At 44.3% G+C, this 72,089-nt stretch overlaps 1 protein-coding gene across 1 annotated transcript; it reads right to left on the bottom strand.

Annotated features, from left to right (window-relative positions):
- Window positions 1-12,989: 12,989 nt before the first annotated feature.
- On the bottom strand, window positions 12,990-51,792 carry LOC135544341 (lysine-specific demethylase 6B-like). The gene is made up of 21 exons (XM_064971880.1): window positions 51,646-51,792; window positions 46,635-46,788; window positions 35,516-35,639; window positions 35,358-35,411; window positions 35,050-35,260; window positions 26,802-27,068; window positions 24,099-24,254; window positions 23,887-24,015; window positions 20,853-23,818; window positions 18,983-19,109; window positions 18,613-18,718; window positions 18,295-18,500; window positions 17,977-18,143; window positions 17,794-17,862; window positions 17,553-17,701; window positions 17,348-17,462; window positions 17,006-17,193; window positions 16,695-16,836; window positions 16,372-16,498; window positions 14,810-14,986; window positions 12,990-14,691 (listed from the first exon to the last, which is right to left on the bottom strand). Exons 3-21 carry the CDS (start codon window positions 35,632-35,634, stop codon window positions 14,668-14,670), a joined length of 5,499 nt encoding a protein of 1,832 aa, XP_064827952.1. The 5' UTR covers window positions 35,635-35,639; window positions 46,635-46,788; window positions 51,646-51,792; the 3' UTR covers window positions 12,990-14,667.
- Between the last annotated feature and the right edge of the window lie 20,297 nt (window positions 51,793-72,089).

Consider the following 72,089-nt stretch of genomic DNA (forward strand, 5'->3'; position numbering starts at 1 on the left):
CAAGGTGAGGACTACCATCAGTCCTGTGTCATGCCAACAGTAAAGCATCCTGAGACCATTCATGTGTGGGGTTGCTTCTCAGCCAAGGGAGTGGGCTCACTCACAATTTTGCCTAAGAACACAGCCATGAATAAAAAATGGTACCAACACATCCTCCGAGAGCAACTTCTCCCAACCATCCATGAACAGTTTGGTGATGAACAATTCCTTTTCCAGCATGATGGAACACCTTGCCATAAGCCAAAGTGATAACTAAGTGGCTCGGGGAACAAAACATTGATATTTTGGGTTCATGGCCAGGAAACTCCCCAGACCTTAATCCCATTGAGAACTTGTGGTCAATCCTCAAGAGGCGGGCGGACAAACAAAACCCCACAAATTCTGACAAACTCCAAGGAATGATTATGAAAGAATGGGCTGTCATCAGTCAGGATGTGGCCCAGAAGTTAATTGACAGCATGTCAGGGCGGATTGCAGAGGTCTTGAATATGAAGGTTCAAAACTGCAAATATTGACTCTTTGCATCAACTTCATGTAATTGTGAATAAAAGCCTTTGACACTTATGAAATGCTTGTAATTATACTTATACTATAATATACTATAATTATACTATATTCCATTGTAATATCTGGCAAAAATATCTAAAGACACTGAAGCAGCAAACTGTGTGTCATTCTCAAAACCTTTGACCACGACAGTAGATAGATGGGGAGCCTGATAATGGATTCCCTTTACACACAGGAATCTGTTTGGCATGCCCCTATTTCAATAATAGATTGAAAAAAGCCTCTGAATGTCATTGCATTAAAGTGAGGGTAGCTAAGTTTCCTAAAGTACAGTGGTGAGAGGTGCAGAAAGTAAACACAGATAACTACACAACTCTGGGAGGGAGGAAATGGACTTCCCTTGGCCCCACCCCCAGTCTCCTGGATGACTACAGACCCAGAACAATGAGACCCCCCCCCACTCCACCCTCTTCAAAACCCCCATCTAAGAAACCTTCTTCCGCTAATTTTAAACGTCAACATCCTTTTGTTGATTGGATTTTAACTGAAAACTGATCATTGTAATGGGTTATTTAATTTATTTCACCATTTCACCATTCATACATGTTCAGTTGACTTTAGCAGTGGGGTGGGACCTCAGGCACAATGTGTCATGGTCACATGTCCTCAGATCTCATCTGTTGTTATTAAGATGAAGGTAGTATGTGCAGGTTTGACCTGCATGTATAACCTCTCATAGAACATCATGGGAAAAAGGGTTCATGGATTGAAATTGTCACATCCTGACCTTAGTTCCTTTTTTATGTCTCTATTTTAGTTTGGTCAGGGCGTGAGTTGGGGTGGCATTCTATGTTTTGTTCTGTGCGTTATATTTCTGTGTTTGGCCTGGTATGGTTCCAAATCAGAGGCAGCTGTCTATCGTTGTCTCTGATTGAGAACCATACTTAGGTAGCCTGTTCCCACCTGTGTTTGTGGATAGTTGTTTTCCGTTTCAGTGTTTGCACCATACGGGACTGTTTCGGTTTCATTTATTCTCTTGTTCTTTTGTATTTAGTGTTCAGTTAATAAAAGGAAATATGAACACGTACCATGCTGCACCTTGGTCCTCACCTTCTTCCACCAACGGCCGTTACAGAAATAGTTACTTTTCCATCCAGTCTTCATATGAACCAAGCAAAGAAGGGGGTGTATTAAAAACCTTCCAATAAAGTATTTTTTAATTTTTTAATACAGCAAATGAAAGATAAACATCTTGTTTATCTACCCATGGTGTCCGATTTCAAAAATGATTTACAGCGAAAGCACAACATATGATTATGTTAGCTCATAGCCAAGTCAAAAAAACACAGCCATTTTCATAGGACATCATGTTACACAATACGTGTATGTATAATCTCAGTTTACATTGACGCGTTACGTGCAGTAATGTTTTGATTTCAAAACATCCAGTGTTTCGCAGAAATACTCATAATAAACATTGATAAAAGATGCAAGTGTTATTCACAGAATTAAAGATAGACTTATCCTTTATGCAACCCCTATGTCAGGGCGCTCAGTACCCAATTCAGCCAAAGAAAACTCTGTCATTTTGGAGTCAACATTAGTTCGAAAAAACACTATAAACACTATAAACACTATAAAAACACTATAAATATTCACTTACCTTTGATGATCTTCATCAGAAGGCACTCCCAGGAATCCCAGTTTGACAATAAATTTGTTCCATAAAGTTCCATATAAAGCCCATCATTTAGCCACTTGTTGTTAGCGTGTTCAGCCCAGTAATCCATCTTCATGAGGCACGATCACTTCCTCCAGACAAAAAGTCCAAAAAGTTCTGTTACAGATCGTAGAAACAAGTCAAATGATGTATGCAATCAATCTTTAGGATGTTTTTAACTTAAATCATCAATAAGGTTCCAACCGGAGAATTGCATTTTCTGAAGAAAAGCATTGAAACGAGAGCAAACTCTGTCGGGGGCGCGTGTCATGAGACCGAGGCTCTCTGCCAGACCACTCACTAAAATAGTTCTTATGAGCCCCTCCTTTATAGTAGAATCCTAAAACCAGTATCTAAAGACTGTGACATCTAGAGAAGACAGGCTATGTGCACACTGCCCACAAAATGAGGTGGAAACTGAGCTGCACTTCATTACCTCCTGAGAATGCGCGTCAATGTATGACCATATTAGAGACACATATTTCCCTCAGATTACACAGATCCACAAAGAATTCGAAAACAAACCCAATTTTGATAAACTCCCATATTTACTATGGGTGAAATTCCACAGTGTGCAATCACAGCAGCAAGATTTGTGACCTGTTGCCACAAGAAAAGGGCAACCAGTGAAGAACAAAAACGATTATAAATACAACCCATACTTATGCTTACTTATTTTCCCTTGTGTATCCTTAACCATTTGTACATCGTTGCAACACGGTATATATACGTACGTACGTTGCAACACGGTATATATACGTAATATTACATCTGTAATGTCTTTAGTGTTTTGAAACTTCTGTATGTGTAATGTTTACTGTAAATTTGTATTACTTATTTCACTTTTGTATATTATCTACCTCACTTGCTTTGGCAATGTTAAAACATGTTTCCCATGCCGATAAAGCCCCTTGAATTGAATTGACATCTAGTGGAGGCCAATTGTGCACTGCCCTATGGGACTCCCGATCACAACCGGTTGTGATCCAGCCTGGAATTGAACCAGGGTCTGTAGTGACGCCTCCAGCACTGAGGTGCAGTGCCTTAGACTGCTGCGCCACTCATGAGCCCAAAAGGTTAGTCAACGGTCTTGGTAATAAAATACAAAATGCTAAACTTCTCATCACACCCAAACTTCAATTGAACATGCTCTAGAAGCAATAACCCTATGAGCTGGAAAAAAGACTATTATCTTTGTTAGGATGTTTAGTTTGAGTTTCCATGTCCCTCCATCCCTGGACACCCATAACGATTACAATGAGATGTGTTTACTCACTGTGTGATTGGTGGAGCAGTTCTGAGGATTTGTCTCTCTGTCTCTCGACTCTCACAAGTTGCAGTAAGAGAAGATGTGAATACACTCTATTCTTTAGCCTGTCTTCCTTCTCTGAGAATGCGCGTCAAGAGAAGAAGAGGTAGGTCTCCACCACATGAACATCCAGATCCTGAGGTCAGACTGATGACATTGACCAGGTGGAGGTTTATACCCTGATGATGAGAGTTTAGACCTTCGTCATTCTCAGATATATCCTGGTGTTTCTGAAACTCCAGGTATTCAGCAGATGCTTTGTGTCTGCAAAGGTCTCAGTCGGTGTCACTCTCTTGTCCCTTTGCCTTGTGTTAAATTCTACGCTCTGCACAGTTAAGGCAAATATTGCTTTTCTGCAAGGCTCTGGCTCATCCTTTCCTGCCGTGCTGTTTCCTCACTTTCATTCCAGTTTGGTTCGTCACTGAGTCTCCCCCTGTCACCTGTGCCTGTCTGCCTCCTGTCTGTCTCTCCTCTGTTTCCTATCTGTCTCCTCTCTTCTGGGTGTGTGTCTGTGGGCTGCTGTGGTGCTGGTGGGTACAGAGAGGCAGCTTGGAAGTGTTTGACGTTGGTGATGGTATTTGGAAAGGGCGGGGAAACAGGAGGGTTTACACTGATAACCCTTGGACCCAGTGGGGAGCGAGGGGGAGGGAGGGGGAGGGAAGGGGCAGCAAGAGGGTAGCGAGGGGAGGGAAGGGGGAGCGAGGGGGTAGGGAGGGAAGGGAAGAGGCAGCGAGAGGGTAGGGAGGGGAGGGAAGGGGGAGCGAGGGGTTAGGGAGGGAAGGGAAAGGGCAGCGAGAGGGTAGGGAGGGGAGGGAAGGGGGAGTGAGGGGGTAGGGATGGGAGGGAAGGGGCAGCGAGAGGGTAGGGAGGGGAGGGAAGGGGGAGCGAGGGGGTAGTGAGGGAAGAGAGGGAAGGGAGGAGAGAGGGGGAGAAAGTGTTTATCTGAATAGATAAGAAGACGGGTGAGAGTTGTCAAAACTCTTGCAGTCACTACAACCACTAACTACTACCTTCTGCTGCAGTCACTACAACCACTCACCACTACCTCCTGCTGCAGTTACTACAACTGTTAACCAAAGCCTTCTGCTGCAGTCACTACAACCACTCACCACTACCTTCTGCTGCAGTTACTATAACCTCTAACCACTACCTTCTGCTGTAGTCACAACAACAACTAACCACTACCTTTTGATGTAGTCACTACAACCACTAACCACTACCTTCTGCTGTAGTCACAACAACAACTAACCACTACCTTTTGCTGTAGTCACTACAACCACTAACCACTACCTTCTGCCTCAGTCACTACAACCACTAGCCACTACCTTCAGCTGCCGTTACTACATCCTCTAGCTACTACCACATTCATAAAAGAAGAAGAATTGGATTATAAAATATGTCCTAAACACAAGAGAACAAACAGAGTGGAACATTCTGAACCTAAATGTTGGTAAATGTAAGCATTACAAAGAATGTATTTGCAATATTGTGAGATGGTAATAAGATGGAAAGAGAAAGGGGGATACCTAGTCAATTGTACAACTGAATGCATTCAACTGAAATATGTCTTCCACATTTAACCCAACCCCTCTGAATCAGAGAGGTACAGGGGGCTGCCATTATCAACATCCATATCTAATAAACTGTCAAAAGGTTTTGTACTGTCTCTCCATTGCAAGATAAACCAATACAGAATGTGTATTTCATACTTGCTATACATTTTTTTTATTTAACTAGGCAAGTCAGTTAAGAACAAATTCTTATTTTCAATGACAGCCTAGGAACAGTGGGTTAACTGCCAGTTCAGGGGCAGAAGGACAGATTTGTACCTTGTCAGCAAGGTGGTTTGAACTTGCAACCTTCCGGTTACAAGTCCAACGCTCTAACCACTAGGCTACCCTGGCGCCCACATGTTCAGAACATGCATACATTTTTCCTGGGCTAGCTTCTTACATAAGACAGATCTGTACATTCCTATCTGATAATGAGTGAGATCTAGATGATGGGGAGTCAACACACTGACTGCACAAAGATAAGACACACACATTCCCATAGTGCTACAGCATGCAGACCCCAAGGCACAACAGAACTGAACAAATGAACAGAGAGCTGTGTAGAAGGTAGGGGCAATGCCTGTGTCATATAAGACATGGTTGTTTTAAAGGTTGAGAAGGAAAGGGGACTGGCCCTCCTGATGAAAAATAGAACACCAGGTTCAGAAAACAAAGTGGAAATGTGGATGGGGAGGAACAAAGTGATGTTGCGGGAGAAGGAGAGGTTCGCCAGACTGATGAGACCAGTGGGGGTTTAGTTCAAAGGGGTAAAATGTGTATTTTTTATTTTTTCCCCCCTTTTCTTTTATGACAGTCAGAACAAGTGTGTTTATTTACTTATTTCTTAAAAGGGCAGATAGGCGTTCTCTCTGGAGATAGAGGGGGTGATTGGATGAAGGAGGGACTAGAGAAGAAGTAGAAAGAGGGGTGATTAAAAAAAGCCTTTAGGAGTGTGGAAGACCAGCCAGACCAGGAATGTAGGGGGAAATCCTGAGAGGATTCAGAGAATAATGGAGATATATGTTTTCCCTCTGTTCGATGTGTAGCTGCTATTACCTCAGTGCTGCAGCCCTCCTAGAGGAGTGTGTGTGTGTGTGTGTGTGTGTGTGTGTGTGTGTGTGTGTGTGTGTGTGTGTGTGTGTGTGTGTGTGTGTGTGTGTGTGTGTGTGTGTGTGTGTGTGACTGTGTCTGTGTCAGAGAGAGAGAGACGTACAGTGAGACCGAAATCATTGACACCCTTAATAAAGATGAGCAATAATGACTGTATAAAATAAATAATTTGAATCCACCACCAAAGATCCACCACCATATTTTACAGTAGGTCTGTGGTTATTGTCTGCTCCTGTATTCTGATTTTGTGGCCAAAGAGCATAATAATCATGTCATCCAACAAATCTAAATGCCTGGAGTTTGCTAAAATGCATTGGCACAGATTGAAAACGGTGTGTCGGTTAGATGACGTGAAAATACAGCTCTTCAGCGACACACACCAGTGGTGGGTTTGACATTGAAATGAGAATGAATAAACAGTGAAGAACCCAATATACCTACTGTAAATGGTGGTGGATCTTTAATGTTATGGGGCGATTTTGGTTCCACTGGTTCTTGCTAAGGTAAATGTAATATTTGTGTTGTGGAGAAATGACCAGGCGGGAGACGGGAGTACAGTTAGTTTTCGTTTAGTCAAAACCCCTCGTGCTCTACAGTTCCCGGCACCCCAGTGAGCATGTGCATTTCCTATCAGGTGTAGTAACGTAACACTGCCGTAATGCATTACTGCTTAGTAACAGCACAGTAACTAATATAAACAGATGTAGATCCCAGATACTACACTCCTCCCCCATAGTGTTTAACTCCCAGAGAACAAGGTAAATATGTTAGGTAACTACTAATGCAATATCTGAACAATGCATTCTTAAACATTTTTCAACTACTGGGTTGAAGCAGACTTTTCAGAGCCCAGCACAAATCCAGGGGATTATTCTGCCCCGAAGATGGAGTTTGTGTCCTAATAACTAACCCAGGTAATGTCCTTATCTTTTCCTTTTATCTAGGACATATTAAAGTGTTTGTTTGTTTTACTGTCTGTTACCTCCTTAACCAGCTCAACTCACAGGTCAAGCTTTTGAGGTGCCCTTCGCTGTCGAATAGGATATCTCCGCTCCTCCTGGGCTTCCAGTGGTGGGCCAGGTTCGGGTGGAAGGTCAGGCTCTGTCTCTCCCGTACGTCCACAGTCAGGAGAATAGTCCTGGGGGTCGTTATTGTTCTTGTTCTCTCGGCATGTCTCTGCTGGGGCGTTGGACCGTAGCAGATGATCCACATAAACGTTGACCTGGCGATGACCAATTTGGACTTGGTAAGTCAAAGGTCCTCTGCGTTACAAGATCACACCTGAGTTCCACAGGCGCTTGGGGTGTCTGAAATCACGGACCATCACCCTCTCTTCCTCTTTGAATTCTCTGACAGTCTTTGAGTGTCTGCCATGTGCTTTCTTCTGCTGTAGCTGGTGCTTTGCCACAGTGCTTGACAAGTCTGGTTTCACAATGTTTCAACAATGTTAGGAGGGTACATGGTTAGCGTTTCAGAAACAGTTCAGCTGGTGTACGTTCCGTGACTGACTGGGGAAGCCTTTGGTGGGTGGGAACAGATTGAACCTCGAGTCTAGTCCAGGCCTTCTTAAAGGTTTGCACGGCTCTCTCCGCTGCTCCGTTTAATTCCGGATGGTAAGGTGGTGTCAAGATGTGCCTTACTCCGTTGTTCTTGAGAAACATTTCAAAATCGTTGGACGTGAAAGGAGGGCCATTGTCCGATACGAGCTCCTTGACTAGTCCAAAGGATGCAAACAGGTGTCTGAGAAGATTGATGGTCTTCTCAGCTGTGGTCAGTTGAGTAGGGAACACTTCCATCCATTTGGAATGGACATCGACGACAACAAGGAAATGCTGCTTGTCAATTTCGGCGTAATCCACATGGATGCGTTCCCAAGGTGTAGCAGCCCAGGACCATGGATGAATATGTACAGCAGCAGGCTTGTTGCGAACAGCTTCACAAGGTGAGCAGTGGCCTACATGCTGTTGAATGTCCTGATCCAGTCCAGGCCACCACAGATAACTGCGAGCGAGTGCTTTCATTCGAGTGATCCCTGGATGTCCCTCATGCAGGTCAGATAGCAGTCTCCTCTGGAATTTGTGAGGTACCACGACCCTTGATCCCCACAGAACACACCCTTGATCAGTGGACAACTGGTCTTTCTTGTCGATGAATGGATGAAGGTTATCGTCATTTATGAAGGTTGGCCAACCGCCTAATGTTAAGTCCAAGACTGGAAAGTGCACTGGGTCTTTCCTTGTTTCCTCTGCTATGTCTGAAGCAGATATGGGCAGTTCATCAATGAGAGAGATCTGGAAGACTGCTCTATCATTTTCACTGTCGGAGTCACTATTGCACGGTAGTCTCGATAGTGTATCGGCATTTGCGTGATCACTGGATCGTCTGTACTCAATCTCGTAGTCCTAGGCAAACAATATCAGAGCCAAACGTTGCATTCGAAGTGCTGCAAGGGTTGGTATAGCTGATTTTGTTCCAAGGATGGCCAACAGAGGCTTGTGATCTGTCAGCAGTTGGAACTTCCTTCTGTAGAGGTATTTGTGAAACTTCCTTCACTCCGAATATTATGCTCAGGGCTTCCTTCTCAATTTGAGCATCATTTTTCTCACTTGGTGACAGAGTCCGTGATGCAAATGCAATAGGGTGTTCTTCACCTGACGGTAGAACATGTGAGATGACGGCTCCTACTCCGTATGGAGATGCATCACACGCGAGTCTCGGCTTCATCTCTGTGTTATAGTGGGCAAACCACTTGCTCTTTAGCAGACGCTGTTTGCAAGTCTTGAATGCTTATTCGCATTGTGGGGACCAATTCCACTTTGTATCGGCCTGCAGCAGTTGGTGAAGCGGATGCAACAATGTGGACAAGTTTGCCACACACTTTCCGTAATAGTTCAGGAGCCCCAAAAATGACCTCAGCTCTGAGATATTTGTGGGTGCTGGTGCGTTTACGATTGCTTCCACCTTGCTGTTGGTTGGGTGCAGGCCTTGTGCATCAATCTTGTATCCGAGATACTCCACTGAGTCCTGGAGGAACTCACACTTGCTGCATTTCATTCTCACTCTGTATTTCTCCAGTCTTGACATCACTTTGTCCAGCACAACAAGGTGATCTCCAATAGTTGGTGCTGACACAAGGATGTCGTCCATGAAGCACACAACATGGTCTGTACCGTCCAAGATCTGATCCATTGTGTGTTGGAATATCGCTGGAGCTGTCGAGATTCCATAGGCCAAGCGATTGAATCTGAATAGCCCCTTGTGTGTATTGATGGTCAGGTACTGTTCTGACTCCGGATCCAGCTTCAGTTGCTGATAAGCGAATGCCAGGTCCAGCTTACTGAAAACCTTCCCACCAGCTAGAGTGGCAAACAGATCTTCAGCGTTTGGTAGTGGATATTCCTCTGGTAGTATGTAGCGATTTACTGTGACCTTGTAGTCACCGCACATTCTGACGGTCTTGTCTTTCTTTGGAACTACAACAATCGGAGCGGCCCAGTCGCTCCTCGCTACTTTCGTGATTATGTTATTCTTCTGTAGGCGTCCAGTTCCTTCTCTACTGCTTCCTTAAGAGCATAGGGAACCAGACGTGGTTTGTGAAAGATAGGCTTGGTTCCTTCTTGCACTCTGACTTTTGCTGTGAAGTCTTGTATTTCACCGTAGCCATCTTTGAAAAATTCTTTGTGCATCTCCAGCATGTTAGTGAGTGTAGCCTGACTCACTGGTTTGTCATTTCTCAGACTGAAGATTTCTCCCCAGTTCAACTTGATCTTTTGTAGCCAGTTTCTGCCTAGTAAGGCTGATTTTTCTCCTTTAACAATGACAAGTGGTAGCGTCCACTCCTTCCCCTCATACTGGACTGGTACCTGGATCTGCCCTAACACAGGAATAGTGTCACCAGTGTATGAAGAAAGGCGGATGGACGCGGGCTGAAGAGGGCACTCTTTCAGTTTTTCTTGGTAGAGTCTCTCTGGAACCAGAGATACAGATACACGCTCTGGTGTCCAGTTGCATTTGTACTGGTTTTCCCGCTAACTCCATGCTGAGATAGATTCCATCTTTTAGTTGTTGAGCTGTGTACACTGTGAACAGTTCCACTACTGTTTCAGTTGTACCTTCCTCTTCTTGTGCTGTGCCTGACACTGTGCGCTCTTGCTGTACGTTTCGAGGCCTTACACACTCTCTGTAAATGTCCAACTTTTCCACAATTGTGTCACTTTTCATTTTGGAATTGACATTCACTGTGCTGATGATTATTTCCCCACATCTGTAGCAACTTGGCTTAGACCTTTGAGATGTGGGCTGCTTTGTTCTTGTGTAACCTTGAAGACGGGACTGAAAAAAGTGTGACTTTTGTGAGCTTTTTTAACCACGTGCATCACTGACCGTGTGAACACCTTTCTGACGTTCTGCATGTCCCGATAGCTCAATAGTATCCCCGTGGGCAAGTTCGAGTCCAAGTGCTATATCACAGGCTTTCTTAAAGGTCAGGTCCTTCTCTGACAGAAGCCTTCTGTGATATGCTTCACCTGTGAGACCACATACAAACTTGTCTCAGAGAGCATCATCAAGAAATCGTGCAAACTCACATTGAGTACTTGCCAGCCTTTTCAAAGCAAGGATGTAGTCAGCCAGAGTTTCCCTTGACTCTGGTGACGTTGGTAAAATCTGAAATGTTCTGCAATGAGAATTGGCTTAGGCTTGAAATACCTTGAAAGAGTTTCCGTCAGTTCTGCAGTTCAACTCCACTGCTTTCATTGGTTCAATGAGACCTTTCAGCAATCCATACTCAGTTGGACTCAAAACACTGAGAAATACGTCCGCTTTCTTTTCATCTTTGATTTAATTTGCAGCCAGCCAACGCTCAGAACGCTCCAAATAGGAATCAAAATCCTCTTTTGTAGCTTCAAACTCTGGTACTCGACCAATGTTTGCCATTTTCACAGTTAATTGTTCAGTTTCCTTATTCCTTGTATTCCTTAATTTTCATCTAACTCTTCACTTCAGAAGTTTATGCAATTACTTCATTCACTGCACTCATTTGTAATAATGTACACACCGTGTTACGTTCCTTCTTCCTTTTTTTTCTTGACAATATTTCTCCACTGCGATCGCCTAATTTCAATGGGTTCAATGACAGTTTTTTTTATTTAACCACCAGAGGGCAGTGTCGCTATTCTGGACTCCAAGAGTCTTGCTACTTGGCAGCTCCTGAATACTGTACTAGCAGTGCTAGCAGTGCTTAGCCTTCTCTACTGGCGAAAGAAAATAAAAAATAACTGACGAATTACATAATTATTTTGAGTTTCATTACTCACGCAACATTCTTCCCTTCAAGCAATGTCCGTTTATGTAGTTTAATCCCATCCCGTCGCCACTGTAATATTTGTGTTGTGGAGAAATGACCAGGCAGGAGACGGGAGTACAGTTAGTTTTCGTTTAGTCAAAACCCCTCGTGCTCTACAGTTCCTCTAGATTCCAGATACTACAGTAAACAGCATCATGAACTCTACCACGCTTCTCACAGGAGGCTGAAATTTGGCCTCAAGTGGATCTTCCAGCAAGACAATAACCACAATGCACACATCAAAATAATCCACAAAGAAATGTTTAAATGGTCACAAAATCTAAATGTTACAATGGGAATCTCAGTCTCTGGACTTGAAACCCATTAAAACACGTGGTTTGATTTTAAGAGGATGGTCCATAAGCACAGAGAAAGGATATCAAAGACCTGGAAAAATTCTGTATGGAGGAATAGACTAAGATACATCCCAATGTGCTCTCCAAAAGGCTCAGTACTGTTATCCTCTGAAGGTGAGGTATTTAAAGGTATTGAAAGCAGGGGTGTCAATCATTTTTACCCTTATATTATTTCAAAAAAATTAGATCACATGTTAAACAAAATCTCTTTCTCTGAGTATAAGATAATCACATTTCCAAATATTTGTGAGCATAGAATATAGCTTAGTATTTAAGTTATTTATTTTATACTGTCATTTTTGCTCATCTTCATCAAGGGAGTTAATCATTTTGGACCCTACTGTATGTGTATGATGAAGAACTAGAGCAGGGGTGTCAAACTCATTCCATGATTGGCCTAGTGTCTGCAGGTTTTTGGCTTTTCCTTTCAATTAAGACGACCAGGTGTGGGGAGTTGTGACCTTAATTCATCCGTCAAGTGCAACAGAGGAATGAAAACCTGCTGACACCCGGCCCTCCGTGGAATGAGTTTGACACCTGTGGTTTAGAGGGTTGTTAGAGGAGGAAGGCCAGTCTTCCTGTCCTTGGAACCAGGATATCCACTGCTCTATCCGTTTCTCTAGGATGAGGTGTCCCTGCATCCTCTTTAAACTAGGGGTGTTTTATTCCCATGCCCGTAACAAAGAAAATAATTGGCAAAACACAGCAGGATTAGTGGGGGAGAGATACATCTTTACCAGCATGTTAGTAACATTCTCTTCCTTAGTAACTGGGAATAAACCCTTTCAAGTTGCTCTAAATTCACCAGTAATCCAAACACTAACATTCTGTGTGTAATGGAGGACATTATGGTTGATGTACTGTAATAAAACCGGCAAAGTGCAGGAAGAGTAGAATGATATGACAGAAGAAATGATGGGTGGCTAGGCATTAACATCAGCAGGGAATGAAGTGTGGGGTAGATTCTGGGGATGTAATATATCTCCCTCCATTGAAATATTTCTCTAAGATAAGTTATCAGCTCAGACACAATACTCAAAACCTATCCAGGCCTCTCATCAAGGCAGCTACACAAATTCGATGACAAACATTTCTCAAAACATTTTATTGTATCAATAATACTCACAATAATGTCACAGAAAAATCACAGAGTGTTTAAGAAAGGTCTGGTCTATGTAAGATATTTTTTATTATGTTTTAAAACAGCACAGCTTCAAATAAAAACAGTCAGTGGATGAGGAGCAAGATTACAACCTTGAAATTATACTCATGAGGACAGAACACTGAAGGAACCCAAACCTCACTACACATCAGTCTCATTTAAATGTGGCTAAAACTACAACTACTGCCAATCACAAATGCTTCACAATTTTATGAATTTCGTACAATGCAAAAAAGTTGAAAAAGGTATTGTGTTTATCAGTTAGATACAGTACAAAGACATCATTCTATTAGTTTACCGGTAATTGTAATGACGGGGTTCTAAGCACCAACCTGTCGGTTGAAGTTATATTCATTGACTTATATTCATAGATCATTTATACACTGTTAATGAGGAGGTGACGAGGCAAGAGGGGGTTGAGCACCATGAAAATCCAACCTCCCCCTGTTTGCTCTTCCCCGTTCACCCACAATAGGAAACCTTAAAAATATCTGGTGTCCCCAGAGAAGCACCATCAATATGCAATAAATACATTTAAGAAAACAAACATATACAAGTATAAATAAAGTCACAATTTACAATTCTTCATTTTCTCTGTAATCCAGAAAAGGAGATAGCAAACAAAAAGAGGTAAAAAAACAGGGAGAATGATCCCATTCGAAAAAGATAAAGGGGATCTTCTTTAGGGCGAATTGTAGCAATCACATCTCTCTCTACCAAACATTATTTAGGATTATTATGCAAAAACTAAAAATCACATTAAAACACACCAGATTTCCAACAAAGAGTGAAACCAGATTAGTCCTCTAGTTCTAGTTAACCCGTATTTCAGAGAAATTTTGACAATTTCTTAAATGAATATTCCTAATGCTTTAGAAAGTTGTGCCTGCATGTTTGATTTTCTAATTTCCTTTCATCTAAATACAGTTCACAAGGCCAATGTGGTGTACCTTTAGGCTGGTAAAACTTTTGAAATATCTAGGTCAGAATAAATACAATGGAAATAGCACCCCAAAGAGTATACACACAGGAATGACAGATGTCAGAGTTCACCTGAATAGAAAACCAAACCAAAACAATGGGATTTCAATGAGACTATCAGCTACTTTGCTTGTGAAGCAATTCCCCTGCTGTTACCATAGCGATACGGTAAATTCATGGACATAGAATAACTAGATTGGTGTAAAAAAGTTCCATTGGATTTGCATAAAAGTACCTGAATTAATGCACCATACACCGGCTACTTGACGCTTTTGAATCACAGCAGTGTCCGTTTGAATTAAGACCTGATTTCCAGTGCTAACAATGTTCACATTTTCTGTAGTTGTCTGACATGTTTTATTAACAAATAGTAGTACCAGTCTAGTCATTCTATCTCAAGACTCAAGTCCAATCAGCAGCTGGTAGGAGGGGAAGACAACAGTGAGCTGGAATTCAATTGGCTGATGGCTGATGGCCGATATCTTATTGTGATGTAAACAATACGGAGTAAACATGGTTGGCTGTTCACCAAGTGTTAGCAGTAGTAGTATTCCTTGAAGACAACGTCTGTGCTGCCACTAAGTAGGAGCTTTGGTTATGGCTGCCAGACAACAGGGAGGATGCTTCACTTGGAGCAGGGTGATGGAGTCTGGAGAGAGAAAGAGGAAGAAAAAGACAGAAAGGGGGGTAAATATGATGGACATAACTTCATAGCACATAGAAAACTTGTGTGTGTGTGTGTGTGTGTGTGTGTGTGTATGTCTCACCACACAGATGCTGTCATAGGTTCTCATCAGCTCCTCCATGCAGTACTGCTCCAGCACCACTACCCCTGCCAGCGAGGGGCTCTTGGACACAGTCCGGGCACAGTCCTCACAGTGCACCATGTAGGTCTTCCTGCTGCCAGACTCACTAGTTACAAACAGCAGGTCAAACACCTCCACCTGCACACAGACAACACAATCACTCACTGCAGAAATAACCAAAGGCATACACCAACACTCTGTTGGTAAGATGCTCGGGTCATGGTAGTTCATAGCAGGTGGGCGGATACAAGCATACACCAACACTCTGTTGGTAAGATGCTCGGGTCATGGTAGTTCATAGCAGGTGGGCGGATACAAGCATACACCAACACTCTGTTGGTAAGATGCTCGGGTCATGGTAGTTCATAGCAGGTCTGATACAAGCATACACCAACACTCTGTTGGTAAGATGCTCGGGTCATGGTAGTTCATAGCAGGTCTGATACAGGCGTACACCAACACTCTGTTGGTAAGATGCTCGGGTCATGGTAGTTCATAGCAGGTCTGATACAGGCATACACCAACACTCTGTTGGTAAGATGCTCGGGTCATGGTAGTTCATAGCAGGTCTGATACAAGCATACACCAACACTCTGTTGGTAAGATGCTCGGGTCATGGTAGTTCATAGCAGGTCTGATACAAGCATACACCCACACTCTGTTGGTAAGATGCTCGGGTCATGGTAGTTCATAGCAGGTCTGATACAGGCATACACCAACACTCTGTTGGTAAGATGCTCGGGTCATGGTAGTTCATAGCAGGTCTGATACAGGCATACACCAACACTCTGTTGGTAAGATGCTCGGGTCATGGTAGTTCATAGCAGGTCTGATACAAGCATACACCCACACTCTGTTGGTAAGATGCTCGGGTCATGGTAGTTCATAGCAGGTCTGATACAAGCATACACCCACACTCTGTTGGTAAGATGCTCGGGTCATGGTAGTTCATAGCAGGTCTGATACAGGCAGGTACACCAACACTCTGTTGGTAAGATGCTCGGGTCATGGTAGTTCATAGCAGGTCTGATACAGGCATACACCAACACTCTGTTGGTAAGATGCTCGGGTCATGGTAGTTCATAGCAGGTCTGATACAGGCATACACCAACACTCTGTTGGTAAGATGCTCGGGTCATGGTAGTTCATAGCAGGTCTGATACAGGCATACACCAACACTCTGTTGGTAAGATGCTCGGGTCATGGTAGTTCATAGCAGGTCTGATACAGGCGTACACCAACACTCTGTTGGTAAGATGCTCGGGTCATGGTAGTTCATAGCAGGTCTGATACAGGCATACACCAACACTCTGTTGGTAAGATGCTCGGGTCATGGTAGTTCATAGCAGGTCTGATACAGGCATACACCAACACTCTGTTGGTAAGATGCTCGGGTCATGGTAGTTCATAGCAGGTCTGATACAAGCATACACCAACACTCTGTTGGTAAGATGCTCGGGTCATGGTAGTTCATAGCAGGTCTGATACAAGCATACACCCACAGGCTGTTGAGAGGGACTTACGTCACACTCGTTGCAGTAGTAGGCTGGTTCGTCCTTCACACGGCTCTGATAAGAGATCTTCTTCCCTGCAGCAACCAGCTGGTCTCTCAGAATCTGAATGTGCTTAATGGACTGTAGGAGACAATGTCTGAGAGAGATAGAGAGAGAGAGAGAGAGGTAAGGTGTAGCAAGAAACAGACATTCATACTAGATAGATGACGAGGGACATTTACACACACACACACACACACACACACACACTGACAATGGACACACACACACACATTCACACACATAGATGACGAGGGACATTTACACACACACACACACACACACACACACACTTGACCATCTTGTAGGTTTTTTGGTCGGTGATCTTGATAGTGCGGGCTACATTCCAGGTGACATGGATCATCGGAACGATGGACTTGACCTTCTTGACCTCATTCCACTCAAAACGCTCCAGAGCCAGTTGATACTGGTATGCTACAAGGGCAAAGATGACACACACATACTTTACAGTAGAAAAGCACACAAAAGGATTTTGATATGAATTTGACTGAGGTAAAGGATAGTGTAGATACAGTAGCTGCACTGTGTATGACCCAGCTCCCATTTCCTATCTATGTCCTGCTGGACACTGCTAGTAACTCACAGTTGAGAGGTCCCACATTCCAGGCAATGTTGTTGCACCAGCCCACAGCCTGCACCCAGTGGACGGACCCTGCGTTGATCCACACCAGGTCCCCTGGTCTCTGGATGAAGCGGTACACTGGGATGTTGGAGCAGTACAGGTCCTCCAGAACAGGCCACCAGGACCCAGTCAGGTAGTCTACTCCATACCTGAAGGAGGGAGTAGAGATGGTAACAAAGTGGTGGTTGCTGGTTCAAATCCCCTTTGAGTCACTGTTGTTATGCCTTTCAATGAGCAGAACAGCTCAAAATGCTTAACTAATTTGAAAACAGACCCTCACACGAAAACAGAACCATGACTCACTTCTCACAGAAATTGTTGATGTGCTCCCAGTAGTGTTCATGGACTGCAAACCACTCACAATCTCCCGGCCCAATGTTGATATTCACAGAGCAGAAGTTATTATTCTCCTGGTGGCCTGAAAACAGACATACAGAGATATTTAAGCCAATGGAAAGAGGCATGTAATATGCATATAAACACACACCAATATAACTCAGACACTGACCAGGTGTACGGCTGCCGGGGACCTTCATGTAGAGCTGGACGGTGTTCATGCCCAGGATGGTGTGTCCCACGTGGCTCAGCATGTTTCCATTGTACTCCACACGCATGAAGGCTGGTAGCTTCAGCAGCTCCTGCAGCTGGGGCTTCCACCTGGTAACACATGTCAAACACTTAACACTTCCTCTCTAAGGGTGTCCTTAGCCCTGTCTAAAACAATCAACCACATGTAAAGCTAATCTCACCGCTTAGGATCAGAGATGTCGATGTTGGTGCCGAATTTGATAATCTTCCCATTTGATTTCGCCTCCGGCCTATAGGAAAGAGGAAGTGTCTTTAAGAACGGCAGAACATTGTTTTGATTAAAAGTATTGTATTTGATTTCATAAGATAGTATCCACAGCATACTGTGGATACTATGAGGTGACCTGAGTGTGTTAGCAATAGGGGTAGGGCCAACTTTGGTAGGAGTTGCTTTGCTAGTAACCACAGTAGGGCTGGTTTTGCTGGTGCCAGATGCAGGGTTGGTTGATGGGTCAGAAGACAGAGTCTTCTTCTCTTCATCCTCATCCTCATCCTCACTGTCCTTCTCTTCCTGTAGACACATTTAGGCACATGAACTTAGCTGGGCAAAGAGAGGAAGTGTGTGTGTGGGGGGAGGGGGGGGGGTATATGTAAGCATTATGTGTTTCTGTGTGTGATACTTGTGTGTGTGTGTGTGTGGGGTGTGTGTGTGTATCCACAACCTGGAGGCTTTCCTGGAAGCTGGAGGCCTGGTACGCAGCGTACTTGGCGATGGTGGTGTGTGAGCGGCTGCTCTCGCAGGGCCAGGTCTGAGCTGAACCAGTAGCGTCCCAGTTCTCATCAGCAGGCTGCTGTACCTGGGTCCTCACCTCCACAGCATGCTCTGCATTGGCCTCCACCAGAGACTTAGTGGAGAACAGACCCAGGTCTGACAGAGAGGGAGGGAGAGGAAAGAGAGACAAAAGTATAGTGAGTAGATGATACATTATGTTGATGTTTTAACTTTTAGCCCTGAAAAAAATTGAAATGTGCAAACTCACTGAGTCGTAGTGATCCAGCCAGGCCTCTGATGACAGTGACAGGGTTCTTGGGGTCGGTACAGAATTGGAGGAGGACTGGGGAGAAGGCATCTCTCTTACTCTCCAACTGGACACAGACACACAGGACAACACAGGAAAACATCAACTGGGAATTGCACAAATACAGAACTGATACATGAGTAATGGATGAGAATGAAGAAGAAAAGAGGGGGGAAAAAGAAGAAGAAGATTACTTTATGGTCTATTGTCATAAGACAGAGCTGCATGTTTTTGTTGTTGTTGCTTTAACACCCCCCCACCCACCCACCCACACAGACAGGTTGGTGCATAGGGTCAGCCGCAGTGCAGCGCCCCCAGAGTGTGGACTCACATAGATGCTTGGTGTGGGGGGGTTGAGCTTCTCTCGTGGGATGGGTGTGTTGGTGCTAAGGACAGGCTTGACAGAGAAAGCAGGGAGCAGATAGGACTCCCGAAACTTCCCGTTCACCTTCGCCCCCCTACAGACAGACAGAGAAAGAGACAGATGAAGTGGGAGAATTCAATAAGATTGAATTAAATACACTTTTCATTGTTTTGTGCCACAACCTCTCTTCCTCCAATGAAATGTCTTGGTAGTAAATATACAGTACCAGTCAAAAGTTTGGACACACCTAATCATTCAATGGTTTTTCTTTATTTTTTTACTATTTTCTACATTTTAGAATAACACTGAAGACATCAAAACTATGAAATAACAAATATGGAATTATGTAGTAACCAAAAAAGTGTGAAACAAATATATGTCAAAATATATTTTAGATTTTAGATACTTCAAAGTAGCCACCCTTTGCCTTGATGACAGCTTTGCACATTTGGCATTCTCACAACCAGCTTCATGAGGTAGTCACCTGGAATGCATGTCAATTAACAGGTGTGCCTTGTTAAAAGTTCATTTGTGTAATTTCTTTCCTTCTTAATGTCTTTGAGCCAATCTGTTGCGTTGTGACAAGGTAGGGGTAGTATTCAGAAGACAGCCCTACTTGGTAAAAGACAAAGTTCTATTATGGCAAGGACAGCTCAAATAAGCAAAGAGAAATGACAGTCCATCATTACTTTAAGATATGAAGGTCATTCAATACGGAACATTTCAAGAGCTTTGGAAGTTACTTCAAGTGCAGTCGCAAAAACCATCAAGCGCTACGATGAAACTGGCTCTCACGAGGACCGCCACAGCAAAGGAAGACCCAGAGTTACCTCTGCGGCAGAGGGTAAGTTCATTACAGTGCGCAACTGCACCTCAGATTGCAGCCCAAATAAATGCTTCACAGAGTTTAAGTAACAGACACATCTCAACATCACCTATTCAGAGGAGACTGCGTGAATCAGGCCTTCATTGTCAAATTGCTGCAAAGAAACCACTACTAAAGGACACCAATAATAAGAAGAGACTTGCTTGGGCCAAGAAACACTAGCAATGGACATTAGACTGGTGGAAATCTGTCCTTTGGTCTGATGAGTCATATTAGAGAGATTTTTGGTTCCAACTTCCGGGTTTTGTGAGACGCAGAGTAGGGGAATGGATGATCTCCGCATGTGTGGTTCCCACCGTGTAGCATGGAGGTGGTGGTGTGATGGTGCTTTGCTGGAGACACTCTCAGTGATTTATTTAGAATTCAAGGCGTACTTAACCAGCATGGCTACCACAGCATTCTGCAGCGATACGCCATCCCATCTGGTTTGCACTTAGTGGGACTATCATTTGTTTTTCAGCAGGACAATGACCCAAAACACACTTCCAGGCTGAGTAAAGGCTATTTGACCAAGAAGGAGAGTGATGGTGCTGCATCATATGACCTGGTCTCCACAATCACCCGGCCTCAACCCTATCAAGATGGTTTGTGATGAGTTGGACCGAAGAGTGAAGGAAAAGCAGCCAACAACTGCTCAGCATCTGTGGGAACTCCTTCAAGACTGTTGGAAAATCATTCCTCGTGAAGCTCGTTGGGAGAATTCCAAGAGTGTGCAAAGCTGCCATCAAGGCAAAGGGTGGCTACTTTGAAGAATCTAAAATCTAAAATATATTTTGATTTGTTTAACACTTTTTTGGTTACTACATGATTCCATGTGTTATTTCATAGTTTTGATGTCTTGACTATTATTCTACAATGTAGAAAATAGTAAAAATTAAGAAAAACCCTTGAATGAGTAGGTATGTCCAAACTTTTGACTGGTACGGTACATCACATGTACCGTGTACTCACTTGCAGGACCTGACGACCTCGCTGGCTGTGTGTCTGATGCTGACCTCTCTTAGTGGGATCCTGCGCTCCTCGACCTCGGAGGCGATGAACGTCTCTCGGTTTCCACTCTCCACCTTGATCAGACGGATCTTCAGCTCCTTGGGAGAGCCCATGGACAGAGCCTTCAGCTTGAGGAAATCAGCAGCAGCCAGGGGACAGGGGGTCCTCCTCACTGGGACAGCAGAGTCAGCCGGGGTGGGGGAAGGGGAGGAGGTGTTGATAAAGCTGGTGGTGGATGCTGTTGCCAATATGTCTGGGTTGCTGCCTGGTGTGGACGTTTTGGTTTGAGGCTCACTGTGCCTCTCATTCTTCATCTCTGTTGATTGTGCCCCCTGCTCAGTGTTTCCTGTGTGCGTCTTGTCTTTCTGTCCCTGGATGTCTTTGCTCTGGAGGCCAAGGTTCCCCTGAATGGGACGGCTCTTCTTAGTGTCTTTGTGCTGCTTGGCTAGGCGACTGGGGTGAGGTGTAGATGAGGACAGCGTTATAGAGGCTGACTTTCTGTCACACTTTTCTTCCACGTTCTTCTTTTCATTTCCTCCACTCCTCTGATGACTGCTGATGCTGTTATCTTGTTTTCTTCTCTTCCTCTTCCCTTCCCCATCTCTGTTTCCATCCGCACCGCTTGGCTCCCTCTTTCTGTCTGTCTGCCTGCGTGCCTCCCTCTGTCCCCGCTCCTCCTTGGTGGTGGTAGGCAGCCGGTGTGTGGTGGTCAGTCTAAACTCAGCGCTCAGAGACCCGGCCGTCTCCCCACTGTCTACACCCTTAGTCTTCTCTTTCTTTCTCTCATTCAGAATCTCCTCCAATCTCGCGTGCTTCTGTTTTGTGCGCTCCCCCACGGAGAGCTGTGGTTGGTCGAGGTTTAAAGGAGGCCGGGGTTTGGAAAGTGGATCTGAGGTAGTGTGAGTGGATGATTCGCTAGTGAGTCTTGGGGGCGTGGTGGAGTTGGATGTGGGGGAGGGGTTCTGCTGGTCCTGACAATTGGTTTCGGGATCCATGGCGAGGGATGAAGAGTACTTCACTCCTCCCATGGAGCTAGGAGGAGGACGCCCAAACGGACCGCCGCGATAGGTGTACCTCTGGCCCCCCAGGAATGAGGCCAAAGACTTGAAGACATCAGCCACTCCTGTCTGGTGAAGGTGTGGCCGACGGGGAGGCAGAGAGCTGGGCGATGTGTCCCCACCACTGTCCTCCTCTTCCTCCTCCTCCTCTTCATTGGGAGTATCAGGCAAGCCATAGAGCTTGGCCAGGTCGCTATGGCGAAGGTCGTCAGCACCCCTCCCCTCACCGACACCCTCGGCCTTCTCATTGGGCCCCTCTGAGTTCCTATGGGGGGGTGAGAGGGGCGGGCCGTGGGTTGGGCTGGGCTGCAGGACAGGTCTCCTCATCACTCCTCCCTCCTCTTCATCTTCCTCACTCAGGGCTGATGCTGGGGAGCCTTGCCAACTGAGAACAGGGGGGCTGGCAGGGGGGTTGTCTCCCATCTCCTCCACACTGCCCACCCCTGCCGCAGGTTGGAGATCTGGGGCCCGCAGGACCCCGCCTTCTGGACTAACACCCCATGTCTCTGTCTGGATCTGGATGGATCCCCCTGACCCAGCCATAGGGGGAGCTGCTGGGGTTTTGGATGAGAGTGTGGAGGGGGTCAAATCAGCCTTCCTCCCTGGGCTGCATTTAGAATATGTTGAAGGGCTGGTGGGCTGAGGACTGGTATTACAGGTCTTATTGGTCATGTTGGTGCTGATGTTGTTGTTGGTGGTGGTAGTGTGAGTGGTAGTGAGTGGAGGACAGGCTGGTAGTGGTGAGTCCTTGACTGGGAATTTGGGTTGAGTTGGGTTTGACTTGTTCAGGGTCCCTCCCCTCTCTGACTTTTTGTGTTTGGATGGATGTGGGGAGGGTGTGGGTTGACTGGGACGGGCTGCAGGCGGGCCAACAAGTGGGATTGTCTCTGAGCTATTTGGAGAGCTGTGCTCATGGGACTTTCCACCTCTTTCTTGGGCCTTCTCCCTGTGTATGTGTTTGCCAGGGGTGGATGGTGTTTGGGAGAGTTGGCCTGGCTTACCTGGCGTCCCTGGAACCTTAGATCCAGACTTAGGGGAGGAAGGACATACTGACGGAGGGAGGGATGATTTACATAGGGACTTTGAGGATCCCCTCTCTGCTTTTTCCATCTTTTTATCCCTAAGGCTCTTCTCCCTTTTCTCTGTCTTCCTCTCTTCCTCTTTCTTTTTCCTTTCCACTTTGTCCCTCCCTTCTTCACCTTTATGGGTTTTATTCTTCACCCCATCCCCACTTTTCTCTTCTTTTTCCTTTCTCCTTGTCCTCTCCTCCATCTTCCTCTTCTGTTCCCTCTTTCCCTCCTCACCTATTTCTGCTCTCCTTTCCTTATGTTTCCTCTCTGTCTGTTTGTGTCTGTGAGGCTGCAGCTCTGGCCTGTTGCCAGTAGGTCTGGTGCTGTTGACAGTAGGAGAGCTGGGTGGGGTCTGAGGCTCTGAGGCCCTGCTAGGCTTCATCTCTAACCTCTGAGCGCCTGAGCCTAGCCATGTGGGGGAGGCAGAGAGAGGGGGAGGTGTGGGACTGGGCGAGGGTGTCCTTGGTCCCCGTTTGTGGGGTGTGTCAGTGCCAATGTCAGGGCTCCTCTGATTGGGAGGAGGATCTTTCTTCCCACTGGCCTTACTAGGAGTGGTGGAGCTGGAGAGGCCAGAGGGGCTGGAGAAGCTCAGGGTGGTGCAGCATCCATCTCTGTGGTTGCTGTTGCGGTGGGGAAGCTCTGTAGCAGAGGGCTGGGAGGGGGTCTGATCCCTTTGCTGTCTGTGTGAGCGTGGAGCTGGGGGGCTGTGCTGAGATACTGTGGGGGGTGATGTGGGATGCTGGTGGTGGAGGTGCTGGCTGTAAGGCACGCCGGTGCGGTCTGCTGGTGAGGAGGGGTGCTGGGACTGGCCATCCACCTCCACTCTGAATCCATGGTGGGGGGTCTTCTGTTGCCACTGGGCTGGGCTGGAGAAGGGTGGCGGGCATAGGAGGAAGGAGGGGGGTCTTGACCATTGAAGAGGGCCTGGGGAACTGGAGAATGGGTAGAATGATGTGTTCTGTATTTGAGAATCCCTAATCCTGACTTGGTGGATTCCTGAAATAACGAGAGAGAGGATGGTTCATAGTCTTTAATAAAGCATGGCTTTCTTGAAGTTGATTGGCTATTAACTGACTTACTTGTAACTCTATAGACAAGCTCCTCCTGTCAGCATGGGTGCGAGGACCAGGTCTGTCATATGATTGTTTCCAGAAGCCTTGTTCGGAAGGGGGGTAGTGGGGTGGTGATTGGTGCTGGCCTGGGCCAGGTAGATGCATTGATCCACGATGAGAGGGCTGGTGAGAGAGAACAGTAATAACAGTCGGTATCCTGGTGATGTATATTTGAACCCTGCCAGAAGGTGGTGCTATTGTATAAATATCACTCAGAGTTGCTTCAAACCACTGTTCCAGGATCAGATAGATACAGTGGCGACACATCATTCAGGGCAGGTGGGGCAGATTTCTACTCCAAAATGCAGGTGTTTCAGCCTAGCTCAGTGCTTTTTGTGGTGGTGGGGCAGGCCAGCAGAAAATAGGAGTATTGCACTGTGATTGGCTCTGTTCACTCTGTTCTGTCACTCATGGGGACACTATGTCACCAACCTTTAGTAAGGGTAGACATCGAAAATGTGAGCCCTTTGGGTCCTGCATAGACTTAGATTAGAAGTCCCCTTTAAGAAGGATTGGCCACAGATTTTGTTTATTTATTCACCCGTTATTTTACCAGGTAAGTTGACTGAGAACACATTCTCATTTGCAGCAACAACCTGGGGAATAGTTACAGGGGAGAGGAGGGTGATGAATGAGCCAATTGTAAACTGGGGATTATTAGGTGACCATGATGGTTTGAGGGCCAAATTGGGAATTTAGCCAGGACACCGGGGTTAACACCCCTACTCTTACGATAAGTGCCATGGGATCTTTAATGACCTCAGAGAGTCAGGACACCCATTTAACGTCCCATCCGAAAGACGGCACCCTACACAGGGCAGTGTCCCCAATCACTGCCCTGGAGCATTGGGATATTTTTTAGACCAGAGGAAAGAGTGCCTCCTACTGGCCCTCCAACACCACTTCCAGCAGCATCTATTCTCCCATCCAGGGATTGACAAGGACCAACCCTGCTTAACGTGAGAAGCGAGCCAGCAGTGGTATGCCGGGTGGTATGCTGCTGGCAAGATAAAATGATCAAATCACATGAAATCTACAGTAGCTTTGATTGGACTGATCATGTCAACATCTTACTTTCAAAATCTTAGTTAGCAGTCATCATCATAAATCAAGTAGACAAATCTACTAAATCCTTTTTAATCCTTGTCATGTGAAGAGAAATAATGAAGATAAATTATAGATAAAACGTGTCGGTGCTCATCGGCCATAAACATTACACAACAAGTTGGAAATCGTAAATTCAACAATGAGTTGTTTGGAAGGAATCGGTGATAATGGCTAACCGCTAGCATTGCAGCTGGGAAGTCAGACTGGAAAAATACATTTTTAATGGTCATCCAACTTGGAATTGTAAATCTTTCTCTTATGACAAAATTTGCCAATGAAGTAGGCACAACAAAGTGAGCCCAGAAATGTCTTATATTCTGCTGCATAAATGATGTAATATGCCATGGAGATATAGTCAGCCATATCAGCTAAGTTTTAAAAAAAGGCAGTAAACAAGGCTGAATTAACTGTTACGCTGCCAGACAAGGCTCTGCTGATAGCCAGGTGTAGCGGTGGTAAGCATTCACTCCATGGGGCTGAAAAGAAAGCTCTGCTGTTGGGACAGCTTTATGTAGGCCCTAACAGTTTGTGGGTACCGCTTGTCACCGTTGTAGTGCAATTAATGTATTGTTTAGTATTGTGATGTGTCGTGGCTTTGCTGGCAAGCATCAACACATTTTGGAGGGGGGTTTGCCCCACCAAGATTTACATGCTAAAATTGCCCCTGGATAGATATTACCCTAGTGGTTCAGGTTAGCAGTAGAGCCATCTGATCCTAGATCAGGTTAGAGAAAACATATTTCTCAAGCACTAATAGCAGAACTAGCTGTGATGGGGGACCTTCCACTCCTGGAATACACAGGCACAGGGAGAATGGCCAAGGAAGAGGTGTAATGTCATGATTACTAGTTCAGGTGGCGACTAATCTCCCCTGGGCAGATTCTGTGTGTAGACTGAAGAGTCTGCCGAGACTCAATGGGATGCGTGAGATAACAAGCTGCAGTAATTTCGGTCTTTGGGTTTTTACTACTGGTTATATGGACGTATCAGATTGGGCCAAGGCTTATTAAACTTATTAAATTACCCACATGGATCCTTTTGCGAGGGTGGAGACTTCAATTTAGTTTATTTTTGTATTCTACCCCCTTTTCCTCCCCAATGTCGATCTTGTCTCATCGGGCTCAGGAGGCAAAAGTTGAGTCATGCGTCCTGGAAACATGACCCGCCAAACCGCGCTTCTTAACACCCGCCCGCTTAAATCAGAAGCCAGCCACACCAATGTGTCGGAGGAAACACCGTTCAACTGACTACCGAGTTCAGCCTGCATGTGCCCAGACCGCCACAAGGAGTCGCTAGAGCACGATGAGCCAAGTAAAGCCCCCCTACCAAACCCTCCCTAACCCGGATGACTCTGGGCCAATTGTGCGCCGCCCTATGGGACTCCAGATCACTGCCGGTTGTGATACAGCCCGGGTTCGGCCATAGACCACTGCGCTACTCGGGAGGCCCAGAACTCTTGATTTCTAATACGTATAGACCAAGAAGTTAATCACACAGCTGACCAAATTAACATATTATGGAAGATTTTACTTCTGGGTTAACAGAGAATAGGTGGTGACTAACCTGCTCAGGACAAGAGCTCCTGCTCCTTTTGGCATGGCAGTCTTCCCTGGGAGGGGGGGGATGCTGTGAGGGTCGGGAGCGGTGTGGAAGTTGGTCACGGTGGTGGTTGTGATGGTGGGAGGCCGGACGCTTCCATGGTCCTAGTTCCTGGTCCATCATCCTGCCCGGGAAGGCCCTGGAGCGATCTGAAGGTGCCCACCTCTCTGCAGGGGAGCCCAGGTCTCTGGGGGGGTCTCTGGGCAGATGGTGCTGGTGGGGACCCCCATACTGGGAGAGACAATTATCATTATTAAAGTCATGCAATCATAAAAAGGATGTAATATATTTAAGCAATAAGGCACGGGGAGGTGTGGTATATGGCCAAAGTGCCATGGATAAGGGCTGTTCTTATGCATGACGCAACGAGGAGTGCCTGGATACATCCCTTAGCTGTGATTTATTGGCCCTATACCACAAACCCCTGAGGTGCCTTATTGATATTATAAACTGGTTACCAACGTACACTACCGTTCAACAGTTTGGGGTCACTTAAAATAACATCAAAATGATCAGAAATACAGTGTAGACATGGTTAATGTTGTAAATTACTATTGTAGCTGGAAACGGCTGATTTCTTTATGGAAAATCTACATAGACGTACAGAGGCCCATTATCAGCAACCATCACTCCTGTGTTCCAATGGCACGTTGTGTTAGTTAATCCAAACGTATCATTTTAAAAGGCTAATTGATCATTAGAAAACCCTTTTGCAAATATGTTAGTACAGCTGAAAATTGTGTTCTGATTAAAGAAGCAATTAAACTAGCCTTCTTTAGACTAGTTGAGTATCTGGATCATTATAATTTGTGGGTTCGATTCCATGCTCAAAATGGTCAGAAACAAATAACTTTCTTCTGAAACTCATCAGTCTATTCAAGTTCTGAGAAATGAAGGCTACTCCATGTGAGAAATTGCCAAGAAACTGAAGAGCTCGTACAACGATGTGTACTACTCCCTTCACAGAACAGCACAAACTGGCTCTAACCAGAATAGAACAAGGACTGGGAGGCCCCGGTGCACAACTGAGCAAGAGGACAAGTACATTAGAGTGTCTAGTTTGAGAAACAGATGCCTCACAAGTCCTCAACTGGCAGCTTCATTAAATAGTACCCGCAAAACACCAGTCTCAAAATCAACAGTGAAGAGGTAACTCCGGGATGCTGGCCTTCGAGGCAGAGTTGCAAAGAAAAAGCCCTATCTCAGATTGGCCAATAGAAATAAAAGATTAAGATGGGCAAAAGAACACAGACACTGGACAGAGGAAGACTGGAAAAAAGTGTTATGGAAAGACTAATCTAAGTTTGAGGTGTTCAGATCACAAAGAAGAACATTCGTGAGATGCAGAAAAAAATGAAAAGACGCCATCTGTCAAGCATGGTGGAGGCAATGTGATGGTCTGGGGGTGCTTTGGTGGTGGAATAAGTGGGAGATTTGTACAGGGTAAAAGGGATTTTGAAGAAAGAAGGCTATCACTCCATTTTGCAACGCTATGCCATACCCTGTGGACAGCGCTTAATTGGAGCCAATTTCCTACTACAACAGGACAATGACCAAAGCGACCACAGCGACAAACTATGCAAGAACTATTTAGGGAATAAGCAGTCAGCTGCTATTCTGTCTATAATGGAGTGGCCAGAACAGTCACCAGATCTCAACCCTATTGAGATGTTGTGGGAGCATCTTGACCGTATGGTAATGTCGTATCTTTGGCTATGCCGGATTAAGTGATATGACATGCTATTCTATAAAATATATATATTTTTTATATTACCTGATTGAGCTAATCCTGTAAATGTAATTAACTAGAGAGTCGGCACCACAAAATAATATTTATAGAGCTGTTATCTTCCGAATAAACTCTTAAAGACCTAGTAATATTTTACATCAATAGCAGTCAATATTAATCGTCATCTTAATTCAGTCTCATCTGAAAGTTGTAAATTCTTGGTTATCTGCACGAACCCTGGCAAACAAGTTGAATCAGAAAACATCCCTAGCGGGCGGAACAGATATAACAGCTTGATACACAAAGGAAAAGGGCTGGGTTTGAGTGAAAGAGCGGGAAGACTGAGGGACACAGGGAGAAGCTGTGCTATCGTAAATACAGCATCTGCATTCTAAATTACCGCCCATTTGGAAAAGGAAAATGCAATAAATATTTACTCTGAGCTGCGCGTCGGTAGGTTGGTGGTAGATGGAAGGCTGTGTTGACAACCAGAGACATTCTTCAAAAACTCGGTTTGGCAATTGGATACGTTGCAGTAACGTCATTGGGTGATAGATGGCATACTCTGTCTGTTCCTTCCTAACCCTTGTTGCATCTGCTGTTGCTAACTCAACGGCTATGAGGTGTCACTTCTGTAGTGAATAAGAGTTCAAAGTTCATACCATTCGCAACCAAAGCTCACGCTGATGTTGGCTTCGTTCTGTAGTTATTATCTGAACCATACTGTAGTTATTATCTGAACCATACTGGAAGTAGCAGGAAGTTATATTGGAAGTTACATTATCGTCAAGGCCTTCCTGGCTCAGGAAGGCCACCAAAAATTCTGAGATTTCCATACCCAACTGTAACATATTCCATCAAGATAGAACTGCCAAAGGGGGAGGAGTTGCAGTCTACTGCAGAGATAGCCTGCAAAGTAATGTCATACTTTCCAGGTCCATACCCAAACAGTTCGAACTACTAATCTTAAAAATTACTCTCTCCAGAAATAAGTCGCTCACTGTTGCCGCCTGCTACCAACCCCCCTCAGCTCCGAGCTGTGCCCTGGACACCATTTGTGAATTGATCGCCCCCCCATCTAGCTTCAGAGTTTGTTCTGTTAGGTGACCTAAACTGGGATATGCTTAACACCCCGGCAGTCCTACAATCTACGCTAGATGCCCTCAATCTCACAAATCATCAAGGAACCCACCAGATACAACCCTAAATCTGTAAACAAGGGCACCCTCATAGACGTCATCCTGACCAACTGGCCCTCCAAATACACCTCCGCCGTCTTCAACCAGGATCTCAGCGATCACTGCCTCATTGCCTGTATCCGCTACGGAGCCGCAGTCAAACGACCACCCCTCATCACTGTCAAACGCTCCCTAAAACACTTCTGTGAGCAGGCCTTTCTAATCAACCTGGCCCGGGTATCCTGGAAGGACATTGACCTCATCCCGTCAGTTGAGGATGCCTGGTCATTCTTTAAAAGTAACTTCCTCACCATTTTAGATAAGCATGCTCCGTTCAAAAAATGCAGAACTAAGAACAGATATAGCCCTTGGTTCACTCCAGACCTGACTGCCCTCGACCAGCACAAAAACATCCTGTGGCGGACTGCAATAGCATCGAATAGTCCCCGCGATATGCAAATGTTCAGGGAAGTCAGGAACCTATACACGCAGTCAGTCAGGAAAGCTAAGGCCAGCTTCTTCAGGCAGAAATTTGCATCCTGTAGCGCCAACTCCAAAACGTTCTGGGACACTGTGAAGTCCATGCAGAACAAGAGTACCTCCTCCCAGCTGCCCACTGCACTGAGGCTAGGTAACACGGTCACCACCGATAAATCCATGATTATCGAAAACTTCAACAAGCATTTCTCAACGGCTGGCCATGCCTTCCGCCTGGCTACTCCAACCTCGGCCAACAGCGCCGCCCCACACGCAGCTACTCGCCCAAGCCTCTCCAGGTTCTCCTTTACCCAAATCCAGATAGCAGATGTTCTGAAAGAGCTGCAAAACCTGGACCCGTACAAATCTGCTGGGCTTGACAATCTGGACCCTCTATTTCTGAAACTATCTGCCGCCATTGTCGCAACCCATATTACCAGCCTGTTCAACCTCTCTTTCATATAGTCTGAGATCCCCAAGGATTGGAAAGCTGCCACAGTCATCCCCCTCTTCAAAAGGGGAGACACCCTGGACCCAAACTGTTACAGACCTATATCCATCCTGCCCTGCCTATCTAAGGTCTTCGAAAGCCAAGTCAACAAACAGGTCACTGACCATCTCGAATCACACCGTACCTTCTCCGCTGTGCAATCTGGTTTCCGAGCCGGTCACGGGTGCACCTCAGCCACGCTCAAGGTACTAAACGATATCATAACGGCCATCGATAAAAGACAGTACTGTGCAGCCGTCTTCATCGACCTTGCCAAGGCTTTCGACTCTGTCAATCGCCATATTCTTATCGGCAGACTCAGTAGCCTTGGTCTTTCTGATGACTGCCTTGCCTGGTTCACCAATTACTTTGCAGACAGAGTGCAGTGTGTCAAATCGGAGGGCATGCTGTCCGTTCCTCTGGCAGTCTCCATGGGGGTGCCACAGGGTTCAATTCTTGGGCCGACTCTTTTCTCTGTATATATCAATGATGTTGCTCTTGCTGCAGGCGATTCCCTGATCCACCTCTACGCAGACGACACCATTCTATATACTTCCGGCCCATCCTTGGACACTGTGCTATCTAACCTCCAAACAAGATCCAATGCCATACAACACTCCTTCCGTGGCCTCCAACTGCTCTTAAACGCTAGTAAAACCAAATGCATGCTTTTCAACCGTTCGCTGCCTGCACCCGCACGCCTGACTAGTATCACAACCCTGGATGGTTCCGACCTTGAATATGTGGACATCTATAAGTACCTAGGTGTCTGGCTAGACTGTAAACTCTCCTTCCAGACTCATATCAAACATCTCCAATCGAAAATCAAATCTAGAGTCGGCTTTCTATTCCGCAACAAAGCCTCCTTTACTCACGTCGCCAAACTTACCCTAGTAAAACTGACTATCCTACCGATCCTCGAGTTCGGCGACGTCATCTACAAAATAGCTTCCAACACTCTACTCAGCAAACTGGATGCAGTTTATCACAGTGCCATCAGTTTTGTCACTAAAGCACCTTATACCACCCACCACTGCGACTTGTATGCTCTGGTCGGCTGGCCCTCGCTACAGTGCCTTGCGAAAGTATTCGGCCCCCTTGAACTTTGCGACCTTTTGCCACATTTCAGGCTTCAAACATAAAGATATAAAACTGTATTTTTTTGTGAAGAATCAACAACAAGTGGGACACAATCATGAAGTGGAACGACATTTATTGGATATTTCAAACTTTTTTAACAAACAAAAACTGAAAAATTAGGTGTGCAAAATTATTCAGCCCCTTTACTTTCAGTGCAGCAAACTCTCTCCAGAAGTTCAGTGAGGATCTCTGAATGATCCAATGTTGACCTAAATGACTAATGATGATAAATACAATCCACCTGTGTGTAATCAAGTCTCCGTATAAATGCACCTGCACTGTGATAGTCTCAGAGGTCCGTTAAAAGCGCAGAGGGCATCATGAAGAACAAGGAACACACCAGGCAGGTCCGAGATACTGTTGTGAAGAAGTTTAAAGCCGGATTTGGATACAAAAAGATTTCCCAAGCTTTAAACATCCCAAGGAGCACTGTGCAAGCGATAATATTGAAATGGAAGGAGTATCAGACCACTGCAAATCTACCAAGACCTGGCCGTCCCTCTAAACTTTCAGCTCATACAAGGAGAAGACTGATCAGAGATGCAGCCAAGAGGCCCATGATCACTCTGGATGAACTGCAGAGATCTACAGCTGAGGTGGGAGACTCTGTCCATAGGACAACAATCAGTCGTATATTGCACAAATCTGGCCTTTATGGAAGAGTGGCAAGAAGAAAGCCATTTCTTAAAGATATCCATAAAAAGTGTTGTTTAAAGTTTGCCACAAGCCACCTGGGAGACACACCAAACATGTGGAAGAAGGTGCTCTGGTCAGATGAAACCAAAATTGAACTTTTTGGCAACAATACAAAACATTATGTTTGGCGTAAAAGCAACACAGCTCATCACCCTGAACACACCATACCCACTGTCAAACATGGTGGTGGCAGCATCATGGTTTGGGCCTGCTTTTCTTCAGCAGGGACAGGGAATATGGTTAAAATTGATGGGAAGATGGATGGAGCCAAATACAGGACCATTCTGGAAGAAAACCTGATGGAGTCTGCAAAAGACCTGAGACTGGGACAGAGATTTGTCTTCCAACAAGACAATGATCCAAAACATAAAGCAAAATCTACAATGGAATGGTTAAAAAATAAACATATCCAGGTGTTAGAATGGTCAAGTCAAAGTCCAGACCTGAATCCAATTGAGAATCTGTGGAAAGAACTGAAAACTGCTGTTCACAAATGCTCTCCATCCAACCTCACTGAGCTCGAGCTGTTTTGCAAGGAGGAATGGGAAAAAAATTCAGTCTCTCGATGTGCAAAACTGATAGAGACATATCCCAAGCGACTTACAGCTGTAATCGCAGCAAAAGGTGGCGCTACAAAGTATTAACTTAAGGGGGCTGAATAATTTTGCACTGCCAATTTTTCAGTTTTTGATTTGTTAAAAAAGTTTGAAATATCCAATAAATGTCGTTCCACTTCATGATTGTGTCCCACTTGTTGTTGATTCTTCACAAAAAAATACAGTTTTATATCTTTATGTTTGAAGCCTGAAATGTGGCAAAATGTTTCAAAGTTCAAGGGGGCCGAATACTTTCGCAAGGCACTGTACATATTCGTCGCCAGACCCACTGGTTCCAGGTCATCTACAAGTCCATGCTAGGTAAAGCTCTGCCTTATCTCAGTTCACTGGTCACGATGGCAACACCCACCCGTAGCACGCGCATCTCACTGGTCATCCCTAAAGCCAACACCTCATTTGGCCGCCTTTTGTTCCAGTTCTCTGCTGCCTGTGACTGGAACGAATTGCAAATATCGCTGAAGTTGGAAACTTTCATCTCCCTCACCAACTTCAAACATCTGCTATCTGAGCAGCTAACCGATCGCTGCAGCTGTACATAGTCTTATCGGTAAATAGCCCACCCAATTTTACCTACCTCATCCCCATAGTTTTTATTTATTTACTTTTCTGCTCTTTTGCACACCAATATCTCTACCTGTACATGACCATCTGATCATTTATCACGCCAGTGTTAATCTGCAAAATTGTAATAATTTGCCTACCTCCTCATGCCCTTTGCACACAATGTATATAGACTATTTTTTTTCTACTGTGTTATTGACTTGTTTATTGTTTACTCCATGTGTAACTCTGTGTTGTCTGTTCACACTGCTATGCTTTATCTTGGCCAGGTCGCAGTTGCAAATGAGAACTTGTTCTCAACTAGCCTACCTGGTTAAATAAAGGTGAAATAAAAAAATAAATAAAAATATAGGGCTTATATAGGAAGGGAGAGGAGGGCATGTTTGAAAAGTTTTATTGCCCATGTCCCTTCACAGGGGCGGGCCTCTGATTGAGCAGCCCTATCTTATGAAAACCCAAATCTCATATTTTAGAAGCTAAAATCACATTTCATCTCATCACGAATAATTTCATATTCAAACATTTAAATTGAACAACAATTCCATGTGAATCCGATAACTCTGATGTGTAGACTTTCCACTGTAGAGTTTATGTCATCTTATCATTGATGAGAACGTCTCAGATGACAACCGAACTGACATCATATTCATTAAGTACCACCACATACGTTAAATTGATCGGATTGCCAGAATATAGTTAATTTCCCCCCACCTTCTGATGTTCTCAGAATCTCTATGTTAACCAAGGGTTTTGCAAATGTAACCTCAGTAGGGTAGAGAGAGGAAAAAGGGGGAAGAGGTATTTATGACTGTCATAAACCTACCGCCCAGGCCAACGTCATGACAGTAAGTAAGAAGTGCCCATCAAGCCAATCCAATTTGTGGGAGGTGCTTCAGGATGCTTGGGGTGAAATCTCTTCAGATTACCTCAACAAATTGACAACTAGAATGCCGAAGGTCTGCAAGGCTGTAACTGCTGTAAATGGAGGATTCTTTGACGAAAGCAAAGTTTGAAGGACACAATTATTATTTCAATTAAAAATCATTATTTATAACCTTGTCAACATCTTGACTATATTTCCTATTCATTTTGCAACTCATTTCATGTATGTTTTCATAGAAAACAAGGACATTTCAAAGTGACCCCAAACTTTTGAACGGTAGTCTAATTAGAGCAGTAAAAATAAATATTTTGTCATACCGGTGGTTTATGGTCTGATATATACAACGTCTGTCAGCCAATCAGCATTCAGGGCTCGAATCGCCCAGTTTATAAAAAGAGTTATGTACAGTATTTATAGAGTGCTGCCCTCTTTCCATCTCACCCTGGTAGGCTGGGTTTTGTAGGAGTCCCAGCTGGTGAAGGGTTCCTCAGGTCCTGCTTGGTTGCGACCATGGTTGTGAAACGACCGTGGGGAGTCCTGGTGCCAGCCATGGGTCTCATAAGCCTGGTCCTTCTGGTCCCAGGGTCGTGGTGCTAATCTCTGGTCCTGCTGAGGGCCCCTGCCCTGGGCATGGAAGGGTGGCCTGCCCCCTCTATGTTCCAGAGAGAAAGAAGGAATCACTACATTAAGGTGACTGTGGACTTTCTACACACAATGTAAGATCTGAACGATTGAGATGTTTCACTCCCCTGTCTGAATAAATCTTGTTCAGGTGGTGAGATTGGTTGATTCCTCCATTGAACCTACTGTAGAGAAAGGAGGGTTACCATTGGCTCAGCACAGACTACAGAACAAGAAGAAGGGTTGTGATTGGGTCAGTAGGCAGTGGTGCAAGAAGAGAGCTCACCTATTTGGAGGGCCCCAGAGGCGACTGTTGACGAGGGCCCATGTTCCTCTGGAAGGTCCTCCAGCAGGGTAGGAGTCCCTGGTGTTACGGCCAGAATACTGTTCTGCTGGGTGATACATCCAGCCTGGGAAAGGACAAGCACACACTTAACACACACCATGCATACATAATATACACTCGCACAACTGCTTTAGGAACTTCAGGGAACAGATTTTCAGAAGTTAATAATTGGAAATACTGTATCTATAAACACAGCAACGAATCTACATAATAATGAGTTAAGATAGAACATGAGCAAACATACATGAACACACACTTTAGTATACAAGCAAGACAAATGATTGACATGGACACAAACAGTAAAAAAAACAACTGTAAAATAAACAAAAACTTACAACAGTTTTTTCCTGCTAGCACTAACTTTATTGAGAAAAAATGTACTTACTAGCTGTGATATGTGGTATGTGGTTGTCTCACCTAGCTATCTTAAGATTATAGGATGGTGTGCTTTTTCAGTAAAGCTTTTTTGAAATTTGACACAGCGGTTGCATTTAAGAGAAGTGTATCTATAATTCCGTGCATAGTAGTTGTATCTTTAATCAATGTTTATTATGAGTATTTCTGTAAATTGATGTGGCTCTCTGAAAAATCACTGGATGTTTTGTAACTACTGAACGTAACACGCCAATGTATACCGAGATTGTTTTAAAGAAATATGAACTTTATCGAACAAAACATACATGTATTGTGTAACATGAAGTCCTATGAGTGTCATCTGATGAAGATCATCAAAGGTTAGTGATGACTTTTATCTCTATTTCTGCTTTTTGTGACCCCTCTCTTTGGCTGGAAAAATGGCTGTGTTTTTCTGTGACTTGGCTCTGACCTAACATAATTGTTTGGTTTGCTTTCGTCGTAAAGCCTTTTTGAAATCGGACACTGTGGTGGGATTAACAAGAAGTGTATCTTTAAAATGGTGTAAAATACTTGTATCTTTGAGGAATTTTAATTATGGGATTTCTGTTGTTTTGAATTTGGCGCCCTGCACTTTCACTGGCTGTTGTCATATCGATCCCATTTGCGGGATCTCAGCCCAAAGCAAATCAGACGGTATGATTTTCTTGTGTTTTTAATTTATGGATAGCCAGCGGCAAACTCCAATACGAATAATTTACAAACAAATAATTTGTGTTTATTGAGTCTGCCAGATCAGAGGCAGTAGGAATGACCAGGGTTGTTGTCTTGATAGGTGCATTAAAAATGTAACGAGCATTCAAAATATAACGAGTACTTTTGCATGTCAGGGAAAATGCATGTAGTAAAAAGTACATAATTTTATGTAGGAATGTAGGGAAGTAAAAGTAAAAGTAGTCGAAAATATAAATAGTGATTGTGGAAGGACCAAGCTAACCCGTCTTCAGCCGTCAACATGGGAGTTGTTAAAAGGGGACAAAGAGGACCGGAAGGACTCTGACAAGCCCGTTCCCTGACTAATCCCGGCACGTCTGCCACCAAAATGACCGAACCCACTCCGGAAGAGGGAGAAATCACACAACAGGGTAGGTGCTATAAATGCCAGTCTCCGGACCATTACGCCCCACAATGTCCCAGAAAGGACGAGTTCATGGCCACCGAGTCAGCGCTGGCTTTCCCCGCGCATCCTGGTCCGAGACGGCAGAATTACCCCTGTTGGTTAGCAGAAATAGCCCCAGCCCCAGAGCTTCCGACTCGAATAGAAGGACGAGACGTGGTAGCCATTCTCGCCTCGGGAAGTATGGTTACTTTAGTGGAGGAGCAGGTGACCACAGCAACACTGCTGCCAGACAAAGTAGCCGTCTCCTGTATCCATGGAGACACCCACTATTACCCCACCCTGAGTCTGTCCATTCTCACCCCGAAAGGAAGGTGTACAGTCAGGGCGAAAGTACCCCAGCTGAAGGTTCCATTATTGATCGGGAGAGACTGTCCCCTATATAAGAAGCTTTGGCAGGTGACGTTACGCACCGGACAAAGGGGATCAGGTCTTCATATCACACTCCAAGAGCCGGGCCACCGCAGGGGGGCAGGAATGCAGAGAAAGAACAAAACCAATCCAAGCCTGAGATGATAGTCCTACAAGAAACCTAGCCTCTGGAGCAGAGGAAGAAATACAGACATAACGCCATCTCTACGTTCGACACGTATCCCATGCCCCACGTTCATAAACTCCTGGAGCGCTTAGGAAAGCCAAGTTCATCACCATCCTGAATTTGATGAAGGGCTATTGGCAAGTGCTGGTGGCTCCCAAGGACAGTCCAAAGACTGCCTTCGCCACACCGGAGGAGCTTTTTCAGTATGAAGATGCCCTTCGGACTGCATGGGGCTGCAGCAACTTTCCAACGCCTCATGGATGCCATTCTACAACCCCATCAATAGTACGTGGCGGCGTACATAGACGATGTGGTCATCCACAGCGAGGACTGGGATAGCCACCTCCTGCGACTACGGGCAGTGCTCGTGAGCCTGGAGGGTACAGGGCTGACTGCCAATCCCCAAAAAACACTGCCTGGGTCTGTCTGAAGCGGAATACCTGGGATACACTGTGGGGAACGGAAAAATACGCCCACAGGCCATTCGGGACTGACCTCGGCCCCAGACAAAGCGGGACGTCTGAGTATAATTGGGGATAACTGGATATTATCGCCGTTTCATCCCAAGATATGCAACCATTGCCAACCCCCTCACAAACCTCACCAAGAAAAACCTGCCAAACCGGTTAGTGTGGAAGGACGAGACGGAAGACGTCTTCCAGTTGCTAAAAGATAGCCTGTGCTCTGATCCCGTCCCGCATGCTCCTGACTTCTCCCAAGAGTTCATTGTGCAAGTAGACGCCTCAGATATGGGGCTCGGAGCCGTCTTAGCTCAGGGTGAAGGCAAAGCAGAGAGGCCTATCTCTTTATAAGTTGGAAGCTCAGTGATCAGGAACAGAGATATGCTACCGTAGAGAAAGAGGCCTAGCCATAAAGTGAGCCCTCGATTATCTCCGGTACTACCTACTCTGGCGTAGGTTTGCCCTCGTTACTGACCAAACAATAAAAACAGACCAGCCAGATGGGAATGCAGACGCGCGACCAAGATGGTGCGTCTGGTGCCCGACCCTCCAGTCCGGTCCTGAGGTGGGAGGTATGTGGAAGGACCACCAGAGGGCAGGCTGCTCCCACTGACAGTAGCCCAGCCCGGCATGTGAGTCAAGGTGATCAGAGGCAATTAAGCACAGCTGATGGTACTAATGAGCTATTCTCTTCCCCCTACAAGAGAGAGCAGGGAACTGACAGAGGGGGGAGAAAGAAAAGAGTGTTTGCTTCTCCAAGGGAGAGGACGTACCTTTCAGAAGGGAGATGAAGGGGACAAACTACCTCGATCCGGACCACCACCCGAAGGGACCTCTCCACGGACGGATCGTTAAGGCGGTGACACACCCATGATTTGTGTTATAGTTTAAAGACACAGTCCTTATGTTCCTTATTCTTGTAAAGAAGATGTGTGTTTTCCTTGGGAGATAATCATTGATTGTGTTGTAGTGTTTAAGAAGAAAGAAATACCTCAATAGAGAACTTTGTTCAATTAAGAATTAATTAATGAACAATTACCTGTACCTGACTCGTTTCTTCCACCTTTCCGCTTTAGAGCAACCTCAAGGTACTTGGTCCGCTTACATAATGTAAAGTACAGATAGCCCAAAAATATACTTTAGTAAAAGTAATTTACCTACACCACTGTACATGTTAATGCACCTCCAACACTGCACTACAACTCCTTACAATGGTACACATTATAACTGCTATCGTCCACACGCCTACTTACCTTTAGGCACTGGTCCAAGATCAGCTTTACTTTAATAACAACAAAGAAATTAGTTGCAGCTGCACACACAGACACAACACTATCCTCTCCTCTCTCCTTTTCCGTTTCACTTTCTCTCTGTGTCTGCCTCCTAATCTGCTGGAACAGTAGTTTGTTTGTGATGAGCAGGCAGGCAGTTTATCACCAGTCAACCAGACCTGCACCCTGCATCCAGCCCCTCTCTGATCACCAACTACCAGCAGCAACTGCAGCCTGTGGCCAGCCACTGATAAAGGCCTGCCTGCCTGGTTCTCTGAAGAGAACGGATCATAGCAACCGCTTTAGTCTCCAACCATTCTAGTCTGGACATAAAGAGGGCCACAGAGATAGCAGGGAGGGAGAGAGAAAAGGGGGCAGAGCTGATTTGCAAATTATAGATGGAATATGCATGTGTGAGACAGCAACATAAATGGAGAACGTGTGTGTATGAATGTACTTTATCTGACAGTGAAAATTACTTTCCCATTTTTTTTCATCTTATTTTTATTTCACCTTAATTTAACCAGGTAGGCCAGTTGAGAACAAGTTCTCATTTACAATTGCGACCTGGCCAAGATAGAGCAAAGCAGTGCCACAAAAACAACACAGAGTTACACATGGGATAAACAAACGTACAGTCAATAACACAATAGAAAAGTCTATATACAGTGTGTGCAAATCTAGTAAGATTATGGAGGTAAGGCAATAAATAGGCCATAATTGTGAAATAATTACAATTTTGCAATTAAACACTGGAGTGATAGATGTGCAGAAGATGAGTGTGCAAAGAGATACTGGGGTACAAAGGAGCAAAATAAATGAATAACAATATGGGGATGAGGTATTTGGGTGGGCTATTTACAGATGGGCTATGTACAGGTGCAATGATCGGTAAGCTGTTCTGACAGCTGATGCTTAAAGTTAGAGAGGGAGATATAGGTATTCAGCTTCAGTGATGTTTGCAATTTGTTCCAGTCATTGGCAGCAGAGAACTGGAAGGAAATGCGGCCAAAGAGAAGTTGGCTTTGGGGGTGACCAGTGAAATATACCTGCTGGAGCACGTGCTTCCGGTGGGTGCTGCTATGGTGACCAGTGAACTGAGATAAGGCGGGGATTTACTTAGCAAAGACTTATAGATGACCTGGAGTCAGTGGGTCTGGCGACGAATATGTAGCGAGGGCCAGCCAACGAGAGCATACAGATCGCAGTTGTGGGTGGTATATGGGGCTTTGGTGACAAAACGGATGGCACTGTGATAGACTACATCCGATTTGATGAGTAGAGTGTTGGAGGATTTTTTGTAAATGACGTCGCCGAAGTCAAGGATCAGTAAGATACCCTCATAAAACTGACTATGTTTGGCAGCATGAGTGAAGGATGCTTTGTTGCGAAATAGGAAGCCAATTCTAGATTTAATTTTGGATTGGAGATGCTTGATGTGAGTCTGGAAGGAGAGTAACCAGACACCTAGGTATTTGTAGTTGTTCATATATTCGAAGTCAGAACCGTCTAGAGTAGTGATGCTAGACCGGCGGGCGGGTAGCGATCGGTTGAAGAACATGCATTTAATTTTACTTGCATTTAAGAGCAGTTGGAGGCCACGGAAGGAGTGTTGTATGGCATTGCAGCTCTATGATGTTATGATGTTTATAATAATGATAATACTACTCTGTACTAAAGCACAATGCAAACACACATGCACTTAAGGAATTTGTCTCTTACAGTGCCTTGCGAAAGTATTCGGCCCCCATTTAGGTCAACATTGGATCATTCAGAGATCCTCACTGAACTTCTGGAGAGAGTTTGCTGCACTGAAAGTAAAGGGGCTGAATAATTTTGCACACCCAATTTTTCAGTTTTTGATTTGTTAAAAAAGTTTGAAATATCCAATAAATGTCGTTCCACTTCATGATTGTGTCCCACTTGTTATTGATTCTTCACAAAAAAATACAGTTTTATATCTTTATGTTTGAAGCCTGAATTGTGGCAAAAGGTCGCAAAGTTCAAGGGGGCCGAATACTTTCGCAAGGCACTGTATATGTTCCATATGAACAGCTGTACATTGCATGTCCTAAATTCTCTCTCTGACTAAATTGTGGTTTGCAAATCAGCTCCATTCCATTCAGATGTTTGGTACAGTAGTAGCAGTGACAAGGGAAAACAAGGCCAGTCAGCTGTGTGTGGCCATGCCCATGTCTGACCTACCTTTGAATGAGCCTCTCCTTTCTCTCTCTTAATCCTCATCCTTCTCTCTTATCCCTAGATACTATGATGCTAAACTGAAACACCAGTTTTGCCTGTTATGGTTTCACTACTTTTCTTATACACTGAATAAATAACTTCAAGCGCTGCCCATCCATAGGATCTGCTCAATTAATACAATTGTGTGTGCGAGTGTGTGTATGCTTGCATGCGTGTGTGTGTTTGCGAATGCGTGTTTGGAGTCAAGTCAAATTGAGGTAAACATGCTGCATTATTATCAGTAAAACCCTAATATTCCGACGCAGGGAACTGGCCTGTGAATCAGAGTAAACATACATTGTACTCATTGTGTAAAGCAGCCAGAAACACTAATTCCTTCCTTCCTTCCTTCCTTCCTTCCTTCCTTCCTTCCTTCCTTCCTTCCTTCCTTCCTTCCTTCCTTCCTTCCTTCCTTCCTTCCTTCCTTCCTTCCTTCCTTCCTTCCTTCCTTCCTTCCTTCCTTCCTTCCTTCACTTGTCTGGCCACTCAATCAGCCACACCCTCCCCCAACTTCTGTGCACTTCATTCTGACGAATGGACAATCGCTCTTTCAAGCAGGGGTTATGGATGGATGGGGGGGGGGGGGAGTGCTGCTCAAAGTAGTCCTTGTGCATAGAGTTGTATGGTTTGTTAAACTCTGAAATCAATGGTTTTTATTTGACATGAGTCAAAGTGTAATTCCGTTTCCGTGGAATTGCCCAAAGCGATATAGACTTTAGGTAGAACAAGAACTCAGAACATTTTATGAGACAAAGTTATCAAATATATGGTCAGAGTGTTTGTGAGGGCTGCAACTATGCATTATAATATATTGATTCTATAGTGTTCTTCCAAGTTACATATCCAATAATCTAGCACTTCTAGAGATCTATGCTCCATGGATGCATTCTTCACCATAATGTATGTCAGATCTAGTGAGTCTACAGGTACATGTCTGCCTCCAGGCTTGTGCCATTAATGAATTAGGACAACAAAAGGAGGACAGGTGAGAGGGGCATCAAGAGTGGTAACATGATATTAGCCCTGTGTGTTTTTTTATGTATTTATTTATTTATTTAACCTTTATTTAACTAGGCAAGTCAGTTGAGAACAAATTCTTATTTACAATGACGGCCTACCGGGGAACAGCGGGTTAACTGCCTTGTTCAGGGGCAGAACAACAGTTTTACCTTGTCAGCTCGGGGATTCAATCCAGCAACCTTTTGGTTACTGGCCCAACGCTCTAACCACTAGGCTACCTGCTGCCCCAATGTTTGTCTATGGAGTGTGTGTGCGTGCACGTGTATGTATGTGTGTGTGAGACCGCAGAGGGATTATAGTATGTCAGCACACAGGAAATGTCTCTAATTCAGGGGGTGAGAGGGTGTAGGGGAAAAATATCTATTTTTACATCCTCCTTGTGTCCACAGGCAGAGAATAGACTTTGCTTACTCATCTACTGTAGCTGTCAATATACAGCAAACACTGTATACACACATCCACTAACCCTCTCTCACACAGGTACCAGTATGCAGCACTGTGCATTGTCTCTCACAGAAACATTATGCACACAAACAAATGCACGCACACACACACACATACACACACTAATAAAGAATGTATTGTTTATACAAAATATATGATAGATAGACCGCTCATACACTGTATATACAAAGGTATGTGGACATCCCTTCAAATTAGTGGATTAGACTATTTCAGCCACACTTGTTGCTAACAGGTGAATCAAATCGAGCACACAGCCATGCAATCTCCATAGACAAACATTGACAGTAGAATGGCCTTACAAAAGAGCTCAGTGACTTTCAACATGGCACTGTCATAGGATGCCACCTATGTCAGTCCGTCAAATGTCTGCCCTGCTAAAGCTACCCCAGTCAACTGTAAGTGCTGTTATTGTGAAGTGGAAATGTCTAGAAGCAACAACGGCTCAGCCGCGAAATGGTAGGCCACACAAGCTCACAGAATGGGGCCGCCCAGCGCTGAAGTGCGTAGCGTGTAAAATTAGTCTGTCCTTGGTTGCGACACTCATTACGGAGTACAGCGTCAGCACAACAACTGTTTGTCCGGAGCGTCATGAAATGTGACTTGTTTCAGGAAACTAGGCGTATGTCGCGGGTCACTACTTCACTTTCTTTTTAACCAAAATGCATTTTTTGGCAGAAATGCCTTCTGGAACATGTGAACTTGCATGTGCCTTAATAACAGACTTGTATGCCATCTGTAAATATGAATACAATTGTTAAATTACGAGCCTAGTTGGATTAGCCACAGAAAAAGACAGCAATCTTCCCGCTAGCCATGATTTCGCTGAGATAATGAATGGGCTGGACATGCCGAGAGATGAGTTCAGATTGGTCTGCAATATAACACACTTCTGTCTATTTGAGCTGGTCAGTATGTGTAGGTAATCCTGTCTAACACGTAAAGTATTGCATAGTAGAACTGCATAAGTGTTGCTCTCCACTTTCTGAAGGACCAAGTTTTGAAATCAGTGGAATTAAAGTATGATAGCTAAGGAAATGGAGAAAACAACTGTCTCTGGATTACATCTTCAAACTAAGGGCAACCATTGCATTTGTGACAGGGAGAGGCATCCATCCATGATGTATAAGGGTAAAATAGTCTAGCTTGATACATTTTCAGATATTAGACATTTCTAATTATGACAGAAAGTCGTTTATTTCAAGTTATTATACTGTTAGCTAGTTAGCTAACATTAGCTGGCGGGCTTGCAAGCTAACATTACATGTATGATCTTATTATTCGTATCTCAAAGCCATTTGCTTTGCTAGTTATAGACTAATGTTAGCTAGCTAACATTGAACCTGGTTGGTTAGCTACTTGCAGATTAATACAGGGTAGTAACATCATGAGTTGGGATTATGGTTCATTGTTGAAGCAAGCTCGCTACATGTCTTAACAAAAGACTCCACTATGCAAGTAACCATTTCAATACTGTCACTGCAACAACTGTTGATCGACGTAGCTGGTAAATTTGCTCTGGCTATCTACTCCGATTTCAGAGCACTCTCATCTGAGTGTGCCAGAACGCAGAATAACTGACAAATTTACGAATGCTCAACACCCAATGAATATGGCCGGTGTCAGTAAACGTTGGCAAAAAAAGTAAATTGCTGCCAGCAGCACAGTTAAAGTCACCAACGCTCTGGATAACATAAAAACAGCCTAACCAGCTCTGCAAGGGTGAGTAAAATGGTCAGTTAGCTGTTCTCTCATTTTTATCTGGAAGTAGCTAGCAAACTAGCCAATGTAAGCTTTGTTGTTAGACTGTTGTTGTTAGGATAGAATGCTCAGATCAACCCTTAAAGAGATGGGTGGGGCTAAAGCTTAAGAGGGTGTAAACGATGCTGAAACATTCAAAGGCCCTTTTCTCAAAAGTGAGGTTACAAGTTTATCAATTTTCGAAGCAGAATTACTTTCCCATTGTTCCTCAAATACAGTGTATGATATACCATTTTGTAGCTCTGTTTCTCTGCTTTTATCCAATGTAAAAAACACAATTTAAAATTTTGCTACATAAGACCAAATCAAGGCGGTTGGTCACAAACGGGTTTCAATGGCCGAGCAGCCTTACACAAGACCAAAAACACCATGTGCAATGCCAAGCGTCGGCTGGAGTGGTGTAAAGCTCACCGCCATTGGACTCTGGAGCAGTGGAAACACGTTCTCTGGAGTGATGAATCACGCTTCACCATCTGGCAGTCCGATTGACAAATCTGGGTTTTGCGGATGCCAGGAGAACGCTACCTGCCCCAATGCATAGCGCCAACTGTAAAGTATGGTGGAGGAGAAATAATGGCCTGGGGCTGTTTTTTATGGTTTGGGCTAGGCCCCTTAGTTCCAGTGAAGGGAAATCTTCACGCTACAGCATACAATGACATTCTAGACGATTCCGTGCTTCCAACTTTGTAGCAACAGTTTGGGGAAGGCCCTTTCCTGTTTCAGTATGATAATTCCTTTGTGCACAAAGCAAGATCCATACATAAATGGTTTGTTGAGATTGGTGTGGAAGAACTTGACTGGCCAGCACATAGCCCTGACCTCAACCCCATCGAACACCTTTGGGCTGAATTGGAACACCAACTGCAAGCCAGGCCTAATTGCCCAACATCAGTGCGCGACCTCACTAATGCTCATGTGGCTGAATGGAAGCAAGTCCCCTCAGCAATGTTCCAACATCTAGTGGAAAGCCTTCCAAGAAGAGTGGAGGCTGATTTCGCAGCACAGGAGGGGACCAACTCCATATTAATGCCCATGATTTTGGAATGAGATGTTCGACAAGCAGGTATCCACATACACTACATGACCAAAAGTATCTCATCTCTGTCTGGTCCACATCACACACACAATACAGTATACAGAGTTGCAATGGTCAGCGTGTCTCTAGTGCTTCCTGCCTGGTGCCTGAGATCACCATAGCAATCAATAATGATTCCATTTCCTCCACAATTGCCTCTATCTGTACTCCCCCACTACTATTCTACCCCAAGCCGTGTCTCACACATGACCTCTAACACACACATGCAGGAATTCTGTTTCCAATGCACAGAGAGGGAGTAGAAGGAGAGTCAGAGAGAGAGAGACAGCGAGAGAGAGAATGGGCATTTCATAAGACAAATGGAGAAGTGTACTGTATAGCTGAGTGAGTGGAGGGTAGAGGAAGGGGGTGGCTCCACATTTCATCTTTAGTATCTTCAGCAGCACAAAGAGAGGGACAGTCAGTCAGTCAGTCGCTTCAGTCTGCAGCCCTCCATCTGTGTCTGCCACCAAGAAGACTGGTGTCTCCATCCATGACACTGCCACCAGAGAAATCACTGTCCTCAAACCTTACTATATCTCCACGGTAACTGGTGTCTCTGTCACCAGAGAAATACATATCCCTCTCCGGGGCAACCTCGGTCTCTTACTGTGACCCCCTGCCAGTGTGTGTGTGTGTGTGTGTGTGTGTGTGTGTGTGTGTGTGTGTGAGAGAGGAGAAGGAGCATTTTAGTCTTACCTTGCTGCTGAGTGCTGTGAGAGAGAGAGAGAGGGGGAGACAGTCTCTCTGGTCCCAGCTGTGTGAAGATGCCACTCACTCAGGGAGAGCGAGACAGCAGCCCACTTCAGCTTCAGTCTGATGTCCCGTTAAACAGAACAGGCATCCACTACCTCTGCTAGCCGGCACACACATACACGCACAGGAGAGAGGGAGGAGAAACCACTGTCAGGTAGGACACAGATGTGAGGACATGAAAGGGGTTATTGTCTGAAAAGAAGGTATGTATTGCCATTCCATTCTTCCATCTTGTCATTCCTCTCTTGTCCTCCCCTCTCCCCCCTCTCTTTCCCTCTTTCTCTCCCGCTCCCTCTGTCACAAACACTGTTTTCTCTAGCGTTTCTCCCCTCAGTAGTCAGACAAAGAAAGGGAAGGAATGGCTCAGTAGAGAAGGCAGAGAGGAAGAGTGAGAGAAGCGAGAGTGAGGATGGCCCTGCCCCCTTTGACCAACCAGTCGGATTTAATTTATTTTTGCCTTCCTTTCTCTGGCCACTCACATAACGCCTCGTCACATCTCCTATTCCAGCCCCATTCAACAAGACTAATTCCTGTCTACCTCACTCCCTCTCTCCACATGTGTCTCTCACTCTACACATGTCTGTCTCACTCCACATGTCTGTCTCTCACTCCACATGTCTGTCTGTCTCTCACTCTCTTTTCACGTCTGTCTCTCACTCTCTCACCACATGCCTGCCTCTCACTCTCTCACCACATGCCTGCCTCTCACTCTCACACTCTCTCTCCACATGTCTGCCTCTCACACTCTCTCTCCACATGTCTGCCTCTCTCACACTCTCTCTCCACATGTCTGCCTCTCTCACACTCTCTCTCATCCTGTATCCTTGGCAACAAATGATATAATTTACCCCAGAGTCAAGATCAAGACTGCTTTACTGAGACACCTTTCCTTCACTGTGTGCTTGGTGTGTGTGTGTGTGTGTGTGTATGTGTGTGAGGGCTGCACCTGACTGTCTGCATCCCCCTGCTATTTGTGTGTGCGTGCGTGTGTGTGTACATTTGTGTATGTCTGTGTGTTTGTGCATGCATACACCAGTTTCTAGGGAAATGAAAGCATAAGGAAGGTTTGTATGCTCTGGCGGCTGACTTGTTTTTCAATTAGCGTGTGGATTTCAGTGGAGAGGGAGTGTGATTGTGTATCTCTTTGACACTCTCTCTCTGTGTGTGTGTGTGTGTGTAAATGGCCCTTGAGATATGAGTGTCAATGATATTATGACATTCCCATTATTATTACCCATTCATTAGTTCAGATGTCGTTATGTGGGTTGTGTTATGTGGGTTATGAAAAGGGAAAAACGTCTAAAATCTGTTATTAATTGCATCTCCTATTAACATCTGGAAAGATAAACATCTAAGAGGATAAGTTGCCTCTAAACTGTGATGTGGGCCTATAGATGTTCATAAAGAACTGAAGTTCCCCCACTGCTGCAAGAAGCCCTGCTCCAATGACTTATTATTCAATCACACTACTAAACCAGTTACATTCCTTTCCTGAATGACCTTGTTCTTAGTGGATGAGGAGGTGTTGACTATCTAGATTTTCCCTCCTCCATCCCTTTTATTTTTATTTCACCTTTATTTAACCAGGTAGGCTAGTTGAGAACAAGTTCTCATTTGCAACTGCGACCTGGCCAAGATAAAGCATAGCAGTGTGAACAGACAACACAGAGTTACACATGGAGTAAACAATAAACAAGTCAATAACACAGTAGAAAAAAAATAGCCTATATACATTGTGTGCAAAGGGCATGAGGAGGTAGGCAAATAATTACAATTTTGCAGATTAACACTGGAGTGATAAATGATCAGATGGTCATGTACAGGTAGAGATATTGGTGTGCAAAAGAGCAGAAAAGTAGATAAATATAAACAGTATGGGGATGAGGTAGGTGAAAATGGGTGGGCTATTTACCGATAGACTATGTACAGCTGCAGCGATTGGTTAGCTGCTCAGATAGCAGATGTTTGAAGTTGGTGAGGGAGATAAAAGCCTCCAACTTCAGCGATTTTTGCAATTCATTCCAGTCACAGGCAGCAGAGAACTGGAACGAAAGGCGGCCAAATGAGGTGTTGGCTTTAGGGATGATCAGTGAGATACACCTGCTGGAGCGCGTGCTACGGGTGGGTGTTGCCATCGTGACCAGTGAACTGAGATAAGGCAGAGCTTTACCTAGCATGGACTTGTAGATGACCTGGAGCCAGTGGGTCTGGCGACGAATATGTAGCGAGGGCCAGCCGACTAGAGCATACAGGTCGCAGTGGTGGGTGGTATAAGGTGCATTAATAACAAAACGGATGGCACTGTGATAAACTATATCCAGTTTGCTGAGTAGAGTGTTGGAAGCTATTTTGTAGATGACGTCGCCGAAGTCGAGGATCGGTAGGATAGTCAGTTTTACTAGGGTAAGTTTGACGGCGTGAGTGAAGGAGGCTTTGTTGCCCCTTCTCTTCTCTCTTCCTATCTCTTCTCTCAAGTCAGGTGCCAGCTCCAGGGGTGAGACTGACCATCCCACTCCTTCAGAATTAGTTTATACTAGAAGACATGTTGGCCTCAGTGACCAACCAGCCATGGTGCAGAATAACACTGAGCACAATAGACATCTGCCAATGGAAGTCATATGCTTTCAAATCTCCTATTTTAGTTGCCTCAATAGACAATAGTCTCAAAGTTTGCAGAAATGTTGAGGTTAAAGCAAAATGTCAAACCCTGGCTTTGAACTTTTCTGAAAATGACTCAAGAACAGTAGTGTCCCTCAACCAAAGAGGCAGAGACAACTGATTCCAATACAGCAATAATCCTCACCTGTTACGCTGCACTGACACACTGTGTTTGTATCAGCCTGCTGGTGGCATAGCAACCCAGTGCAGATGTTTTTCCCTCTGTGTGGGTGAACATGGCGGAGCCTCTACAGTCAGTGCAGGAACCACAATGATACTATCTTATATGGGGGGGGATGAGCTGCACCACCACACCACACCTGGCTCTGATCACACCTACACAAATAAAACAAACTGACAGAGAGAGAGCTGGGAAAGTGAGGGCTTTCACTTCTCAGCACTTAGGGTTGCAACATTCTGGTAACGTTCTCAAATTGCCCAGGTTTTCCAGAAATTCTGGTTGTAGGATTCTTCCAACTGGGATTTCTGAAAAACCAGGAAATTTTGGAAAAGGTACTGAAATTTTGTCTCCCTACTTCTCAGTCAGACCTATAATACATAACTACACAAATCAGCCTGAAATACAGACAGACACTGTAGCAAACAGACACATACACCCTCGACACCACAAACACTGATATGCATGTAGCCTACTGTAGGTAATCCATGTTTTTAAGACAATGTAAAGGCTGATGTTGACCTGAGTTTCACACAAAGCAGAAAGCAGGAGATTAATATAAATTGCTTTTCTAAAAATAACTTTCTACAGCTCTGCTTTCCGTCCCCTTCTTTCCCACATCTACCTTCTCCTTCTCTCCAAAATGGAGGCTTCTTCCTCTGTATGCTCCAGAAAGCACAGACCTCAGAGGGGTACTGGAATGTACCACTGCAGGCTTGGAACGGGGGGGACGGAGGTGAGCGTCTTTTTTTACCAACAGACCAGGTGGCAAGAACACCAACAAACCAGGTGGCATTTCAAAGACGACAACAGTGAAGGAGTGTGTGTGGTTTGGTGTTAGTGAGCGTGTCTGTTTGTGTGTGTTAACGTGTCAGAGGAAGTGTGTCTGGGCGAGTACATCCAAATGGCTGGTTGTCATGGTGATAATCACTAGGAACATGTATTGGCAGGGCAGGCACTGTATGATCTGTGACACTGCAGGGGGTGGAGGGGCTGTCCTCAGACAGCCATCACACTGACCCCTCACCCCTGACCTCTAAATATCAGCCTACTGACCTCTAACCCCAGCCTCTAATAACAAATACAAACATTTACCACTAAATTCCTGCATTGAAACACAAACACCCACACAAATCTGACCACCTGGAACCTATTTGGGAGGAAATTAAAACAGACAGCTGGTGTGTGTGCTGAACATTAACCTCATAATAGAATCACCATGGTCAAGTGTTTGGGTGTACTGGTTGGTAACCAGTGGTGGACACAGAAGAAACGCACCCTGATGCCCAGAGTGTGTGTTAGGGTGTTAGTATCCACGTGGGTGAGTTGTTGTGGTTTAACGAGGGGAAACAAGGCTATTCTTTACTCATTCTATTTGCAGCCACCAGAGGAGAGTGAGTCACTGTACTGTATAAATACTGCACTAAATGTAGGTCAACGATGCCCAACCATTTTTAGCACAAGGAAGACACCAGCGTCTTTAGCCCACTATCAGGCTCCCTGTCTGGGCTGTGCACACTAGGAAACCCCCTGGCAAGCTTGAATCTAAAAGGCCTGCATTGTCATTAAACTTCTGAACAATACACTGGGTATATCCAATTCATTTTAACCCCATAACCTTTTAGCAAATAAACTGGCAAGCAGCACTCCCTATTGGAAAGCTTTCTATTGACACTATGTTAATCACCTCCAGCACGGGAATATAATGTTACTATCTCTGTTTTACTACCGTGTCACAGCAACCAAACACACTCATCAACACAGACCAAAAACACTGTTGCTATAAAGTACAAGTCGATGCCTGAGTCTAAACAGAGGCTTAGAGACAAATCAGCTGACTGTGTTTAAGTACAGTGTGTGTGTGGGCTTGTGTGCATATGTGTGTGGGTGTGCATGTGTGCATGCTTAACTGTGCTGCACAATCTGCAGACATAGACAGAATACAGTATGTACACATTAAGCTACAGTTTGTGCATTGTGCTGTAGTCAGATATGAACACAGACTTACAGACATGTCCCAACACACAAACACCAGTAGACGTACCATAACAATATTTGCAAAAAGGCATACACAATTGCACACCTACTGAACACACATACACACATCTCTTGTTTTACCTGTTATTTCCTTTGTTTTCACACCTTGGCTCCTCTCCCTTTTCCTCTGTCCTCCTCCTCGTCTCCCCCAATCCTCTCCTCTTTCTCTCGTCCCTCTCCTCTTCTCCTGGTTTCCTCTCCTCTCTGATGCTCAGGCTCTAACACCAGACTGATCCACGTGCTGAGACCGGAGGGGCGGGGCCACACACCGCCATTTAATTCACACCGGCCAATGAGGAAGGAGGGTCTCCTGTCAATCATCCAACATTAAAAGGGGGAGGGGACAAAGACAGAGTTGGCAATTTCGTTTTGCATTGCCTGGGGCTCCGGGTGGGAGAAGTTTGTTCATTCCATTGGTCCTTAACTGAAATCTTCTCCCACCTGGGGCACCGGGCAAAACGAACTTCACCAATGAAAGATACAGGGTGTGTGTGTGGATTTGGAATAAAGCCAACAGAACTAGAAGCTATTTTTAAAGCACCACACTGAGGTAGCAAAGACTCCATTTTCTCTCTGGCAGATATTGCCCAAATCATACAGTATCCTCCATACTCAGTAATGACAACTGTAAAGCTGTCCATCAATACATTTATTTAAAGAAGTGACAGCACTGCTCCTACTGTTCCCTTACTGTATTCAAGTGCTGGAATCAGTTGTATTGTGCTCCAATCAGAGGGACTAACTCTCTCCTTCCATACTGTATGAGACAAGCACTTTACATTTTAGTCATTTAGCACACTATATACAGAGTGACTCACAGTAGTGAGGCCATACATTTTAATACTGGTCACCCATTGGCATTGAACCCACAACCCTGTTGTTGCAAGAACCATGTTCTACAAACTGAGCCACACAGTACCCCTTTTTCATCCAAACATAAGATTCACATGCCCTGAATCTTTTCTCGACTACTGCGTGAGCTCACAAAACCTTCCATGCAAAAGTGCCACACGAGAGCAACAAAGGTGCCATGGGAAGCTAATGACTGGGACTTCAATTATGTCAGAGGGTAAGACATTACATATGTCACAATAAATCATTTGCACACAATATATTGGAGGAATATAGATTCATACTGGCAAAGTAGAAGGCTGCACAGACTGTCCTCTGATGGCTGTGTAGAAATGTATGTCTGTGTGATTCATCCGGAGAGAGGTGATTATGTGCTTGGCTCTGGCAGACAGACATTGGAATGAGGGATGACAAATAAGTAGTAGAGGGCAGCTGACCAGGCCAGCAGCACTGGACCCACAGGATGTCAGGTGACTTCTACATGGACCGGGGGAGGCGGGGCAGGGGGCACTGGGTTTATGTAGGGAGGGTCTTGATTACATGACTCACAGCCCATACCCTCTTGAGCTGCCTCTCACTGGCCCCTTCTCCTCACCTCACCCACAATCAACCAATACACCAGAGACACAGAGAGAGTAAGAGTAGTAGATAGACACATACCGCCTGAAGGGCAGAGAGAGAGAGGGAGAGTCAGTGAAAAACACAGAAGGAGAGAGAGACAGAGAGAGAGAGAGTAGATTCCAATGAGTCCAGCTGACTCCCCTTAGCAACAGCCCCAATACTGTCTCTACCCTATTGGCCAGCCATCTACTCACAGCACAACCCCAAGTGGGCATATCAGCCAATCAGCAGGCCTTGCCGCAGAGCTGGATTCCATTTTCACCATGGAAACTGAACATTACACTCTCCATGTGTGAGTTGTGTAACATGGACCTACACCCTGGCACTCACACATACACACAGCTTGAATGGTATGTGTCCCTTTCGACCACTTGGCCATCTTGAAAAGCAAATCCAGTGGCTACTTATTTGTATACACAATACATAGTGCATATAGCATAGTGGCTCCCGTGCGGTGGCTGCATAATGTAGATGGTGAAATGCTGTGAATTCAGACAGAGTATTATGAATCTGTGGAGGTGAATATGTTGTAGTAATTGAATAATAGATACTTGTAGCAAGAGATGATTTGTGAATGCAAATGAGAGCTTGCTTCATTTACTCTCATGGATTTGTTTATTTTAGTCATCAATGCTAAAGGATGCAAATAGTGTCTGTACGCATGAATGTGGCTCACACAATCATAGACTATTTGAGTAATATTCATAATTTGGTTGAGCTATCTCTTTAAAGGGATACTGCGAGATTTCAAGATGTAGGTAGTTTTCTACTTACCCAGAGTCAGAAGAACTCATGTATAGCATTTTTATGTCTCTGCGAGCAGTTTGGAGATTATTGAAGTTAGGATATCGTTAGCTTAGCGCAATAGCTTGCAGTCTATCGGTACAGTAGCCAGCTTCTCTCAAAAGCAGAGAAATATACCTTTAAACTACTGCAAAGCTGTGTGGTTGGTCATTTATCGTCTTACAAAGCTATACACCGTAATCAATATTTTATTAATATGTTAAAGTTTAATCCTGGCTCTTCATCCCTTTGTGATTTATGTGTCGGTCTCTACTTGCCTGACTATCCAAACTCCTTGCTCTGGCCAAACGCTACATGACGCTAGTTTCTTCTCTGCAATCAGTCTGGACTACATCTGATTACATCTGATGATTTCTAGAATGAAAATCCATTTTAGTGTCACATCTACTCCTGCAACGCCCTCTACTGCTCATCCTGTGTCTCCTTGATCTGCTGGCACTCCACCAGTCCTCTCTCCCTCTGTCACACCCTGACCATAGTTTGCTTTGTATGTTTCAATGTTTTGTTTGGTCAGGGTGTGATCTGAGTGGGCATTCTGTGTTGTGTGTCTAGTTTGTCTGTTTCTGTGTTTGGCCTGATATGGTTCTCAATCAGAGGCAGGTGTTAGTCATTGTCTCTGATTGGGAACCATATTTAGGTAGCCTGTTTGGTGTTGGGTTTTGTGGGTGATTGTCCCCGTCTCTGTGTTTGCACCAGATAGGGCTGTTTTAGGTTTTCACGGTTCTTGTTTTTGTTAGTCTGTTCATGTATAGTTTTCTTCATTAAAGAACCATGAATAGAAACCATGCTGCGTTTTGGTCCGCCTCTCCATCACACCAAGAAAACCGTTACACCCTCTCCCTCTTTGTGTGTGTGTGATTTTGTGGGCGGAGACAGGTGTGCTGGAGTCAGAGCAGATCCCCACCAGCTGCAACCTGTTCCATAATCAAGACCTCTACAAATACTCAGCCCTGCCACTTCCACGCTGCCAGATTGACTGAGCAGAGATTACAATCTATTACTATTGTTGGAGAATAAGCTTTTCGTTAATTAAAGCTGAAAAATGAGAGTTCCGTGCTGCCACAGTGTCTTTCCTGGGTTATATTATTGCACAGAGACAGTTAGGTATGGACCCCGCCATGGTCATGGCAGTCACAGATTGGCCTGCACCCTCCAACCTGAAGCCGCTTCAGCGTTTCCTGGGGTTGGCAAATTTTTACAGACGTGTCATCCGCAACTACAGCCGTCTGGCTGCACCTCTCACCACTCTCACCTCCACCGTTCCACTGGACTCCTGAGGCAGAGGCAGCATTCCTGGAATTGATGCGCCGCTTGACCTCTGCTCTAGTCCTTATTTAGCCCGACCCAGAACTCCAGTTCATTGTGGAGGTGGATGCCTCTGACACCGGGGTAGGTTCTGTCTCAACGTTCCCCCTCTGATCAGAAGGTCCACCCATGTGCATTCTTTTCCCGTAAGCTCTCACCTGCAGGGGAATTTTGACATTGGAAACTGGGAACTCCTGGCAGTTAAGCTGGCTCTGGAGGAATGGCATCACTGGCTGGAGGGCTTGTAACCCCCTTCATCGGGTGGACTGACCATAAAAACCTGTCCACTAAAGCCACTTCTGGTCTGCTCCTTCCTCTTCCCATACCCAGTCGCCCCTGGTCATACGTAGATGTGGACTTCGTCACTGGCTTTCCCCCATCTAATGGTAACTCCGTCATCCTCACCATTATTGACAGGTTATCCTAAATGGCTCACTTCATTCCGCTCTCCAAGCTCCTGTCCTCCAGGGAGACTGCATACCTGTTAGTATCCCATGTGCTTCGTCTGCGTGGCATCCCCACTGACATCGTTTCTGACAGAGTACCCCAGTTTACTTCCCAGGTATGGAGATCCTTCTTTTCAATTCTTGATATCAATGTCAGTCTTTCTTCTGGATATCATCATCCAGACCAACGGCCAGACCGAACGGGCCAACCAAGAGATTGAGACTGCCGTACGCTGCGTGACTTCTGCTAATCCTTCCTCCTGGAGTGCTCCCCTACCCTAGGTTGAATATGCCCACAACACCCTCACCAATGCTTAATCAGGTATGTCTCCCTTTGAGTGTGCTCTGGGTTACCAACCCCCCCTTGTTCACCGCCCAAGAGGTTGTGGTTCCTTCTGTCCTGGACCGTCTGCGCTGTTGTCACCGTACCTGGACGAAGGCCCAGGCTGCCCTTCGTACCTCCAACAGGATCCAGTCCCAAGCCAACCGTCGCCGGGCCTCAGCTCCAGTCTACACCCCGGGTCAAAACATATGGCTCTCATCGAAGGACCTGCCATTGAAGGTGACATCAAATACATTTTCCCCTGCGATTCATTGGTCCCCTTGAAATTGACTGTCATTAACCCCTTTGCGGTGTGCCTGAACTCACAGCCTCTCTCAGGATCCATCCTACCTTCCATGTATGCCTGATTTAAACCTTTCTGCTCGGTCCCTCATACAGGATTTCTATACACTCAGATAAGCCTGGTCAGGTGCCCGTGGGGGGGGGGGGTGGTACTGTCACATCTGCTCCTGCCGCCACTCCCCCAATACCCTCTCCCATTCTCTGTGTGTGATCCTGTTGTGCTTGTTTTCCTCTCTGCTACAATTCTGCCCGCTCAGACTCTGGTCCCTGTCTCCAGTCCCACGTCTCGTCATCCTGGATTCCCCACTCTACTACTCCCTTGGATTCCCTTCTGGACCTGCTTACCCTGTCTCAACCCCTCTCGTCTCAGCCTCCGCACCTGGTTTCCAGCAACCCGCTTCCCCTGACCTGCACTACATCTTCCCCTGTGTGTCAAATACCTTTTTGGCTACTTAATCTCAGATTCTCAGCTGAGTCTGCTCTTGGGTTCCACTAACATTTAGAGTGTTTCTGATTGGTCCCAGAAACTGTTGGTTTGGGCCAGAGCCAGAACACAGGTGGGTAAAGGGGCATTTTTTTAAAATTGTCATTGGCGTTGAAACTGATTAGTTAAACTTTTTTTTTTGACACATCACCATAAACGACTTCAATGATGGAAGTCTGAGACTGAAGTATGTAGAGAACGATATAGATGCGGAAGAATTCCATTTGAGTCATCAGGCAAGGTCTCTAACCCTCTAGTGGTCTATACCAATCATAATCCTCTCGTATTCTCGCTGACTCCTTAGCTGGGGTCTGATATTGAAGGAGCTTCCCCTTGAAACCCATCATGTCCGTGGCAATGAATTTGGTGGTTGATTTTCTAATCGAGGGTGGGCAGACAATATCAATTATATTCAGCCAGTGAAACCTGGATATCATTTGTTTAGCTGCATGTTTTGCCGTATCGGATATTTAGGGTTTGTTGGTGCTCGTCCCGAGGGAATAAGTATAATAGGAAAATACAGTGCCATTGGAAAGTATTCAGACCCCTTGACTTTTTCCACATTTTGTTACGTTACAGCCTTATTCTAAAATGGATAAACGAAATAAAATCCTCAGCAATCTACACACAATACCCCATTATGATAAAGAGAAAACAGGTTTTTACAAATGCATTAAAATAACCCTTTGCTATGACACTCGAAATTGAGCTCAGATGCATCCTGTTTCCATTGGTCATCCTTGATATGTTTCTACAACATGATTGGAGTCCACCTGTGATAAATGCGATTGATGTGATTTGGAAAGGCACACACCTGTCTATATAAGGTCTGACAGTTGACGGTGCATGTCAGAGAAAAAACCAAGCCATGTTGAAGGAATTATCTGTAGAGCTCAGAGAAAGGATTGTGTCAAGGCACAGATCCGGGGAAGGGTACCAAAACATTTCTGCAGAATTGAAGGTCCCCAAGAACAAGTGGCCTCAATCATTCTTAAATGGAAGAAGTTTGGAACCACCAAGACTATTCCTAGAGCTGGCCACCTGGCCAAACTGAGCAATCGGGGGAAAAGGGTCTTGGCAGGGAGGTGACCAAGAGCCCAATGGTCACTCTGACAGAGCTCTAGAATTCCTCTGTGGAGAAGGCAGAACCTTCCAGAAGGACAACCATCTCTACAGTACTCCACCAATCAGGCCTTTATGGTAGAGTGGCCAGAAGGAAGACACTTCAGTAAAAGGCACATGACAGCCTGCTTGGTGTTTGTCAAAAGGCACCCAAAGACTCTCAGACCATGAGAAACAAGATTCTCTGGTCTGATGAAACCAAGATTGAACTCTCACGGTGAAGCATGGTGGTGGCAGAATCATGCTGTGGGGATGTTTTTCAGTGGCAGGGACTGGGAGACTAGTCAGGATCGAGGCAATGATGAAAGAGCAAAGTACATAGAGAGCCTTGATGAAAACCTGCTCCAGAGCTCTCAGGGCCTCAGACTGATGGTTGTCAGTCTGAAGGTTCACCTTCCAACAGGACAACCACCCTAAGCACACAGCCAAGACAATGCAGGAGTGGCTTTGGGGAAAGTCTCAATGTCCTTGTGTGGCCCAGCCATAGCCTGTATTTAAACCTGAAAATAGCTGTGCAGCAACGCTCCCCATCCAACATGACAGAGCTTGAGAGGATCTGCAGAGAAGAATGGGAGAAACTCCCCAAATACAGATGTGCCAAGCTTGCAGCGTCCTACGCAAAAATAATTGAGACTAATCTGTGCCAAATATGCTTTGACAAAGTACTGAGTAAAGGGTCTGAATACTTATGTAAATGTAATTTTCAATTTTAATAAATTAGCAAAATGTTCTAAACCTTCTTTTGCTTTGTCATTATGGGGTACTGTGTGTAGATTGATGAAGGAAAAAATGTATTTAATCAATTTTAGAATAAAATAGATCAGTGACAAAAAATATTAATTTAAATAATTTTAATTTCAGGCTGTAACACAACAAAAAGGGGTCTGAATACTTTCCGTAGGCACTGTATAAAAAGTGAAATATTCCCTTTGACTTTACTTAGAAAAACAAAACACATGTAATTCATAAATTATGTATATACAGTGCCTTTCAAAATTATTCATACCCCTTGACTTTTCCACATTTTGTTGTGTTACAGCCTGAAATTAAAAATGGATTAAATTAAGATTTTGTGTAACTGATCGACACACAATAACCCATAATGTCAAAGTGGAATTATGTTTTTGGAAAAGTTGACAAATTAATAAATTAAAAGCTGAAATGTCTCGAAGTATTCAAATCTATTTTTTATGGCAAGCCTAAATAAATAAATGAGTACTAATGTGCTTAACAAGTCACATAATAAGTTGCATGGACTCACTATGTGTGCAATAATAGTGTTAAACATGATTTTCAATGTACATCAAACACAATTATCTGTAAGGTCCCTCTGTCGAGACAGTGAATTTCAAGCACAGATTCAACCACAAAGACAAGGGAGGTTTTCCAAATGGAGGGAACTAACTGGTAGATGGGTAAAAAAAGCACACATTGAATATCGGTTTGTTTGCACATGGCGCAATTATTAGGAAGGAAACTTTAGGGATTTCACCATGAGGCCAATGGTGACATTAAAGTAGTTAGAGTTTAATGGTTTTGATAGCCCATCTGTAAATAGCCCACCCAACTACCTCATCCCCATATTGTTATTTATTTTTGTTCTTTTTCACCCCAGTATCTCTATATCTGCACATCTATCACTCCAGCGTTAATGCCAAATAGTAATTATTTCTCTTCTATGGTCGATTTACTGCCTTACCCCTCTAATCTTACTACATTTGCACACACTGTATATAGATTTTTCTATTGTGTTATTGACTGTACGTTTGTTATCCCAAGTGTAACTCTGTTGTTTTTGTCGTACTGCTTTGCTTTATCTTGGCCAGGTCGCAGTTGTAAATGAGAACTTGTTCTCAACTACCTTACCTGGTTAAATAAAGGTGAAATAAAACAATTAAAGAAATAAAAATTAAAATAGAAGATAACTGAGGACGGATGAACAGCACTGTAGTTACTCCACAATACTAACATTAATGACAGAGTCAAAAGAAGGAAGCCTGTACAGAATAAAAATATTCCTAAACATGCATCCTGTTTTCAATAAGGCACTCAAGTAATATTGCAAAAATTTGGCAAAGAAATTAACGTTTTGTCCTGAATACAAAGCATTATGTTTGGGGCAAATCCAACACAAGACATCCCTGAGTACCACTTCATATTTTCAAGCATGGTGGTGTCTGCATCATGTTATGGGTATGCTTGTCATCGGTAAGGACTAGGGAGTTTTAGGATAAAAAGAAACAGAATAGAGCTAAGCACAGGCACAATTATAGAGGAAAACTTGGTTCAATCGGCTATTTCAGCCACACCCGTTGCTGACAGGTATATAAAATTGAGCACACAGCCATGCAATCTCCATAGACAATTGCCAGTAGAGCTCAGTGACTTTCAACTTGGCACCGTCATAGGATGCCACCTTTCCAGCAAGTCAGTTCTTCAAATTTCTTCCCTGCTAGAGCTGCTCCGGTCAGCTGTAAGTGCTGTTATTGTGAAGTGGAAACGTCTAGGATCAAGAACGGCCCAGCCGCAAAGTGGTAGGCCACAGAAGTTCACAGAACGGGACATTCTCTGTAGTGATGAATCACGCTTCACCATCTGGCGAATTTGGGATTAGCAGATGCCAGGAGAACGCTACATGCCCAAATGCATAGTGCCAACTTTAAACGTTTGGTGGAGGAGAAATAATGGTCTGGGGCTGTTTAAGGTTTTTCAAATCTTAACCCTACAGCATACAATGACATTCTAGACAAAACTGTGCTTTTAACTTTGTGGCAATAGTTTGGGGAAGGTCCTTTCCTGTTTCAGCATGACAATGCCCCCGTGCACAAAGCAAGGTCCATACAGAAATGGGATGTTGAGATCGGTGTGGAAGAACTTGACTGGGCTGCACAGAGCTCTGACTTTAACCCCATCGAACACCTTTGGGAGGAATTGGAACGCCGACTGTGAGTCAGGCCTAATCGCTCAACAAATGTGCCCGACCTCACTGATGCTCTTGTATTTCTTGCCCCACTGACTTGCTGAAGTAGAAATCTTCATCCAAATCGAGGTTAGTGATTGCTGTTCTGATGGCCATAAGCTATTTTCGGTCATAGGAAAGGATGCCGGAAACATTATGTTCAAAAGTTAAAGATCAGCCCCCCAAAAAAACACAAAATACCATCTATCCATTGCAGGGCCATTCTTTGAAGCACATTGGCGCGCACTGACTGGAGTCACCTTGTTAGTCAGGGTGTGTTTCACCTGTGCAGGCCCAGCTGGTATGTAAGACCTGCTGGCCTAGCACATTAGTTGGAGAGGAGACGATTTACAGCTTTTCCACTTTAGGTAGCTAAACAAAGCCTGAGTGGTGTTTTCCACTGTTTAGTTTGGTCCATATTCTTTGTTACTCTCTATCCTAAGTTTGAGTGGGTTTTTCCTTCAGTTTATATTTGAGGCACATTTAGTGGGCACCCATGGTGGGTGTCTTTTACAACCCCTTTGCTAGTTGTTTTGCAAACGTAATTTTTTTTTCAGAAACACTTATAAAACCCCTTCTTTTTTTGTTGGTTTGTATAAGTGACCCTTCTGTTAGTTCCCTTTTCTTCTGAGCGATGACATTTTAGGTTTGTCTTTGGGGATAGAGATTGCAACGTTGCATTTGTCTCAATAGCTCTGCCCATGAGCTCAGACGCCATAACGTGATCTCTATAAATCTATGCGACAACAGGGAAAGAATGAGAGAGTGGATAGAATCTAATTTCTTATGATTATCAGTCAAATGAACAAATGTATAAAATATTTATTACTATGTATAGCTTTGTAAGACTATAAAGCACTAACTACCCAGCTTTGAAGTAGTTAGGTCTATTTCCCTGCTTTTGAGAGGAGCTGGCTTGGAGACTTCCAGTAATTGCACTAAACTAACAACATGCTAACTTCAATCATCTCTAAACTGCATGCAGAGACAAACTCATGGATACCATTTTTATCTGACTCTGGGTAAAAAAAATACATCTCAAAATCTTGCAGTATCACTTTAACTTGTGATAATACATCCCTTCCCATTGGATTAGCAGATTTGGACACCTATCTCATCCTGAAGGCTATGCATCGCTCTCTGCTATTGGCCAACAGAACGCACTACTCGATTGTAGGTGTCTTATAGGGTGTATACTAAAGCGGAGACATTTTTCACCTCTCATTACCTGCCATCCACTGTCAAGAGAAAATAAAAACCTATTAGCATGTGTCAATAGCATGCAACTGACTAGCAGGGCTTCCCAATTCTGGTCCTGGAGTGCCCAAAACACGTCTGGTTTTCATCCACTCTTTCTAATCAGGGACTATTTCAGATCTGAGACACGCAGTGACAGCAATTAACTTCCAGGTAGAAACAAAAACCAGAAGCTTTCTGCCCTTCAGGACCAGGATTGGGCAGGCCTGGGTCACTAGAGCAAACATTGCATTGTTAATTTAATCAGAGTAACACAGAGAGATGGGTCGTGTTCAGGAGGGCACAATGGCAGAAGCCTCTTGTCTGTCCCAAGCCCTACTGATCGCCACCCTGGAGTCCATTTGATATGACAAACATACAGAGAAGTACTAGATTGACACCTGGTTAGAATTCCACTGACTGAACATACACTATCTACAGCAGTATCTGATTTGAGAAATATGGTTCAACTGGTCAATGACCAGTGACTGAGAAATGTAGTTAAATTACAACCATTAATTGAGAAAAAATAAATAATCTAAATTAGACAATAATCCATAATATATTATTTACACTAAACAGACCTACATGTAACTGTATAAAAAATGAACTCTATTCCTCAACACAAAAGTAGGTTGTTATATCCATGTACAGATATCCCCACCTTGTGGACAATAATCCATATTGCATCACAGAAACGAAAGGTAACAATGGGGATGTTTCAGTGTGTGTGTGTGTGTGTCAATTCTGTATTCCTCTTATTTCAAAATTCCCGCTTTAACTTCAAGTGATATTTAACGGTGATAACATTTTCATAACGAAATGGCCATATTGAGAATGGTAATAAATTAATATTATTGGGTAAGTAATAGCCAACTAATTAATTGATTTTTTTTTACACCATCAGTAGCATGCATGGAAATGTCCTCTCGTTCTCTTTTTGGGGTGTACATTAGAAACATAATTAGCCTAATTTACATTTAAAACTACAGAATGATAACACAGCATCTTAGACTAAAATGTGTTGGCGTTATAGGCTAAATTGACATTTTATGTAACTTTAATGAATATGCTACATTTTATAGCCTAATTGTAGATCACGATATACAGTAAATCCCTTACATGTATATTTTTGTCATTTAGCAGACACTCTAATCCTTCTCATGCACAATTGAGAGCATCCTGTCGGGCTGTACCACCGCCAGTTATGGAAACTGCACCGCAGGGCAATCCAGAGGGTGCCCAACACCTACAGCACCCGATGTCACAGGAAGGTCAAAAAGATCATCAAGGACATCAACCACCTGAGTCATTGTACACCCCCTATCATCCAGAAGTCAAGGTCAGTACAGGTGCATCAAAGCTGGGACCGAGAGACTGAAAAACAGCTTCTATCTCAAGGCCATCAGACAGTTAAATAGCCATCACTAGCTGGCTACCTCCCAGGGACTCAACCCTGCACCTTAGAGGCTGCTGCCCTATATAAAGACATGGAATCACTGGCCACTTTAATAATGTTGACATACTGCTTTACTCATATGTATATACTCTATTCTACTGTATTTTAGTCAATGCTCCTACGACATTGATCGTCCTAATGTTTATATATTTCTTAATTCCATTCTTTGACTTTTAAATGTGTGTATTGTTGTGAATTGTTAGATACAACGGCACGGTTTGAGCTAGGAACACAAGCATTTCACTACACCCGCAATAACATCTGCTAAATATGTGTATGTGACCAATAACATTTGATTTGGATTTTATTATACAATTGTTTCAAGTCACCACCAGATGGCAGTCTATTGCCAAAACCTCATAAAAAGAATGTACTATTCATCACTACCTTACAAGTTCTATTCAATAATATGTGTTTCACTACTTATTTACTGCATACATGAGTGGTAAGTCAGAACTGATGCTGTTGACTGATTTCCTTATATGAACTGTAACTCAGTAAAATCTTAGAAATTGTTGCATGTTGCATTTATATTTTTGTCCAGTGTACATACTATTAAATTGTCTTTATATTAAAAATGTTATAGTTCAAAAATTTGTCCCACAGGCTGTCCCAACACATAATGACATGGAAAGTGAATAATGTTGTGTAAAAAGCCCTTAGTTTACTCTAAAATGCTGTATTCTATACCCATTTGAAGATAAAAACGTTATTAATGTGTTAGATAAGGTTTAAGACTCTCAGGGGAACCTATTTATATTTTAGGCTAGCCCACATGGGTTCCGGACCCAAAGTTTGGGAACCACTGTACTACTAACCTCTCTCCCTGCTTGCGTCAATGCGCCCCCTCTCTGCATAACTCTTGCCTTCAATGCAGCTTGACTCACCACTGTCTCCTACTACTCTCTATAAAGAAAATGTATTTTGTTATGAGAACTTAGTACCCATGTTTTGATTAAAGCTAGCTTCATTTCAGTTAACTGCTCCTGCAAAGGTCAGGCACTGTTCAACATTAGCTTCTAACTTCTTTATTTAGCCAGCTAGTTATAGCTAGGTAGACATCGGACTGAAATATCAGCAACCAGTTGTACACAGTTTAATTTCTCCGCCTATGTCGTGGGCAAAGTTTACCGTTGGACAGGACAGAATGGTGAGTGGATGCGCTGCTAATAAGGCAAATACGGGGGAGCAGGGGAACATAACGAACATACATAAATTATTCATGATTCCACTAGTTTGCAGATGTATAGGGGGGTTATATATCTGATCAAGCAGCCTTCTGATCGTTGATCAACGGTGTGAACGCAATAAGTGGGTACACGATAATTAACAAAATAAAAAAGGTGAGTAAACGGCGTTAATATTCGTCCCTGGATGGGTCTGGCAAAACCAATTCATTGTGAAGTTTGGCGACGCCTAATCAGGCAGTTCTGTACCTGCCTGGCTGAGTGGCAGTGTAGGTGGAATGAGTGGGATCTCCTGGCAACCACATCGGAAACACGTGAGGAAAGTCAGCAGTCTGCCTGTAAATTAAATTTGCAATACCAATACATTTTTCATATTTGATACTTTTCTGTTCTCCACTCATTTTAATTCAAGTACTTTTCAAGTACCAACTTCATAAAATGTCAGATTTTTCAGTGTATTGCAGTACTTAAAATTCAGAGTGCCAAATTGAAGTACATTTAAGAACATTGTGCGAACCCTGCCAAAGGTCTAAAATGCTAAAATGTTCATGCATGTTACAAATCCCTTTTGGCCCGACAGTCTAGGGGGGGGGGGATGGTAATGAGACCCCTAACATAACTCATGCAAATTATAATTGTGACAAAGTAAAAGTGAGAACAAAATAACCAGGACGACTGAAATCTACCGTCAAACTCAGGGTTTATTTTAAAACACACGGTAATAGGGGGAGCAGGAAAAGGGGCTGAGCTGGACCCAAGGAAAGAAACAATATGTATTAAAAAAAAAACCTAAGCTAGACTAGCCTACTTTAACAACAGCTAACTAACCAAAATACAGTGGGTGGTCCGCCCAGTTCTAACTAGTGTATTTAACAAAGTTTACCTACGGGTAGTGTATGCCCATGGGCGACTTGTCTTGGTTTCCCCTTTTCCCACCAGCAATCAAACACAATAACCAAAACAATACTCACAGGTGATGACAAAGTACTATGGCGGTGCTCAAACAAAAGTGAGGTTAATACACAACGAGATAGTGACCCAAAGAGACCTACAGACATGGCATTTACAGAGAGATTGAGCTCTAGAGCAAACAACTGACAGGGTTTTTAAACCAAGGGAAAGGAACTGTGATTGGGTAGGAAACAGGAGGAGGTGTGTCTTCTGATTGATTGTTGACTGATTGGGGAGTGATTATTTTCACCTGTGAGGGGAGAAGGAGAAAAAACACACACACAGGATACACACACAGGATACTGGTATCCGTAACACTCCCACCCTTAAAAGAGCAACCCTAGGGATTGCGACCACAGTATTTCAATGAATAACCCACAAGAACAACAACAAAGTTAACCTCACAAAACATACAAAAATCATCATTACACACGAGACAAAGCATCTGACAATACATTATCAGAACCCTTTTTGTGGTGGATCTCCAAATTATAATTTTGTACAATCAGCACCCAACGCATAAGGCGCTGGTTCCGGTTGTACATCCGGTGGAGAAAAACTAAGGGGTTATGGTCAGTATATACAATCACTGGTAGGGCACTGGAACCAATATATACTTCAAAGTATTGCAGAGCCAACAACAAAGCAAGAGCTTCTTGTTCTATTGTTGCATATTTTGTTTGACATTTATTACATTTACGGGAAAAATAACGGGATGATCTACTCCACTCTTGTCCTGCTGCAGTAGAACAGCACCAGCCCCTCTGTCACTAGCATCTACCTCAAGTTTGAACGGTTGTTCAAAATCCGGAGCAGCAAGTACAGGGGTACTACATAAGAGTGCTTTCGCAGATTCAAAAGCTCTCTTACAATCAGGGGACCACACAAATTATCTAGACGGACTAAGCAAATCGGTCAATGGAGCAACTACCGCAGAGAAATTTTTACAGAAGCTATGGTAGTAGCCAACCATCCCTAAAAAGCGGCGTAGCTCTCGACTGGTGGTAGGTGCAGGGAATGCAGTTATAGCCAAGACCTTGGCATCAACAGGGCGCACCTGTCCATGGCCAACCTCTTTACCGAGATAGGTAACAGTAGCCTTCCCAAACTCGCACTTTGCCAAGTTCAGGGTTAGAGAAGCAGCTGCCAACCGTTCACAGACTACCCTTAGAGAGTCAACATGATCTGACCACTCAGACGAATAAATCACTAGGTCATCAAGGTATGCACTACAATTAGGAACGCCAGCTAATACGGAGTTAACCAGTCATTGGAAAGTGGCTGTAGGAAGTTGTCTGGGGTCACAAAGGCAGAAATCTCAGAAGCACGTGAAGTTAACGGAACCTGCCAGTAACCTTTTAAGAGGTCCAACTTAGTTACATACTTAGCAGCACCAATAGTGTTGATACAGTCGTCCAGTCTGGGCAACGGGTACGAATCCGGCATTGTGACAGAATTTACCTTTCGATAATCCGTACATAATCTGGAAGTACCATCAGGTTTAGAAACCAGAATGCAATGAGAACTCCAAGGGCTGGAACTTGGCTTAGCCAGGTCATTCTCCAACAAATATTTCACCTCATCCCTCATTATCTTCCTCTTGGTAGCATTGATACGATATGGGTGTTGCTTGATAGGTGTAGCATTTCCAACATTAATGTCATGTTCCAACATGTTTGTGCGAGTAGGAACATCATTAAAGAGACATGGAAAACTGTGTAGTAGCCTCACAATATCATTGGCCTGTCCATCCGTTAAATGAACCAGACCTGACTGGATAGACAGCAGCATTTCTGAGTTGGGCAATCTAACACACTGCTGCTGAGTATTGCGCAACTCCAATCCATCAACATCATCAATATGACAGTCCACTATCATCGCAGTAGTAGCAGAGGAGACAGCAGTACCTTCCTCTGTTTTTGAACTCTCTAACTGGGTGATGGGTCGGGTGTGGTAAGCTTTCAACATGTTAATGTGACACACACGAGATTGGCATTGTCTATCAGGAGTTTGAAGCACATAGTCAGTTTCACTTATTTTCTTTTCAATTAAATAAGGACCAGAGAAACGAGCTGACAGTGAAGATCCTGGAACAGGTAATAACACCAGTACTTGGTCACCTGGCTGTAGTGGACAAGAAACAGCCTCTTTATCATAGTGTCTTTTCATGCTCCTCTGTGAGAAAGACAGAGCTTCCTTTGCGAGAGCACAAGCTTGGTGTAGGCGCTCACAAAAGCGACTAACGTAGTCCAACACATTCTTGTCTCCTGTACACAACTCTTGGGACAAGAACTGTTCTTTAAGGACTTTCATTGGTCCTCTCACTGTGTGACCAAACACTAGTTCAGCCGGGCTGAAACCTAGGGACTCCTGCACAGTTTCACGAGCAGCAAACAAAACTAGAGGAACTCCCTCATCCCAATCTTTCTCAGATTCCAAACAATATTTACGTAGCATAGACTTCAGTGTCTGATGCCATCTTTCAAGCGCACCCTGAGACTCTGGGTGATAGGCTCTTGACACACGGTGCGTAATTGACAAGGATTTTAACACCTGCTTGAAGAGCTTGGATAGGAAATTGGTACCTTGATCGCTTTGTACCACCTTAGGTAACCCGAATATCGTGAAGAATTTTATTAAGGCTTTACTCACTACCAGGGCTGTAATCCTTCGCAGAGGAATGGCCTCGGGGTATCTTGTAGCCATACACATTATTGTTAACAAAAACTGGTTACCCGATTTTGTCTTCGGTAACGGTCCGACACAATCAACCACCACATGCTCGAATGGTTCACCTATGACAGGTATGGGACAAAGAGGAGCGGGAGGAATAACCTGATTTGGTTTTCCTGATATCTGACATGTGTGGCATGTCCGACAGAACTGAGCCACATCTTGTTTTAAACCCGGCCAAAAGAGATGTCGAAGGATCCGATCAGAATGCTTTGTGATTCCTAAATGACCAGACCACTGGTGATTATGAGCAAGGGATAATACAGTTTGTCGAAAGGCTGTAGGAATCACTAATTGGTAAACAGCATAACAATCGCCACACGCGTCAACATGGGATTTCTATTTACGCATGAGGAGATTACCATCAATGAAGTAAGCCACGTTCTTCTTCTTCACATCTTCCAATGAGACAACACTAGAAAAACATTTAGCAAGCTTGTTGTCAACCTTTTGGTTAGCAATCAGCTGCTCACGAGTGACTGGTAACTGTATTGCATCAGCAATAAGTTCAATGTTCTTTGATTCTTTCCTGTGCTGTTTGTCAGAGGTGATCAGCTTCTCAGAGGTATCAAACAATCCATCCTCTTGATCAATCTCTTTTAACAGAACAGTGTTCGACAAATCTATCACGTCAACCTCTTGTCGTGCCTGAGCACGAGTGACAGCACAAGCGGGGAACACATGTGGATAACTCTGTGCCAGCTCATTGGAGAGAGAGTGGTCACTTTTATCCAATACTTCCAATACGGGTACTACCTTTCCTCAGGCAATATCATTACCCATTATAAAGGTCACACCTTTCACTGGCAACATAGGACGTACCCCCACTCTGAATATTCCACTGATTAACTCAGAGTGTACTTTCACAAAGTGCAATGGCACTGGGACTAAACCCATTTCGATACCCTGCACTAACACACTGGAACCACAGTATGTATTGTCAGATAAGGGCAACACATCAGACAATATAAACGACTGCGCCGCACCAGTATCTCTAAGGATTTTAACCGGACGCTGAGACGCTTCGTCATTCGTTAGGGACACAAACCCCTCGGAAATGAATGGTTCATAACTGCGGTCGGGGACTGAGACTTTCAAATTACAGTTACCCAGAGGCACCTGTTTTGTTGCAGACCTCACAACCGTACGAATTAGAGCAACACCTGTTGGTGGCTTGGCACGAAGAGGCATCCCTTGTTTGCGTTTTAGCAGGAAACAATTATTAATCATATGTCCCACTTTATGACAATAGAAACAGGGACGCTCATTCTTCTGGCGTGCTTGATATACTACTGCTGGCAAACTAGGGCTAAAAGTAGGCAACTCTGTGGATCTACTCTCAGTATGAGCCGAAAACACACTCTTGTGCGTCAACACAAACTCGTCTGCCAACACAGACGCTTCTGCCAGGGAGGATACTTTCTGTTTGTTTAGGTAAACTACAATGCGTTCGGGTAAGCAATTTTTAAACTCTTCCAACAAGATTAACTCCCGGAGAGAGTTGAAATCAGTTACCTTACTAGCAGCATGCCATTTATCAAACAGATTTCCCTTGTCTCTAGCAAATTCCACATAAGTCTTACTAGAAGACTTTCTATGAGACCTAAATCTCTGTCTGTATGCCTCAGGCACAAGCTCATAGGCACGAAGAACAGCAGCTTTGACCACTTCATAATTCAAACTGTCCTCCAGAGGTAGCGCTGACAAAACCTCTTGGGCTTTACCAGTTAATTTACACTGAAGTAATAGACACCATACCTCTTCAGGCCATTTCAATGCTACGGCTATACGCTCAAATACACAAAAATAGGAGTCAACCTCCAACTCTCTGAACAAAGGTACTAAGGCAATCTGCCTACTAATGTCAATGGTTGGGTTGTGTATCGGAGGACACATTACTTTCAACCATCGTCTCTCCCGAGCTCATACGGGAGTTGTAGCGATGAGACAAGATAGTAGCTACTAACAATTGGATACCACAAAATTGGGGTGAAAAAAAAAGAAGACTGCTGTGATCATTGGCTGATTGCTCCCATTCCATAGGAATCTCCACCCAGTTGACTACTTTAAAAATGGTGGAAGCCCTCAATGGCAATGTCCATGCAGGTTACATGGGTGCCAATTGTTGGCTATTCATTTTCTATCTCAAGGTCAATGAATTAAAATGGAATTCAGGTTACTTCACTTTGAAGGCAATGCACATATTCCCTTATTCACAAGATGCCTGAATTTCAATCAAAATTCTAAGATGTATTTTTCCTCTATAGAAGTATTACACACAAACCCTGTCACACCACATCGTTATTCCCTTTTCAATTGTCCTTCCAATTGAAACTCAATTCAAATTCAACATGCTATAGTTAAGGAGTACATAGAGAAAGCCCATGTACTCCTGATTTAAAAAAAACTGTAGAAGCAAAACAGGGTTTTCAAATAACCTGAAAATGCCAACTGTAATTATTAGTATTCAAATTTCCTTCATTGAAGTTTGTATCCAGGAATACACATCATACCATAATCTTGACATGACAACAGTGAATGCTCAGTAAAGACATACATAAAACGTGTTGCAGCCCAGCCAGCAGGACATAACTGTCGAAAGTATCTCTACAGTCTGAGAGTGCATTTGATTGTCCAAGGAGGACTGTGCTCAGGGATAAGTGGAACAGTCACTTTTGAGGAAATTAGTTTAGCCTAATAATGGCCTCATTTGCATTATGTAACACGTGAGTGTGTTTTAGCAACGGAGGTCAAGAAGCTAGCAGTGGGCTATTCTAGTGAGATACTGAGACCCCATTTGCTGGCTGTCTGGAGGGCTGCCGTCGTCATGGCAGTGTGTGGAGCGGAGAATACCAAATGCTTCAGGAAATGAGAGAAACAGCCTCTTCAGCGTAGAGACACCTCCAGCACAGACGAGGCACACACACAGGCAAACAGCTCATGCATAGGGAGAAGAGACATTGATGAAGACAACATACAGATCCTCATGTTACATGTTATCCAACCTGAGCATGTTACATGCAAACCCCCCACCCCCCACCCCCCCACACACACAGCCTCCCCTCAAAGATATTCACAGCACACTGCATATATTCACATTCCCACAGGTATGCTCTACTAAGCACAGTATACTTATTATGGAGGGGCATAATGTGGTTGATAATGTGAAATATCATTTCTAAAAACAAAATTCCACTTTGACATTATGGGGTATTGTGTGTACAGTCGATCGGTGACACCACATAAATTCGGGCTGTAACTACCAAATATGGAAAAAGTCAAGAGGTGTGAATACTTTCTGAAGGCACTGTGTTTACCTGTCATGTGGTGCTCATTCTAAACACCAGGAGGCAATGTTACACTTTGAGTAGACGGTAGTTGGCCCGCGAGGGAAAGTTTGTGACATCCTCAATTTGAACGTTTATGCCTCTTAGAAAGAGATTATCACAGAAACCGCTAGAAACCCATTATTGTCGCTCCTTCATCCTCCTCATCGTCAGCAACATCATCATCATCAATCATCATCATCCTTCTGTTATTATGACCCAGTGTGTCTTGTTACATCTCTCTTGCAGGCATCAATGCGGCAGGTATTCATTTCCACCAGCGCTGCCTCATTGTTTTTAGGATGCTTTTACAGCTCACCTTTAATATCCTCTTACCCCAGTAGCACAAAGAGAACACATGAAAGGTATGGCTGATATTAGACTGTAGATCCAATCATCGAGTACACCAATTATA

This window comes from Oncorhynchus masou, chromosome 8 (assembly GCF_036934945.1).
Source record: "Oncorhynchus masou masou isolate Uvic2021 chromosome 8, UVic_Omas_1.1, whole genome shotgun sequence".
NCBI classification, from domain to species: Eukaryota; Metazoa; Chordata; class Actinopteri; order Salmoniformes; family Salmonidae; genus Oncorhynchus; species Oncorhynchus masou.

Coding starts and splice junctions, on each gene's coding strand:
- LOC135544341 (XM_064971880.1), bottom strand. CDS start 35,634: ATGTATCACCCAGCAGAACAGTATTCTGGCCGTAACACCAGGGACTCC. Junction 23,819..23,886: donor ATGCCCGCCACCCTTCTCCA/GCCCAGCCCAGT, acceptor GGCCAGTCCCAG/CACCCCTCCTCACCAGCAGA. Junction 14,987..16,371: donor ACTACTGCAACGAGTGTGAC/GTAAGTCCCTCT, acceptor GTCTGTGTGCAG/GTGGAGGTGTTTGACCTGCT.